Source organism: Monodon monoceros, unplaced genomic scaffold (assembly GCF_005190385.1).
Source record: "Monodon monoceros isolate NGI ecotype Baffin Bay Population unplaced genomic scaffold, NGI_Narwhal_1 Super_Scaffold_22, whole genome shotgun sequence".
In the NCBI taxonomy this organism is placed as follows: Eukaryota; Metazoa; Chordata; class Mammalia; order Artiodactyla; family Monodontidae; genus Monodon; species Monodon monoceros.
In genome coordinates, this window is record NW_021703779.1 from 69,628,823 (window position 1) to 69,700,911 (window position 72,089).

Sequence of the window (72,089 nt, forward strand, 5' to 3'; positions counted from 1 at the left end):
TTGAGAATCCTAAAGATGCTACCCATAAACTACTACAAGTAATCAATGAATTTGGTAAAGTAGCAGAATTCAAATTAATGCACAGAAATCTCTGGCATTCCTATACACTAATGATGAAAAATCTGAAAGTGAAATCAAGAAAACACTCCTATTTACCATTGCAACAAAAGAATAAAATATCTAGGAATATACCTAGCTAAGGAGACAAAAGGCCTGTATGCAGAAAATTATAAGACACTGATGAAGGAAATTAAAGGTGATACAAATAGATGGAGAGATATACCATGTTCTTGGATTGGAAGAATCAACATTGTGAAAACGGCTCTACTACCTAAAGAAATCTACAGATTCAATGCATTCCTATCAAACAACCACTGGCATTTTTCACAGAACTAGGACAAAAAAATTCACAATTTTTATGGAAACACAAAAGATCCCAAATAGCCAAACCAATCTTGAGAACTAAAAATGGAGCTGGAGGAATTAGGCTCCCTGACTTCAGACTATACTGCAAAGCTACAGTAATCAAGACAGTATCGTACTGGCACAAAAACAGAAAGATAGATCAATGGAACAGGATAGAAAGCCCAGAGATTAATCCACACACATATGGTCACATTATCTTTAATAATGGAGGCAGGAATGTACAGTGGAGAAAGGACAGCCTCTTCAATCAGTGGTGCTGGGAAAACTGGACAGGTACAGGTAAAAGTATGAGATTAGATCACTCCCTAACACCATACACAGAAATAAGCTCAAAATGGATTAAAGACCTAAATGTAACGCCAGAGACTGTCAAGCTCTTAGAGGGAAACATAGGCAGAACACTCTATGACATAAATCACAGCAAGATCCTTTTTGACCCACCTCCTAGAGAAATGGAAATAAAAACATAAATAAACAAATGGGACCTAATGAAATTTCAAAGCTTTTGCACAGGAAAGGAAACCATAAACAAGACCAAAAGACAACCCTCAGAATGGGAGAAGATATTTGCAAATACAGCAACTGACAAAGGATTAATCTCCAAAATTTATAATCTGCTCATGTAGCTCAATAACAAAGAAACAAACAACCCAATCCAAAAATGGGCAGAAGACCTAAATAGACATTTCTTCAAAGAAGATATACAGACTGCGAGCAAACACATGAAAGTATGCTCAACATCATTAATCATTAGTGAAATGCAAATCAAAACTACAATGAGATATCATCTCACACCAGTCAGAATGGCCATCATCAAAAAATCTAGAAACCATAAATGCTGTAGAGGGTGTGGAGAAAAGGGAACACTCTTGCACTGCTGGTGGGAATGTGGATTGATACAGCCATTTGGAGAACAGTGTGGAGGTTCCTTAAGAAAGTACTAATAGAAATACCATAGGACCCAGCAATCCCTCTACTGGGCATATACCCTGAGAAAACCATAATTCAAAAAGAGTCGTGTACCAAAATGTTCATTGCAGCTCTGTTTACAATAGCTCGGAGATGAAAACAAGTAAAGTGTCCATCATCGGATGAATGGATAAAGGAGATGTGGCACATATATACAACGGAATATTACTCAGCCATAAAAGGAAATGAAATTGAGCTATTTTTAATGAGGTGGATGGACCTAGAGTCTGTCATACAAAGTGAAGTAAGTCAGAAAAAGAAAGACAAATACCGTATGCTAACACATATATATGCAATTTAAGAAAAAAATAATGTCATGAAGAGCCTATGTGTAAGACAGGAATAAAGACACAGACCTACTAGAGAATGGACTTGAGGATATGGGGAGGGGGAAGGGTAAGCTGTGGCAATGCGAGAGAGTGGCATGGACATATATACACTACAAACATAAAATAGATAGCTAGTGGGAAGCAGCCGCATAGCACAGGGAGATCAGCTCAGTGTTTTGTGACCACCTGGGGGGGGATTAGGAGGGTGGGAGGGAGAGAGATGCAAGAGGTAAGAGCTATGGGAACATATGTATATGTATAACTGATTCAGTTTTTTATAAAGCAGAAACTAACACACCATTGTAAAGCAATTATACTCCAATAAATATGTAAAAAAAAAGAACGTGAGAAATATTTTTTGTTTCAATTGAGCACACATTTTTTTTTCAAACTTCTGTTAGTCATGGGTAATTTATCAGGCAGAATACTATTTATCAGTCGGACTACATTTTACCTCTTCGTGCTAAACTTTAAGACAATGTTTTCCAGTGAGTCTTTATACATAAAGGCAAACTAATAGGTGATGTTAGTTTTATTTTTGGTAGTATTCTTAGTGCAAGTATTTCTTTGTACCTTTTTGGATAAAAACGCTATTGTTACTGAATATGAATGCTGACTGCCTCTCTCATATAATGTAGTTCCACAATATCTACTAAGAAGAAAATCTGGTCATATTGTTCAGCTGACCTTTTAATTCTCATGCAGTAACCTTTCCCTTATAATGAACTACTTGTCTTTTTAATATCAGCATAAAATAATAACAGTGATACTATGAATAGCTATTACTTTTACTAAGCACTTACTAAGGTATGTACCTTATATAGAATAGTAAATGTATTACCTGTATCTTGTAAATGGCAGATTGAAAGTTAGAAATATCAAGTGACTTGAATACAAGGTCACAGTTAATAAGTTATATAACTGGCACCAAAGATCAGGTTTGAAATTTAAATCCGTGATCTTAATAATTATTATATCTAGGAGGAGAGCATTTTTAAGATTAGAAAAGTTGGGGTTCTATGAAGTTAGCCAAAGTAAAATGTTGATAACTTCTACAGAATCACTTTGATTTTTGTCCCCACCCACATGTGGATATCTGAGTCAGATGGCTCTACTCTACCTTCTTTAACACTTGTGTTCCATCTGTTTTCAAGGATTACCATGTTTGCCTGGGCCAGTTCCAGTTTTTGTCTCTTGTCCCAGTAAAAGTATTCCATAGGAAACTCTTTCAATCTCACAAGTGTTCAGGTTTGGATATAAGTTACCCGGCCACTTAGATTTGGCCTATAGGAATGCAAGTGGTTATTGGAAATTAAAATAATTTCACCATTTGGGCTTTCTCCTACTTAGGTAAGAATGGAATTGCCTGAATAGTTGGGCATCAATTTCTCTCCTGTATCCTTTCCTTTAAAAAAATGTTCCTTAAGTATCTCAGAAGAAGGAATAAGGCACAGAAAGAGGGAGGGAGAGATTAATAAAGATTCACCTTGCTGACACACGTTTGCTGAAGGCTAGAGCCCCAGTTGGATCTCTTGCTGATAACCTACCTCATCAGCTTCTGCTCCTCTTTATGTTTTGCCTGCACTTTCAAGTACAGTAGTGTTTTCTCCTATTAGGAAATCCTGTTATAAATTTAAACACAAATTGGAATTCTGCTTCTTGAGCCCTTGTGGATCTTATCATCTTCAGATAGAATCATTTTAATTCACAACTGGGTTGTAAAGAAAAAAAAAAGACATTGTTTAACACAAGGATAATAATGAAAAAATGAATTACTGGCCAGGATACATTTTAGTAAATGGCATTCATTAGGAAGCAGCATGGTCCATGCAGCAGGAGGCAGGCTGCTCTGGAGTGTGGGAGATCTGGGATCTAGTCCTGGTTCTACCCTAAACCTGCATGTCCTCTGTCAAGTCACATTCTTGCTATGAGCTTCAGTTTCTCCATCAGTAAAATGAGGGCTTTGAGCTTAGTGATCTCTGAGCTATCCTCAAGTTCAAACTTTGATTTTACTCACAAAAATTCATTCATGTTCATTCTCCAAGTGGAAATTGTGATTTCAAGAGCTTTGTAAGTGAACTTGAAATAATTCTATCAGAAATAAAAGTTAGACTGCCTGGCTGAGGGAGGAATGGAGGAGGGATGAGTAAAACCATGTAAACAGTATTACCAGGGACAGATTTATCCCCCTTAAAAGAACAAACTGTTTTCAAGCACTTTTGAAGCATCTATTTACATAGAAATCCATTTACATACACATTTCTGATGACAAGTAATTCTCAATTCATTACACTCATTCCCAGAGGCCCTATATTGGCAACACTTTTTTAGTTTGGTTTGGGTTGCTGTAGCTCCTTGACAGTAATAAAATTACCTTTCAAATATTCTATCATTTTTAATTTAACACTTTTAATTAAAATTATTCAGGTCCCCAATTAGACTGGATTAGCAAGGTTTTGCATTACCACATTTTTGTTCATTAAGATCTGCCAAGGCTCTTGCCATAGAATACCCATCTACAGCTGTGCCCTGGACTTTTCTCCAACTCAGTGAGTCTGAGAAGCACTGTTGCTCCCTGAGTGACTACTGTGCTTGGGCAGCCACATGGACCTAACTGGAAAAGGTCTGCTCCCGTCCTTCTCAAATACTTTCTTCCCTTGGTATCTATTCATCCTTCCTTCCCACCCTGGCTGACTTTATGGGAATCTCTCCTAGACTTTTCTTCTCGTGGGCATGACAGCTGGATTGGAAGGAGCCAATATAAACATGGTAAAAACAATCCAGAAAACCACTGTATCCCCAGAAGGCACCTGGCTAGACTGTCTCAGAATGTGGTCCAAGAACTACATTATTTGTACCACCTAAGACACTTGTTTAAAATTCAGATAATTGGAAGCCACTTCTAGAACTATTGAGTTATAATCTTTGGAGATGGTCCCAGGAGGTATATTTTTTAGAAGTTCCTCAGATGATTCTGACACATACTAAATTATGAGAATCACAGTAATTCTATGTCACCAGACACAGAATGGCTCACAATGTAACAAAGAAGAAAGAGTATTGGGAAAACCTCTGGGATAGCTAATGCTGGTATTCATTATGGCAAGGTAGTCCTCTTAGGACTCACAAAAGCTACAATTATGTCAGTAATAATTGCTTATAATAGATAATATTTATTGAGTACTTACTATGTGCCAGGCATTTTGCTAGGTGCTTTATCATTGTCATCCCAACTAATAACAGGCACCATTTACAGGACTCACTTTATCCTCTATCAGCTTTATCCCACGGAATTCTCTCAACAGTCCTATGAAGTAGGCATTATTGTTATTATTATTATCTTTTTCCAGATGAGAAAACTGAAGCTCAAAGAAGTTAAATGACTCTCTAAATGTTAAGTACCTAGTATAATGGCCAAGGCTGGAAGTAAAGTGTTTTCCTCACTAGGCAGTGACATTCAGAAAGGCAAGGACAAAGCTTGCTTTAACTGTGAATCTCAATTTCTTCATAACCTGGAGCTTGTACAGAGCAGCGATCTAGCTAGTGTTGAAATAAAATGAGGCTGACTGTCCTTAAATGCAAGAGAGAAGAAGAGGAGATGGGGACCTCAGGAAGACTTAAAACCTCTGAGACCAATTTCTCTCCCTGACCACCATCCAATAGGCTCAAACACTTTGGTTCTCAGAATCTCTCTCCTACTCTCTCTCCCATTGATTTTGTGATCCCATGTTAATGCCTTTCTAATTTACTTAATGCTTCCATTTGCTGAGAGCTTCAGTCTGCATCCTCTATCTGACTCAATTGAGTGATTCTCTCCCCTTACTAATATTATTTTTCCATCCTCTCACCTCCTCCCCCCTCCTGGGAATGTGGAATTAATGTGATAAAATAACCAAAAGAAGATATTATAGCAAATAAAGAAAAAATATGTTAATCTTCTCCTATATGTACAAAAACCTTTCAAACATTTAATCCAAAAAGTAACTAATGTTGGGAATTTCAGACATTTTTGTAGCCACTAGCATGAATACATTTAGTCTCAGATGGAAGGGCAAGGGCACTATGTAGATGCATAAACTACACCAATAAATTATTTTTTTTATTGAAGTGTAGTTGAATTACAATATTAGTTTCAGGTGTACAGCACAGTGAATTCGTATTTTTACAGATTATACTTCATTAAAATTTATTACAAGATAATGGCTATAATTCCCTGTGCTATACAATATATTCTTGTTTCTTAACTATTTTATACGTAGTAGTTTGTATCTCTTAATCCCATAACCCTAATTTACCCCTCCCCCTTCCCTCTCCCCTTTGATAACCACTAGTATGCTTTCTATATCTGTGAATCTATTTTTGTTTTGCATATACATTCATCTGCATTATTTTTTTAGATCCCACATATAAGTGATATCATGCAGTATTCGTCTTTCTCTGTCTGTCTTATCTCCCTAAGCATAATATTCTCTAAGTCCATCCATATTGCTACAAATGGCAGAATTTCATTCTATTTATGGTTGGGTAATATTCCACTATGTAACTATTAACACCTGATTTCTTTCCAAAGTAGAAAGGTTGTCCATATATGAGATTCCAAATAGTATAAAATTAATTTTCTAAGATCCAGGTTATTCATCATCTTCTTAGCTTCTTATGATTAGATAAAATGTTTGGCTCATTTGTTTGCATACATTAAGGGGCCCCCACAGTGTCAGTAAACTCAGAAGTGATACCTTTCACCTTATGAGGCTTAAATCACATGATGATGGACTCATGAGAAACCAGGATTCTTAAGCTGTAACAGGTTAAATTCATACAGTGAATTTCAAGAAGACAGATTTTTTTCTGTAATATATCCTTGCCACAAGTCAGCAATATGAAGAGAATGCAATTTGTGACAAAAAAAGGCAATCAAACATCAATTAAGTAGAGCCTAATTATATTTATTAGGGACAACGAAAGTGGAGTAAGTAAACCAGGAACAAGCAGACATTCTTCCCTGGCTATGCTCTGACAGGGTCATATTCTTGCCTCATGCTTACAGCATCTGAGAAATACATTGGTTCTGAGGGTGCAAGCGTATAATGTAAGGTAAAGGTGACAGTTTAGGGATTATTTATCTTGTTCTCACACATTGACATTTTGCCCCTGAGGATCCCTTGTAAGGAACCCCCAGTTTTAGGAGGTGAAAAGTGCTAAATACTGACTGAACTTGGTAGCTTTATCACTAAAAATAAATTCTATGACTCTAATGAAAATGGGCTTTAGTATCTTTATCACTTAGAGCTCTTTAACCTGCTTTTATCTTTCTTTTTTAAAAACTGCTATTTTAATTTAATTTCATTGTATAACTGGGTTCCAACTAGCAATAAGACATGATTAATAAGAATGCTTGCTGCTCTTTGGTCAGGAAAAGTTGAATAAATTTCAGAAGATAATAGATCACATCCTTTATCAGGTTGAGGAAGTTCCCTTCTGTTCCAGTTCATACTTTTTATTAGAAATGGGTATTAGATTTTGTCAACTGTTTCTTCTAAGTCTATTGAAATGATTCTGTAGATTTTGTACTTTATTCTATTAATGTGGTGTTATTTGTTTGGATTTTTGGGTGTTAAACCAACCTTGAATTCCTAGGATAAATCTCACTTGATCTTCATATATATCATTTTTACATCTTGCTGGATTTGGATAGCTACTACTTTGTCAGGATTTTTACATCTATATTTGTGGGAAATATTGGTCTGTAGTTTTCTTCTCTTGTGATATCTTTGTCTGACTTTGGTATGAGGGTAATATTGGTTTCATAAAAAGAGTTGGGAAGTATTCCATTCTCCTAAATTTTGGGGAAAAGTTAGGTAAGTGTTGGGATTATTTCCTATTTGAATATTTGATAAAAAGGAAATTTGGATTTCAGCTAATTTTTAAGGAAGGTTTTTAAATTACTAATTTAATTTCATTTACTATACTTTATTTAGATTTTCTATTTCTTGTTCAATGAGTATTCTTAATTTGTGTCATAGAAACTTGTCCATTTCATCTGTTGTTAAATTTGTTGACATAAAGTGTTTCATAGTATTTCTTTATAATCATTTTAATTTTTTGAGGAGTCAGAACTAATTTACCACTGTCTGAATATTCTCATTTTCTCTTGATTAGCCTTTGTAAAATTTTCTCAATCTTGTTGATATTTTCAAAGAACCAAATTTTGATTTTATTTTCTCTATAGCTTTTTGGTTTTCCACTTTAAAATAAATTTATTTATTTATTTTTGGCTGCATTGGGTCTTCTTTGCTGTGCACAGGCTTTCTCTAGTTGTGGTGAGCAGGGTCTACTCTTCATTGCAGTGCATGGGCTTCTCATTGTGGTGGCTTCTCTTGCTACAGAGCATGGGCTCTAGGCGTGTGGGCTTCAGTAGCTGTGGAGCACGGGCTCAGTAGTTGTGGGCTCAGTAGTTGTGTAAATTTTGACATGTGTTTTTATTTTCATTCAGATCAAAATTCTCTTCTCTATACTTACCCTAATTTCTATATTTATTCTAATTTATAATTAATAAGTATATTCCTAATGAAATAACTCTTTTATCATTATAAAATGTCTCCTTCTCCCTCTGAGACAACCTTTATGCATGTGTTGGTAAACTTCATGATGTCCCATAGGTATCTGAAGATCTGTTCATTTATTTTTATTGAAATATAATTGACCTATCATACTGTGTAATTTTAAGGTGTACAACATATTGATTTAATAACTTTACATATTGCAATATGATTATCACTGTAGTGTTAAATAACACCTCTATCACATCACATATTATCACTTCTTGTTTATAATTAGAACAATTTAGATCTAATCTCTTAGCAACTTTGAAGTTTATGATATAGTATTGTTGACTATAATTTCTCTACTGTCCATTATGTCTCCAGGACTTATTTACTACTAGTTGCAAGTTTGTACCCTTAAACAACATCTTCTAAACTCTCCCACCCTTAAGCCATTGGTAACCACCAATCTACTCTCTGTTTTTATGAGCTCAGCTTTCCTAGACTCCACATATAAGTGATTACATACAAAGTTTGTCATTCTCTGTCTGAGTTATCTCAGGATAATGTCTTTAATTTCCATCCATGCTGTTGCAAATGGCAGGATTTCCTTTTTTCTCATGGTTGAAGAGTATTCCATTCTGTGTGTGTGTGTGTGTGTGTGTGTGTGTGTGTGTGTGTTTATGGATAGAGACAGAGAGTAAGAGATAGAGATATTTATATCTACATCTTATATATATCCTCTTTATTCATTCATTAGTTGACATTTAGGTTGTTTGCATGTTATGGCTAGTGTTAATGCTGCGATGAATACAGCAGTGTAAATATCTCTTTGATATACTTATTTTAACTTCCTTAGGATATATACTCACAGTGCGTTTACTAGATCATAAGGTAGCTTCTATTTTTACTTTTTGCCAGAACTTTAATACTCTTTTTTCTAGTGGCTGAACCAACTCACAATCTCAATAACAGTATACAAATGTTCCCTTTTCTCCACATCCTCACCAATATTTACCTCTTGCCTTCTTGTCATTCTAACAGGGGTGAGGTTATATAGCATTGTGATTTTCAGTTTAATTTCCCTGATGATTACTTTTATTGAGCACCTTTTCATGTACCTGTTGATCATTTGGGTATCTTATCTGGAAAAGTGTCTATTTAGTTTATCTGCCCATTTTTTAATTGGATTGCTGGTTTTTAGGTTATTGAGTTGTATAGGTTATTTATATGTTTTAGATATTAACTGCCTATATGATGCATGGTTTGCAAATATTTTCTCCATTCCATAGGTTGTAAGGTTTGGTTAACTTTTATTCATTCCTTTTTTCTTTTGTTTCTCAAACTGGATAAACTTGATTGGTCTATCTTCAAGTCTGGTGATTCTTTTTTATTGCTGGTTCAAATTTGCTGTTGAGGCTATATAGTAAATTTTTCATTTTAGTTAAGTGTACTTTTCAACAGCAGGAATATTTTGGTTATTTTTTTTTTTAAATCTGGTCTTTTTACCAATTATTTTCTATTTGGTGTGATGTCATGTTTATACTTTCCTTTATTTTAATGAATATGGTTCATTTTGACCATATTACATTTAGATGATATTAAAGTCTTTGTCTAGTAAGTTCAAAATCTGGACTACCTAAAGGACAGTTTCTATTTTTTCCCTGAATATGGGCTTTAATCCCCTGTTTCTTTGCATATATCTCAATTTTTTTAATGAAAGCTGGATATTTTAAATATTATGTGACAATATAATGTGGCAATTATGGAAATCATAAATCCTCACAAATTTCTTAACATTGCTGGGTTTTTTTCTGTAGTTGTCATTGTTTATTTGTTTAGTGACTTCCCTGGACAACTTCTGTAAAGTCTGTATTCTTTATTGTGTGTGTCCAGTGAAGTCTCTGCTTGATTAACTTATTGGTCAGATAATAATTGAAGAGATATTTCTTACCTGGAACTATGCATAGCCCAGCAACTGTGTGTGGCCTTCTAGTTCTGTAGAGCTTTACAAAGCCTTCTATGGGCATTTTGTTTCCTAGAACTTCATTTTAATTTTTTGGTCAGGCACTTGTTAACTCCAGCGGGTATCATAGCCTCAGGCATATGCAATATTAAACAACTGCTGCTGATTGCTTTTGACAAACACTGTGGGAATACAGCTTTTTCTGCAGAATTAACTATGAGTTAAGTGAAAACAAAAACCCTCTGAATATAGGACTTTTCCAAGCAGCTGGGAGACTGTTCAAATGGTGATAAAATTCTGAGTATGGGCCATTTTCAGGATCTCCAAGCTTGTTCTGCTTCTTACAGTGACCACAGACTGATGATTTTAACATCTACCATAGTTTCAGGCTTGTTGGTTTTCAGTGCTACTGTGGAACTGAGAAGAGGAGGATAAATGTAAGCCAACTTGAACCATTACAAATCCTATTTTCTTACCAAGGTTCAGCAGTATTTTTCTTCAACAAATACCTCTCAGAATTTTGCAAGCCTTTGCTTGTTTACAAAAGTTCTGTAAAAGTTGATTTTGACAAAATTTGTCAAGGCTTTTGGTTATTTTCATGGATGAGTGTATTTACAAAGTCCTCACTCTGTCATGTTAGAAGTTCTATTCTCTATGTAATTTAATTTTACCACATAAGAATTTCTTTTTGCCGAGGTTAAGTATATAAAATACTATGGCCATTTTCTAAATGAAACCTCTATTTTATTACTCATCAGTATATATTGGGCATAAAAATATACACATTAAACTTTGAACCTGGGAGAAAATTCATTCTGAATCATAGCACTTGCAATCACATTACCCTATAACATTGTATTCTACAAAATTATACTGTGCCATTTCATGACTAAGTTGACTAGAATACAACAGTGAATGTACCTAATTCTCAATCAGTAAGATGTCTTCCTTTTGAAAGTGAGAGCTACGTATATGCAAAGGAAGAAAATGTACTCACCCACAGGTTTCTGTATTGTATGTTTACCTACTGTCTTTTGGTTTAGCCTTATTGACATTAAGGCTGAATGTCTTATACCCTTGGTTCAAAATATACCTAACAAAATATGTATCTTGTCATTTACTATTTTATTCTTTTTTAAATTTTCAGTGGCGAATATTCTTATTGATTCACGTTTTCCTGAAAGAAAACAAAACTTTCAAGTGCATATTGAAACTTTCAAAAGAACAAAAGATGTTGGAAGATGGAGTCGTGACATACATGCTGGGCAATATTTCTATGTAAATGATGGACTTTGTTCATCCCCTTGGGGAATTACCCATTAGTGGTAGTGCTGATGTTACAAAGCTGTGAGTCATGAAACAAACCAAAATACCCTTTTAAAATGTGCAAAACTCTATGACAATGTACTATTTAATGAAGATGATGACGGGACTGCACAGTTTGTTGGCATGAGGAAGTGAAAATTCTTCTTTACCACTGGGTACCTCAACAAATTTTTGACAAAGCATAGCCTTTCTTTGAAAAGTTGAGGAATCAAGCTCTGATAGGATTTACTTATCTAGAGCACACCAGCCCTAGGATGGGCTTCATAGTTCAGGTTTATTTTACGTTCAGTAATTTACATATGCATCCCTAGTATTCAGCACTTTTAGAATTTGTAGTTTACATGTTTATAACCATCATTATCCATGAGTCCTTTTTTTTTTTGGCAGTACACCGGCCTCTCACTGTTGTGGCCTCTCCTGTCGTGGAGCACAGGCTGCGGACGCGCAGGCTCAGCAGCCATGGCTCACGGGCCTAGCCACTCCGCGGCATGTGGGATCTTCCCGGACCAGGGCACGAACCCGTGTCCCCTGCATCGGCAGGTGGACTCTCAACCACTGTGCCACCAGGGAAGCCCCCATGAGCCCTTTTGAAAAAGTGAGCAAGTGCCATGTTTTTTCTTTACCTCCAATGCATATCAAGCTGTCTACCACATAAGAGGTGCTCAATACATAGTTCTTGAAAGTAAACGAAGTTGTCATTCATGAATAAAAATGCTAAGCAATGGCTAAACACCAGAATACTGAATAAAGGAGAAGGACTTATTGAGTGCTTACTAAGTACCAGGCACTGTTGTAAGCACTTTATATGCAGTAACTTATTTAATCTTTTTATAAAAGAAACAACTAGGAGATAGATGTTTAATGTTTGCAAGCACCGAAACAGAGAGGTTAAATATCTTGTCCCAAATCCCCACAGTAATTGCTGGATAAAGAAGTAAATCACAGGCAGTAACGGTAATTACATCAGTGGTTCATTTACTGCTGGTAAAATTCTGTGGTAAGTTTCTTTGCTAATTGAACCCCAGGTCAATTATTCATCAATAACCCTTTCTGGGGCCTTGGATACCCTTTGAAGTTATGTTGTGGAGGCTGAAAAGGAGCATAATCTAACAACCATTTTCCTGGTTCAATTGATGGTATCCTTGAAAATTAATAATACTAAAGATAAAACATGTGATTCTGGGCTTCCCTGGTGGCGCAGTGGTTGAGAGTCCGCCTGCCGATGCAGGGGACACGGGTTCGTGCCCCGGTCTGGGAAGATCCCACATGCTGCAGAGCGGCTGGGCCTGTGAGCCATGGCCGCTGAGCCTGCGCGTCCGGAGCCTGTGCTCCGCAACGGGAGAGGCCGCAACAGTGAGAGGCCCACGTACCTCAAAAAAAACAAAAACAAAAAAAAAACATGTGATTCTGAAAAAAATCAACTAGCTCCACTACGCATTTGAATAAGAACATCTCCCATACCACATGAAAGTCACTGGTTTTACTGGATAGTTGGGAACTTTATCAATTCTTTTGAATTAGATATAGAGAAATTTTAAGAGGAATAAAAACATATAATCATTTTCACATAAGGAAAATATAAGAGAAGTAATTACTGTAGTAGCTGCCTAATGACTCTCCTTGTCACCATCCTGTTCCCCTATAGTCCATTCTCCTGCTTTGCTCCTACCGCTCCCTCTGTTGCTCATTGCGTTCTACTCATGTTGGTCTCCTTGATGTTCCTTCAACAGGCAAGGTTATTTAACCATCCCTCCAGGAAGGAATAGATAAAATATGGTGCTGCAAATAGCAGAGTATTTTGACAGAGGCCAGTAAGGACAAATTTACTGGTCAGCTTTACCCCATCATTGGATAGAAACGGTTTCCACAAAATAAAAATGCACCAGACTGCCTGGGTTTCTATTGCGGCTGTAAAATTTTCTAGCTGTGCAATGTTCAGAATTTTTATTTAATTTCACTCTACCTTAGTGACCTCATAAGTAAAATGGAAATAATAATAGTGTTTGTCTCATCATATTTTTTGTGAGGATTATAGGACATAAGCAACGAAAAGTACTTAACTCAATGCCTGATTCATAGTAATCCTTGAGTAAATGCCAAGAACTGTTATTATTCTAATCATAATTATTACTTAAAAAGATTAAATGCAATGACATTATTTATCTGACATCTTATTATCTGGCTCATATCATACAACCTGAAACAAATCTCATTATTTCATTTAATCATTAAAACAACCTCATTAGGCAGTTATTCATTTCCTCAGTTTTAGATGAGGAAACTGAGGTACAGAATGTTACTTAGTTTAGCAATTTGGATCTGAAAGCATGGAAAATTCGATGAGGAAAACCTGTGTTAAGGTCACATTTATAATAGTAATAAATTATAGTTTCATAGATATATTACAGTTGGAATATCCCTCATTTGTCTGGTATAATGGTTAAACACCTGAGTTCTAAAATCAGATTACTTGATTCAAATCCTAGTCTCACCATTTATAAAAGCTAGAATCTTAGACAATTTACTTAATCTCTCTGAGCCTCAGTTTCCTCATGTATAAAATGGTGACATGTGAGTATCTGCTTTATATGTTTTATTTAGATTTTTAAATTATAATTATATATGCAAAATGCCTAGCATAGGACCGAGCACATAGAATGTGTTCTGGAAAGTTTAGCTACTACTTATTATAAATGAGAAATACACATAGCTCATATGCTATGATTTTCACCAGCAATTATCTTACCAGGCATATTTTATAGTTTAGAATCATGACATGCTGACATTGCACACAAAGCTGACACACTAGCCCACCCAAAGTACAACATGTGCTTTGAATTGTTTTCCTCCAGTAGTAGCAAAGGATTTGCAGGAAAACATCTTCATGGCTTCATCTAGTCTTGTAAATAAGGTCTCCTTTTGCCAGATTACCAGCCAGGATTAAGAAGGCCTACCCTGACCCTCAAACAGCTGATCTCCTGAATAAAACATTTCTAGGCTATCCTAACAAGCCATGGATACAAATAAACAAAAGCATAGTCAGGCAAATTGACTTAGCCCTTGTTTTTAGAGCCATTCCTTGAAATTCAGCTTCTCATTAAATTTCAGTCTTTACTGATATTTTATCAGAATTAAAATATCTATTTTGCAAACAGAATAGGTGAATTTGTAATATGCTGGAAACTCCATGTATAAAAAAATCAAATTTGTATCAAGATATTAAATAACACATAACTATAGATAGTTGGAACACTTACCTTTTTTCCCCACATATCTGCATTTCCAGTACTATTACTGGATAAAATCTGTTTGTAAAAGCATAATAAATGAATGAGCTTTTCTCAACAATAACAAAACAGTAGTCAATAAAATGTCTAGTTAAATAGTAACTCTCTACTGGGTTTCTTTTTTAGCTATTTATTAAGAGTGGTCCCAAAGGGGAACAGAAAACCATGTGGTCACTGTTACCACTAAATAAGCAACATATTTCTAATTGATTTTCCTTTTTTTCACTAAGCATTATATATGCATAGAATACTTTTCATGAAAATTCAAGTAAAATTAAGTTAAAATTTCTTATTTACATTTCCTCTTTATTTCTACTTTTTCAAGGATGTGTGTAATTTCTGATTTTGTTAGTATTTTTAGTTCCTTCAATTTTCAGACCTTTCTATAAAGTTAGCCTCAAATAATACTATATCCTCTAAGATATTTTAGCAGTAGTTAATGTACAGTCTCCTTACAGAAAATCTATAGTTGGGGGAGTTTTCAAAATAACTTTTCAACCTCCTATTTTCAAACTTTTCAAACTCCTATTTAAGCATAAAAGATTTGCCCCTGTGAAAAGAAAGTTCTATAATAAGTACCTTCCTCAGGACTTACCACAGATTTCCCTATTACTGTTATTGTTTAAAAAACAATAATTTTTATAATTATACACTAAAATTTTACATGAATAAGATAAATTTTACCAGTTCCATAAAATTATACAAAAGAGAAGAGAGTAGATTTGAGGAAGGAGGTACAATCTATTGCATTTAATAAGGCTTATATGTAAAAATAAGTGTAGTTGTCAATTAGCAAAAATAACTCTCTAAATTCAGAAGAAAAACTATATTCTCTGCTTTAAGCAGTAAAAGAGAAAGTGTCTTGACTCCCATAAGTGAGCTTGAAAATAAATGTGTTAATTGAAAAATACTACTTTATTGACCTAATTAAAATGAAATTAATTAAAACCAGTTAAAATTAGATTTTGTTAACTTCTTTTAAATTGTTTTTATATAGTTAAAATATTTTATTCTTATTCTTATTATTACTATTATTATTTTCCTTTACACTCATGAAACAAGCTTTCTCCATGTTTGGTGAGGCCTTGTCTGCCAGTTTATAAATGGACGCTTTAAAGTTCCTGGGCCCTGACACACATAGAGGTAGACAGTTCATATCTATACTATGTATCATTTTCACTGTTACCTGGCTAGGAAACTACTCTCCACCTACCATATTTACTATACAAGTGGAAAAGAAATAAATTGACATAGAAACATAACTATCTCAGCCAACAGTGAGCTGAAATCCTAGACCTTGAGGAGAGTAAATCATTAAAGAAACATCAGTAACAGAGCAACAAATGTGAACTGGCTCTTAGGCATAGTTTTCATTTGTTTCATTGAGTGGATTTTCAAATTTCAAGATAGAGAAAAGGAACTATATTATGCATGGATAAACACATGCCTAGAAATGATAGACACATTTCAAACATTCTTATAAATCCAAAATATCTAAAAATATTTTATGCCAAGTGAAATATCTCCTATTAATCAACTACAGTTCACAGCAGGACAACCTAGCTGAGATACATTACTTTGCTCATTGGACATTCCCAAGGACGAAACAATGATTTAAGGGGAGGCCTCTTAGTCCAAATGTTGAGTATGTGTTTGAATTTTAATTTTGAATTTTTTGCTTTGTCTCCACCAATAATACAAATCAAATGATACAGAAGTTTGGAATATATAGGCTTAGAAGTAATTTTTGTTTTTGTTTTGTTGCAGTTTAATAGCTTTCAAAAAATATATGGTTTGGCTCTGGTTCAAACTAAGGGGTGTGTGTGTGTGTGTGTGTGTGTGTGTGTGTGTAAAACATTCGGTTCATAACTCATTAGAAAGTATGCCAATCAGCACAGTTCATTGTGGTTACAAGATATTGGTCTAGTTCAAGTCCTCCTCCTCACCAAAAAAAAAAAAAAGGCCAGCAGCTAAAACTTTCCTAAATAAAGGCTTTCATTAAATCCTTAGTCCAATCATTTCCCTTACCCCGCTAACAAAGATAAGCCAGGCCCCAAGTGTACTTTAATCTTGCATCCTCTGGCCCCAGAAAAAGGGCTGCACATCTGGAGAAGCAAACCAGAGCACTGTTTCCTGTGAGACCACCAAAATTCATAAGAAGCAGCAGAGCTCTATATGATCTAGTCAGAGGACAAGACTTAGGCTGAGAAACTGCAAAAGCCAGATAGCACAAAATGGCAAGTAACTGAACAGTAACGTTATTATATACAATTTTGTTACCGAGCAAAGCATGCTTGTGACTTGGTGGAAGAAAAGGGGAAGAAATTAGCATAGGTTGAGAACACACTATATGCCAAATACGTTGCTGTGTGCTCTCATATATACAATCTCACTTATACTTAAAACAACCCAATGGCATAGGTATTATAAATTCCCTCAGTTTTAGATATGAATAAACTCTTGGCCCATATAGGTTAAGTAACTGTTCCAAGACCACACAGCTAATATATGATAGAGCCTAGATTTGAACCCTCCAAGGCCTATACCCTTCCTATTTCTATAAGGACTGAGGGTAGGGGCAGGTGAAACGGTATTCTGGCTTTCATAATGGCAAGGTGACCTGCAAATCAAACTTTCCTTCTTCCTTTTAAGGAGTAGCATCCTTAGTATTGACAAAGACAGTTCTCACCAAGTCTTTTTGTGCAGTTCTGCATATTATCTCTTATACCCCTCTCCTTCTACTTCACTAAAGAAAGCAGTGACCGTTAGCAAAGGCAGCAGGTAGGAATTAAATAATATACCCATTCCTTAATGAAAAATAATACACATACATTTGCTCATTTATACACATAGGTAGATCCTTCTGGATATAAACACAGAAAGTTCTAAGACAAATTATAAATATTCATTTTATTATTGCCTGCACTGATGAAAGGAAATCACAAGTTATCTAATCTAAAATATGAACTTCAACTGAAAAAAAAAGCCAGCAAATATTTGTTAAGAAATTAGGTACTAAGTGCTGAGCTAGGCATTAATGTGGTCATTGTCTAAAATTCATAGAAAATATCCTGGGAACATGTTTTAAAATGCAGATTCCTAGCCCTTTTCCACTCAGACATTCTGATTCAGTAGACCCGGTGTGGGGTCAGGTATTTGCAATTTTAATTAGCACTTCAGGTGATTCTAATGTCAGTAGTCCTTTAAACAAGTTTTGAAAATAAATATTCTTAAATAAATCATGTACTTGGGGTGGGGGTGGTGGTGGTATGGAAGATAATTTGAATCAGCTGTTACATTTTACATTTTCTTATTTATTTAGTTAATATAGGACAATGTTGTTGAATCTTAAGCAACTATACTTGGCAAAGATGTTTCCAGAAATGTTCTTGTTTGTTAATAGGTGAATATAAACAAAATATGCAAGTTCCCAAAGAGTAAAGGTGGGGGAATGAGGAAACTTAACCAAACCAATGAAAGATAAAAAAGGAGAAGAATTAAATAAATAAATAAATAAATAAATAAATAAATGGGAGATATAAGAAGATGGCATAAATAATTCTAATATATCATTAATCATAAGAATCATGAATGGGTTGAGTGTGCATATTAATGCTTAGGTTGTTGTTGTTGTTTTTAACCCATCTGCATACTATTTATATGAAGTCAAATTAAAGCAAAACTACACTACATTGGATACTTAAGAGTAAAGGGATGGAAATATATATATCAGAAACATACTAACAAACAATGCAGACTCTTCAGTATTGCAATCTAAGATTTTGATTCAGAATTTACTGTTTTAGCAGGTGCTCCAAGTGCTTCTAAATTGCAGGTGGTCCTGAGATCATACTTTGAGCAAGACTTAAGCACAATTGAAGAGAATGGCTTCTCTGTTTCAAAAAGCTTAAAAGTAATTTCTACCTGGATTTTTATATACATTTTCACATGAATATGTTTCTAATTATGGGAATTTATTTTAATCAAATAATGGTGCTTTACAGGAGGACCTATCTCCAGGAAACCTGAGAATTTTTCAAACCCCTTCATTCTGAAATTCCCCCTTTTTAAATGTAAAGCTGCCCAAATTAGAAACAGGGAAATCAACTGTTAGACTGATACAAGGTATCATCTTAAACTGAAAATCCTTCTCTTAAAATTCTCAGAGAAGAGTTCAAGTGAAGCTGAGAAGATACATCTTAATGCCAAAATCAATTTAATTAATCACTACATGCCTCTTCCAAAATCAGCCATAGATGTTTGGGGATAGAGATTTGTTTCCATCAGCTAATGATATCTTGGACATTAATAAAGAACAGATATTATAGAGTGGAGGATCTGGCATTCACAGTATTGGTCACATTTATCTCATGTGCAGATTGATTGGTTGATCCCAACACTTGGGATAGGGCATTAAGATAGGTATGATGCATTTCAGGAAGCAGAGATGAGTACTACATTTTCAACCTCCTCTTTCATCATTTCCCTATATAAGTTGTGTGTGCCAATAAAACCATACTACTAAGTATGTTTGATTTTTAAAAGAGGCTGCTAAGAAAATTAAAAGGCAAGACTTAGGGGTAAAATTGTATTAAAATATATGTCAGTATATATAATATAAAGGGCTTGTATCCATAATATATAAAAAGCTATTATGACAATAATAACAAGAAAACAACCTGAAAATAGCCAGTGCAAACACTCTAAGATGGAGATATGCTTAGCATGTTGAAGGAGGCTACTGTTACAAGAGCAGAGTGACTGAAGGAGAGAATAGTAGAAGTGAAGATAGAAGTAGGAGCATTAATCATTAGGACTTTATGTTCTAATAAGAACTTGTCTTTTACCATGAGTGAGATGGGAAGACACTAGAGCAGGAGTTCTTGACCTTGAAGTCCTTTGGATAGAATTTAGGAGGTCTACAAAACTAGACAAGAAAAACAATTACATCTTTATTTTCATTAACCTTTAACTGAAATTTTTCATTTCCTTCCATCATGAATGTAGCAACAAACCACAGTAGTATTAACATTATCTTTAATTTTGTCAGCAGTAGAAATCAAAACAGTTTTATATCATATCATAGTTGTTTCAGATATATCAAAATATTATTCACACTTATTACTACTTGGGATTATGGTAGTTATTAGACCTGACCCTAGAGCTTGTTATTTAACACATTAATTAAGAAATGCATACATTACTATATCATAAATTTGGTTTATAAAATATTTTGTTTATGTACTTCAGAATGATTTGTTCACTCTCTACTCCTTTTTAAATTTCATCGATTTAAAAATATTCTGAGAATGAATGCACAAGTTTCACCAGACTACCAAAGGGGATCCTTATACAAAAAATGTTAATAACCCCTGGGCTACAGAGATTAGGGCAGAGTAATAATGTAATTTACACTTGTAAAGTATCACTCTGGCTACTGTGTTGAGAATAAACTACTGATGGGTGAGATAAATTAATTAGGAGTTTATTGCAGTGATCCAGGGAGGAGATTATGGTGGCTCAGACCAGGATTATAGCAGAGTAAGAGATGAATTGTTTTGAATTTCATTAGACTTAAATTGTCTTTGATATAAGGACAGGAGGTTGGATTCTTGTATTTTTGAAGATATAGCCAATAGGCTTAGCTGATGGATTGAATGTGGGGTATGAGAGAAATGGATGAGAAATGGATGTGTCAACTCTAAAGTGTTTCTGCAAACCTTACATTCTTTTATGGATTTAGAACTCTAAAAACAAAGTGAGAAATTCTCAGACAATTCTATGCCACATACTTCTCCAGAGACAATGAAATTGAATATGAGGGGCGTAAAGGGATGATGGCAGAGAACAAATTGTTATCTCAAAGTAATATCCAGCCATGTCTATTTTGATATTTTATTGCCCTTGGGAATTTTATTAAAAGATAAAGAACCATAACCTAGTGCAACAATGAAAAACAATTTACAGACCTACTCTTCAGAGCTATAGAATTTCTGTGGTGTGTCCAACTTTGTCTGGGTACCCCAAAGTTGTATGATAAACAAGAATGGGAAGAAGCTGTGCATACTTCAGACCAAACTGTGTTTTAGGTCAACTACTATAGTAAACTAAATATGTGGTCTATTTAAGTGATAGATCAGCTCAAATTTAGGTTGAAAACAGTAAAAGCACCAAGGCTTTCCTATAAAATGACACTGAGACAAATGTCCTTGTCAGAAATGGAAATCTGGCCTTGATGAACCATAGGACTACCCATGTGACAATTTCTACGCCTAATATGTCTTTTATTAACAAAGGATTCATAAATTTTCATTGCTATTGTCATTGTGCTGCTTTTTAATGGGGATATGGGAGTAACAGGGGAGTGGCATAAATTTTATTTATATCAAAGACAATTTAAGTCTAATGAAATTCAAAACAATTTCAAATAGTGAATTGGTTTTCTATCCAACTATTTTAAGTACATGTTTCATCTCAGTGAAGTATGTAATAATCAATGCAGCCATTTAATTTCTAAACCCTCTACTTATTTAATGTAGAAGATTTGACTTTTATAAGATGCTTTGGAAAGATCCAGAATATATAATCAAATAATTATTTCATTCCAAAGAATAGGAAGGCAAACAATGATTCATTCTTCTTTTATTCTTACCATCATCCTTTTCTGGGCTCATTTTCATCAATGATATTGCATTTTTTGAAAGACAATCCCAAATGGGAGAAATTGAGATAGAGCTGCCTGGGAATGTTTATTGTTAGATTTGGAACGCTTTCATCTGACCATGGTTCCCAGAGAGGCCAATTAAGATTGACTTGTGTGTTAGTGTTTGCTGAGATCTTGCTACCTTGGATATTATTTGTTTTTTAGCTCATTCTGACTAATGTCTCCAGTCCTCTTGCAACTTGCTAGTAGAAAATAAATGAAAATTTATAAGATGAGTGATTAATGTTGAGTTCAGTCAATGTAGTCGGTCTTAAATCATCCAAGTCTATCATTCCCCCTCTTTCATTCACTATTACAGGTATTAACAGATAGCATGGGGGGACTGAGTTAACTTCAGGGATAGGTGGAGTTTTATCTCTTTTTGGATTCTATCTGTGGGAACTGGCAACATTTAAAATAGATTTACTCCACTAACATCACTATGGAGCTCAAATTCATGTACTCATGGAAGGAGTAATAGAACTTATCACTCCTCTATCAAAACTCCTATAATACTTAAAGGCTGAACTACTTAGTACCATGTCATATGATGTATTGTTTGGTTTGCACTCTAATGATTACACTACATGTCTTACCTTCCCTAAGGGTCTTATAAGTAATTAAAAGACAAATATGTTCAAAATCTAACTTACTCACTACCCAGTCCCCTCCATAAGAGAAAGTCTTCATCTCTTCCAGCATTCCCTGTTTCAGGAACCTCCTTTCTGCTTTTAAAACTTGAAACTTTACCTCCTAAGTATCTCTCTAATGTGTGAGCTTCTCTCTTCCACTGCCAGAGCCATTGTTAATGCCATTATCTCCCACAAGGGCTAGCACAGTAATATCCTAATTTGACTTTCTGCTTCATTCTGGCATCCACCCATCAGTTCTCTACACCTCAACCAAAGTAATATTCTAAAAATACAAATCTATTATATCACTTCACCAATGCTTGCTTAAAACCCCTTAAAGGCCTCTCTTTTGTACCTGTGTGAACTGACCTATATTTAACTCTCTTGCCTTATCTCCCATGTCTTCCTTGTAATTTCTGTACTCCCTCCATACTAGATATTCAATTATTCAAAAGGACCATGTTTCCTCCTACTACAAACTTTTTCTCTACTTAGGACATTATTAACCTTTCCTCCTCAAAACTTTAGCACCTACTTATTCCAAAGATCTCATCTCAAGGAAGACATCCCTTACTCCTCAGAGCAGGTAAAATCCCTCGCTTATATGTTTTCATAACACTACGGACCTCTCTGCCAGTTGGAATTTTACAGTTATTTATGTGATTCTTTGATTAATGTATGCTTTCTAGCCAACAACAAAAAACATTTAAGTTCCAGAAGGGAAATACAGTAACTGTTTTTGTTAGTATAGTGCCTTGCATATAGTAAGTGCTCAATAAATATTTGTTGAATTAATGAATGAATCAAGTGTTTAATATTTATTTTCATAGTGATCAGGATTATCAAGCACAATGCTGCAAACATAGTAAGGGCATTATCAATTCATTTGAACCCATGGCTTGATGTTGGACCTTAGTTTGAACAACAACAACAAAATGGTCAGGATTTCCACATTTGCTTTGCAACCAGAAATTGAAATTTGGAGTTTTAAATTTTAAGAAATAGGAAATTCAAGAGAATATAATGTCCATAAGTGTTGAAAATGTAGATAAATGAGAACATCAAATCAGATAGAGTAGACGTCCTTTTACTCAAAAAAAAAAAATTGAAAAGTGGAACATCTGGTTTAATACATCCTTGGTAAACGATGAGTTTACACATTTACCATACATGAATTCCAAAGTTTCGAAGACCTAGAATAGGATAAATAAAAAGAAAACATGCAACACTAAAACTATACTGTATACCTACATTTTATTTTGAAGATTTAGAATATACTTTAAGATCTTGCAGTGCCCCAGAAACATCACTATAAACACCAGTTATCACTGCCTTCCAGACTGCCTGTTTAGAGCTATTTATTCCAGTTAAGAGAGCATATCTCAAAGCTTTCCCATAGCAATAGGTCTAGTTATGACTGGAAGGAAGGATCTGAGGGTGATCTTCATTCACATATATGCATGTTCCTTCATTCACAGGTGTCAAAACAGAATACGCATGGGTGTGTATTTGTACACATTCATATTTGCATTTGGCAGAAAGATGGACACCCTCCAAAAGGTCTGGTCTGCAGATGGTTATTGCATTTCTAGTTGCCAAACCCTAATGGTCAGGCATTATGAGAAAAATTTTAATGTCTATTTTGATTTTTATACAGTGTTAGGGTGTCTCCTTCCTCCATTTATTACTCTAAAGTTAATCAAATTCAATATGGTTTCGTTTAGTTATCATTTCCAAAGCTATTAATAGAGAATGTGAAATGTATCAGCTGAGCCATGAATATGAAAAAAAATGTAAAGGAAGACCAATGTTTAATTAGGACCAATTAAAATGAAAGAAAACCTAGTATAGTATCTTTCATTTGATGTTTACTTAACATACAACACTGTGTAGAAACATTGACAAAGGAAAGACATTTTGAGGCAGAAAATGTATTTCAACAAACACATATGAAAACTTATTATATAAACAGTTTGCAGTAAATGGGGCCAGTGTTTTAGCAACTGAATTGTGAGTATTAGATGAAATATTCAGGTTTAACTGAGGTAGAATTCATTTTGTTTCCTTCCACAATCGGACTTTAAAGAGTTGATTAGTTCATCTAAAGAGTCACAGTGATCTATCTATCTACCTGGATTTTTTTGCCCCCTCCTTCCAGGTGGCTCTAAGTATTGGCTACTTTATATTCTTAGCTGAACACATATCATGTGTTCTAATACACAATGTTGCCTCATTTGCCCAATATCCCCCAACCTACTCTCTCATCAGACTAGTTGGAGCCCCCAAAATGAATAGGCATGGGACTTCCCTGGTGGCACAGTGGTTAAGAATCTGCCTGCCAGTGCAGGGGACATGGGTTCGAACCCTGGTCCGGGAAAATCCCATATGCCGTGGAGCAACTAAGCCTGCACAGCACAAGTACTCAGCCTGCACTCTAGAGCCCGTGAGCCACACTACTGAACCCACACGCCACAACTACTGTAACCCACACACCTAAGGCCCACACTCCTCTACGAGAAGCCACTGCAGTGAGAAACCCGCACACCACAATGAAGAGTAGCCCTCACTCACCGCAACTAGAGAGAGCCTGCATGTTGCAATGAAGATCCAGCGCAGCCAAAAAAGAAAAAGAAAAAATAGGCGTAATATTGTGAAAGGAGTGATATTGGGTCATCAGAGTGGAGTGAGGCTTAGAGCCAGAGAGTAGGAGTAGTGTTGGCAGTGAATGGCAACAAGGTTAACTAACCTTACTTCTATGGAAGAGACAAATGCAAGACTTCCACATAGAGTTTACAAAACTATTTTGGTCATTAATATCTCCTGACCCACACACACACCCAGAGACCACTGCCATGGTCTGAATGTTTGTGTCCACCTGAAATTCACATGTTGAAATTCTTAGGGTGGAGCCCTCTTAAATTAGATTAGTATTCTTATTAAAGAGATCCCACAGAGATCCCTCTCCCCTTCCACCATGTGAGGACACAGCAGGTAGGCACCAATTACAAACCAGGAAAAAGGACTTCACCAAAATGTGACCATTTTGGTGCCATGATCTTGGACTTCCCAGCATCCAGAACTATGAGAAATAAATTTCTGTTATTTGTAAGGCACTCTGTCTATAGCATTTTGTTATAGCAGCCCAAATGGAGTAACACAACCAACCAAGTAAGCTATTAACTTTCTGGGACCTTGTAGATTTATGAAGATCTGCATTCATTTTTATGTAGCAGTTACAGTAGCTTCTGATATATTGGGTTTGATAATATTAGAACTGAGGACCTTGAATTTATTTTGCTCTTTAGAGAATGCTGAAAGCCCTGATAAAGATGTTGAACTTTACTCACTATGTTACTGTTTTTCAAAGTGTGGTAAAGGAAATTCATACTTTAGGGTCTCCTGAAAGCTAGTTAAAATTCAGATAAGTGAGCTTTATCTCATGTCATAAATCATAACCCTAGGGGTGGGGTTGAGTCATCGACGTTTTAAAAAGCTACTTAGGTGGTACTGATGCATAGTAGAAGTTAACTACCTCTTCTTGGCAATTGGTGGAGTGTAAGTAGAATATTCCCAACCAGATTTTGACTTTGATGTGAAGAAAAAATTGGAAAGGGGAGAAATTGGGATCATGGAGACCAGTTAAGGGGCTATTTCAATGATCTAAGTGAGAGATTATGAAGGCCTGAACATTTCAGAGGTGGAATCAAAACAATTTTGTAGTGTAATTTGACCATGGTTCAAATTTTCATAGAAATAAAATCATGGATTAAATCATATCTGAGTATATGTAGAAGTATCTTCATACAGCAGAATAAGGAAGGATTGTTCAACTAAGTGTCTCCTTGAGCCACACATCATTCTAAGTACAACAATTGCACATAAAATACAGTAACAGATTCAATTCAAAGTATTTGAGGCAGAAGATCTTAAATCCCACGCTCCTATAATCTACATTAATGACAGGACTGGGTATATGAATAACCAGTAAAAGAGAACAGGACACAAGTAAATTGTCCATAATCTCCACTCTTAATATCAATCTTGACTTTGAATAGACTATAGCTCGTATCTACCCTTAAGTTCTTTGCAGGTGACAGCATAGCTCTATTCACTTTAAGGACAATTTTTTAAAACTAAATTACTACTACTGGACTGGCTAAAACTTCCTTAGAGTTAAGATCAACAGACTTCCTTAGAGGAAACTCACGGATTATTACAGCTGTGTAAATCTGTTCTATAATCTGTGTAAATTATCTTCTAATGTATTGTATTTTACATACATTATGGAAAAACAGGCAGTAGAGAAGAGCTGCTGCCCACCACAAAACTGTACTACTAGATTTCAAGTGGTACTACCTAAAATCTGGTAAACAGTGTCCTTTATTTGCTTCCAGTCCTATTTATCTGAAAGAATGACTTTCCTAAAATCCAATTGTAACAGTGATGAATTTTGCCATTTCTCCTCCAGGACATTAAATCTCTTCCCTGAACACTAGATCTTTGCCAAGACCCTAATACCTATAGATTACCTTCCCTGAGGCCAGATTTCTAACTGCTTATTTGGATCTCCAAATGTCAACTGTTCCCAACTTCCCCACTGCTGTGGTCAGATGACATACCAAGGTACACTGTTATTCCATGTTGTATTTCTCTGTTGCCAGCTGCCTTATTAGACTCTTCCCCCTCTTTAAACAACTTTTGCCAGGAGACTGGATTTTCTCTGAAGAATTTTTCCTTTTAAATGAGTATTGCAATATGGTGCTGGGAAAACTGGACAGCTACATGTAACATAATGTAATTAGAACACTTCCTAACACCATACACAAAAATAAACTCAGAATGGATTAAAGACCTAAATGTAAGGCCAGACACTATCAAACTCTTAGAGGAAAACATAAGCAGAACACTCTATGACATAAATCACAGCAAGATCCTTTTTGACCCACCTCCTAGAAAAAAGGAAATAAAAACAAAAATAAACAAATGGGACCTAGTGAAACTTAAAAGCTTTTGCACAGCAAAGGAAACCATAAACAAGATGAAAAGACAATCCTCAGAATGGGAGAAAATATTTGCAAATGAAGCAACTGACAAAGGATTAATCTCCAAAATATACAACAAGCTCATGCAGCTCAATGTCAAAAAAACAAAAAACCCAATCCAAAAATGGGCAGAAGACCTAAACAGACATTTCTCCAAAGAAGATACACAGATTGCCAACAAACACCTGAAAGAATGCTCAACATCACTAATCATTAGAGAAATGCAAATCAAAACTACAATGAGGTATCACCTCACACCAGTCAGAATGGCCATCATGAAAATGTCTACAAACAATAAATGCTGGAGAGGGTGTGGAGAAAAGGGAACCCTCTTGCACTGTTGGTGGGAATGTAAATTGATACAGCCACTACGGAGAACAGTATAGAGGTTCCTTAAAAAACTACAAATAGAACTACCACACAATGCAGCAATCCCACTACTGGGCATATACCCTGAGAAAACCAAAATTCAAAAATAGTCATGTACCACAATGTTCACTGTGGCTTTATTTACAATAGTCAAGACATGAAAGCAACCTAAGTGTCCACTGACAGATGAATGGATAAAGATGATGTGGCACATATATACATGGATTATTACTCAGCCACAAAAAGAAATGAAATTGAGTTATTTGTTGTGAGGTGGATGGACTTAGAGTCTGTCATACAGAGTGAAGTAAGTCAGAAAGAGAAAAATAAATACTGTATGCTAACACATATATATAGAATCTAAAAGAAAATAATAATAATAAATTGTTCTGAAGAGCCTAGGGGCCAGACAGGAATAAAGACACAGATGTAGAGAATGGACTTGAGGACACGGGGAAGGGGAAGGGTAAGCTGGGACGAAGTGAGAGAGTGGCGTAGACTTATATATAGTACCAAATGTAAAATACATATCTAGTGGGAAGAAGCTGCATAGCACAGGGAGATCAGCTCGGTGCTTTGTGACCACCTAGAGGGGTGGGACAGGGAGGGTGGGAGGGAGATGCTAGAGGGAGGAGATATGGGGATATATATATATGTATAGCTGATTAACTTTGCTATAAAGCAGAAACTAACACACCATTGTAAAGCAATTATAGTTTAATAAAGATGTTAAAAAAATGAGTATTGCATGTTTGAGCAGCTAATACTATAATAATAGTAAAAGCTGATTTACTTATTTCCTTACTACAGACTTAGATACATTGGCCTTTTTAACTCACAAACCACCAAATTGTGTAGATACTTTTATTCTGAGTTTATAGATGAGAAAATGGATACTTACAGAGTTTAGCTAGTTAGTATAAGTAACAGAACTAAGAATTAGTCTAACTTCAGCTTCCATTTCCTTCTAGTCAGCCCCATTCCATTTTGGTAATTGTGGCATTCCCATCTTGTCACAAGATGTGATGGGTAAGTATTAAATCTTAAGTTTAATATCATCTGGCATCCCTAAACTGAAATACACACACACACACACACACAAACACACACACTTTTCTGAGTTCTTTAGTTTAGTGGACCAATTAGAACACTCAAACATCCTTTATTCCAATTTGGAAATTGGGACCTCATTGTTTTCTGTCTTGATATTTTATTATATTCATTCTAAGATTTAGACATTTCCTGGAGAAAAAATATAAGACTTGGCTAAATAATACAGCTATCTTAAGAATAAATGCCCATGACCCCAAGAGTAATCCAACTGTATAATTGCTATGAATTACAAAGATGCCTAAAAAGTTCTGACCCAGATTCAAATAAGAATATAGGTCTCCAAAATAAAAGTGAGTGCATATATCAACAATATATAAATGTGTATGTGGGTGGGCTCAAAGAAAATAATTAAAGTTGGTATACGTATATATGGAGAAAAGGAGCTAGCATCTTCTAAAATCCAAACCAAATTCAGAGTCCTCACTGAATTTGAAATAAACATTTCAGATAGTGGAGTTTCTAGTTTTGCATTCTTCTGCAGTTGTACTGCTGAGTCACAGCTACATCCAACCACTCCAATTCTGCTATTTGTTTGGCCCGGTTATTTTGTGTGACTTTTCTTTGTGAAGTGAACAATAGCAATTATTGTAATTTTTCAGCAATATCTATGAATATGCATAGTAGGTGACAGGTTAATGGTACTTCTAGACCAAGGTTTCACAACAGTGTCACTGTTGACATATGGGGCCAGACAATTCTTTGTTGTGGGGAGTTGTCCTCTACATTGTAAATGTTTAGCATCATCAGTGGCCTCTACCCATTAGAAGCCAAACAACATCTTGCCTCACAACTGTGATATTCAAAAATGTCTCTAGACATTGCCAAATATCCCCTGGAAAACAATATAAATCCCAGTTGAATATCACTGCTCTGGACAGAAAATTATCAGTCACCTACATTTCTTAAATTGCTCCTTCAACAAATTCTCTCTCCCTTCCAATGGAGTAATAGGTTATCTATGGCCCAATACTGGCTGCTGTTTGGAAATTTTGGAGTACAGTTAAAGAATGAGAGCTTTGCCACTCTGTGGAGTGGATCTTTCTTACTATTAATTCAACTTGAATTTTAAATAAAGCCATAAATATTAATTTGAGTGTTTATTCTATGTTCCCAGACATGGACACACACACACACACACACACACAGACACACACACACACAGAATCAATAAATATACAGTTTATGTCTTCTATGTCCATGGCCACTTCTCCATTCATGACTGCATTTGTGTGATTCAAAAACAACTATTTAATATACTAAAACATATTAAATAAGACATTTAAAACTATTTATTTGTTTCTCCCCTTATCTTTTTATCTGACAAATACTTCCCTGAGATTCAACTGTGGCGGGGATGGAGAAGGGAATCCTTCATGGGGAACTCATTCAGCTGCTTAGCCCAACAGCATAAATTTGATCTTGTAATTAGTATTCAACTCAGCATCTTGGACAGAAACCAGTGTTACAGACAAGAGGTGGTTTAAATCACATAAATCATAGATCAATGACAGAACTTGAAGCACTGGATAGATTACAAAAGTAAAGCTTTAGTTAAAAATAGATTAACTGTTTCCCTGCAGGAATCCTTTAATCCTCCCAAAATATATAAACAAATAATATTAGTTCTAATCGTTTTGGGGAGCATATGCATGTAATGTAAGTTGAAATATACTTTCCCTTCACTGCCACATTGATGCTTTGGAAATGTAGAAATGTATATGCACTCCCTACCCATGAAAATAACCCACATTTCTAAGAATTTGGTTTTGCATAAGAGCCACAGAATACATTTGTTATAGTAGCAACTGTACAATAGTGATGTGAAAGCTGTTTTACATTACTTTATGAGCATCAGATTTTTAACTTAAAACTCAAACCAAAAAATGTGTTTTTATTTCTTAAGAAACAATGGATATATTTCAGTCTGAATCTTTTAACTACCAAAGTGTATATAGATTGTAAGTTTACATAAATAAAAGTACTAAAAATGGTAGGTTGTATGAGTTGTATGGTAAGAAATAATCCTATTACTAAGTAATCATCTCATTAGCTCTTTCCCCTAGTTCTTCTTTTAGAATTCAGAATTATTCAAACCTATAAAAACTAACTTGTAATAATTTAAATATATACATCTTTAAATATATCATATTATAAAGTGCCCAATAAAATTGACAATTCAATTTTAAGTGTCATTAAACATTCTTTTTTTTTTTTTTTGAAATCTGAGCCCTTCTACTTTAAACTAGAAATAGCTTTTCTGACACTGAGGAACATACCCACAGTAAAAAAGGAAAGTTTTTGTAATACAATTCCACACCACCAAAATAATTAAATAGATAAGATGCAGACAGAGTTTAAATAATTACCCTGTCACTTTAGACACTCTATCTTATAGTAGGTAAATTAGGTTGCAGATTAAATTTGCTGCAAAAATGAGCAAATATAATGCAAAAAGGCAAAATGATACAACTAAATTTTTCAAATGTTACTCTAAATGAACGAAAATGAATTAAAATTTTCTGATTTGTACCAATTACAGAATTAGTATCAACATATTAAAAATGTCTTTGTGTTAAAATGAAAACATGTAAGCAATTTTTTTTCACTTGTTTTCCTCTCGAATTTTATACTTAGGAAATATTCTTGTGGCTTGTCTTTATAAGGAAAATGCAAATACCTCCAGATCATAATTACATTACTAAATGAAGGTTAAAAAAAAAAAACAACTCTACCTTCAGCAACATAGCTTTCTGTGTGTGTGTATTTTAAAAATATCTGTACTCAAAGGGGGATATTCAATTTCACAGTGTTTCTGTTAATGGCTACATAAAAATAAAATGTCTAGAAGTCAAAGTTGGTAAGAAAATATGCTGCTATCTGCTGCTTCACTAAATGTTGTTCGCTACCTAGGCAAGTTAGATTTATTGTTCTATATTTATGTTTCTGAAAGAATCATGTGAAATTCAGAGCATATCCCTGATGTTTGTTTTATGTAAATCCAAAATTAATAAATAAGAATAGAATGAGTATTTTCATATGAAATTGTATATTTTCTTTTTGCATCCAAAGTGCCTGAGCCTGCTTGTGGTTAACTTACTCCCAATTATATCAGTTTTCAATCTGTGTACAGTAATCAAAATTTTAACATTCATCTAAAAGTACAGTGTATACAAATAGATTTATTATATTAGAAATCTTTGGTCATATTACAAGAGATCCACTTAAGGAATATTAAATATGCACAGGGTACTCAATGCTTCATCAATGGGTCACAAGTCACAAAATCTTCTTTAGATAATTTTAGATGGTAATTTTTCAAAGTCTCTACTGTTTACATATATTTAATGGACAATGTAAACAATAGAGACTCAAATTCAAAAGAAAAAATAATTTTCCAAAAATGCAAGTAACATCTAAGGTAAAAGGGAAAAAATCCACCGTAGAATAGAATCTAATATTTCAAGGCGTGAACAGACATTCAGAATTGGCACTTGAAATATTTCTTTTCAGCCATTAGGAATGAATGTTCTGGAGTGACATAAGTTTATAGCACTTAAGTATTCTTTCAATGTAGTGTATAAGAAGTAAAAGGATGTCACACTGCCTTCAGTATTCACCTGATGAAACGTGATACATTAAATGAATGAAGCAGAAAATGCAGCCATAAAAGTTCATCATTTCATCCAGTGATGTTATTGTGTCAGTTTCTAAGTCAAAAATTTTATTCAAAATGAAAATAGCTAATATATCATTGAGAAAAAGTTTCAAAGGGATTCAAGCTCTCAAATATGTGTGCATTTTAATGAGTCTGGAAAACAAATATTTTATAAGGAAAAAATAAAAGAAGAGAGAAGAGTTTGGGACACTCTTTCAGATCTGTTGCAAACTAATGGAATTTTTAAATACCACCTAATGCAAAGAGCACTCTATAGCTAGTCATAAGATTAAAAGCTTTTCAAGTTGCTATCTTGGGAAATTTCTTTCAAGGAAATTACTACAAAGCCTTGTTTTAGTACATTCCCCTACTGTGCTTCCCACTGTGTTTTTTTAATAAGGAAAGCTATCCATCCATAGAGGTGTATCCTGTTCTCCATGCTTCAGTGTCTAACAGCAGGCAGATACAGTAGACATTCGGGTGTTTTGACTCTAATTTTCACTCCATAAGGTTGATGCCTGCCTTTGCTGACTGATGCATTCATGGTTGTTTAATTATGAGTGGGCACAGATTTTCCCCACCCCATAAACTCTCCTCTTTCCAGTCACCCTCAGCCTAAACAATATATAATCTAGGGTGTCTCTTTGTAAATAAGGTAATCATAACAAAAACAGTCAGCCTGTATAGTTCAAATTATTGAAAAACAAATTCAATTATATAAAATCAAATTATTTTATTATTAATATATGAAAGGTAAATGTCAGAAGTTATTTTAAAATTCTAAATTATTAATTTTTATTCTATATTTTCAAATTATGCAGAAAAATGGCTGTCAAATAAAAATAATCATTGAAAAAGTATTATGAAGAACTCTTAGAGTATCTTATCAAAATTTGCTCTCATAGCATATAAATTCAGATTATCCTAACCAAATTAACAAAGAAGGAAAATATTATCTTTAATACATAAGAATTTCTTTGCTTGTTAAAGTTGAAACACAAATTGTCTTGTTTTGGAAAAAGAAAAAAGAATATAGACCTTTTTTATGAAACAAAATCACAAAATAGTTTTTTACTCAAAACAAGAACACATAAACGTATACTGACAAATAAGGAGAACACCTATTGGACATTACACTTTCTAGGCAACCAACTATGGGTTTGGCTATTTGCAGATTAGTTTATCCTGTCCTTAGAGATACTTTTTGTTATTGGATAACAAAAACTACATTCTTTATAAATTCTAAAATTCCCACATTCTCTAGAGTTGAGTATTGTTTTTAAAGGCCCAGGTATGGCCATCAAGACTGGGGCAAACTTTCTTGTGATCAATTACTTTAACTACCATGATGAGTTACAGCAAGAAGATGTGTACTTATTCTGATTAAATAAGTTCTTTAGAATTGATGCATACATTTTGTATAGAGACCTACAAATTTGGAGAATTGACATGCTGCTTTCATAAATTGCTTACACATACCCACAAATGAGTATATACTGACTCACTATTCAATCAAGAAAAAAATAATCTCTTGATAATTATAAAGCAATATTTTTCATGATTTTTTTCTGATTTTTATATTCAATAATAACAGAAATACTTTGCTTAAAAAGAGTATTAAAATATTATCACATTCAAAGATCATCAATTGATTCTAATATTTTAATGCTTCAAATATCAAATAAGTAGCAAGGTTTTTGTTTCTTTAAGTATAGAGATTGAATTTTGCATATAATGAAATTAAAATTGGTTGATCAAAATGAGATTGTACAAAGACTAGTGGTATCGTGCTACCAGTATTGGGTTGTGCTGCATCCATGACAACAGAATGGAAGGTTGCTTTTAATACTATTATCTTACATACTCACAGCTGAATGCTAATGCAGCTATACTGAGAAAAATCGTTTCAGATCTGAAGCCACTGAACTTACTTACACTTTAGAGTGTGTACATATAGATTTGCAAATACAGAAAAGAATAGAAAGACATAATACAGCATGAAAATCTTTCAAAATGTCATTATTTCTAAATGTACTTAGGTGTGCTATGTACATCATCAAACATTCAAGGAATATTTATTAATGCAAAAACAAATTCAGTAAAAAGGAACATTTTGCTACTAGTTTGTTTTTGAGACCATAATCAGCAATGTAAGAGAATATTCAATTTTCTTCTGCAGTGAAACTGAAAATCTATTATTTCTTCCAAATGAACAGTAACTCAAGAGAGTATTGCCTGATCTATCTTCAAAAACAGCCCGAGAAAAGGGGAAGCAAAATGTAACTATGTAGCTTTTACTGATTTGATAAAATAATGCCTAGCTGTCTTTTTAAAAATAAAACAAGAGGAATACAATACCTAAATTTTAGATTTCTCTCTTCTCTTATTTTAAAGATGAGACTCTATTACTATATATAAATAGGTGATGATGATGATGATGAAAATGACAGCTAGGTAGATAGATGATAGATAGATAGATAGATAGAGTCCCTTGTCTGAAGCAATTCCATATTGAACTCAAAGTATCCAGGTGGCAGTAACTTACTAACTTCCATGACGAAACTTGGCTGCCTTATGATGGATACTCTAATTACATTGCTCTTAGCCATGCCATCTTCTCAGAAACTAGGAGAACCCTTCTGGAAATCCCTTTCCTATATGGTACTTCTTTTTTCTTCTCTAACAGAATGATTTCTGTGTCTGTGCACAGGCAGTGTGAAATAGAAATTAAGGTTAATTCTATCCATTATAAAAGAAAAAAGAGACTTGGAAATTAGCCAACTAACTGGAATAATGCCTACTGTCAAATTAGAAAATCCACTACAGATAGAGAAGCAAAAAGAAATACACACACATATTATGAGGTAAAGCTTGAATTATGCAGTATACAGCAGTGTTTCCAAACAACAACCTCATGAATTAGCTCAGAAAGTTAAATGTTAAGTTCCAAGTTTTCTTTTCACCTTGTCTACCTTGACAGTGGTTATATTGACATATTTAATAATAAATTTAGGTTACCCTGGCCTATGGAATAATTTGAAATGTGAAATATTGGTCTTGAGTTCGGCATCAGATGAATCTGAAATTATCCCTTTTTCCTTTCACTTTGTTTTAGGAAATCCTTATTGTGTGGTTTAGGGAATTATAAGAATAACTCAGGAAAAGAAGGTGTTACTGAGCCAAAAGTGAGCAATTTGTCTTGCCTGGTCATTTATACTGATTATGTGTAAAGGATAATTACCCAGATTTTTCCTTCACTACTATACTAACATGGTCAGATTGTCCTACAAATTTAGCCCACATCCACATTAATTCATTCATTTTCTCTCATTGATTAAATTAATGTTTATCAAGCATTTATTGTGTGTGTCACTTAACTCATCAGCTACTAAACTTTGTAATACTAAGTAGCACACTATAGTATCATGGACTCTAGTGCCAAACTGTCTGAGTTCAAAATCCACTTCTACCACTTAATAGAGCTGTGTGGCTTTGACTTATTTGCTTACCTTCTTTGTGCTTCTGTTTTCTCATCTGTAAAATAAGGATAATAATATTACCTATTCATAGGGTGTTTTAAGGATTAAATTAGGTAATTGGTGTAAAGCACTCAGCCCAAGAATTGTTATATAATAAATGCTAGAAGGTATTTTTTAGCATAATTATTCTTTATCCAGATGAATCACCAATAAAACATGTAAAGATTGGAACTACTCTAAAGCCCAAAGATAACAAAGTTCACAGTCTTAAATAAAATTTTGATACAGGAAAGAACTGGAAAAAAAAATAAGAAGGGAATGTGAGTCTCCCATATAAGAGAGACTGTAGGAAGGGTGGATTCAGATGGCTGATCATTTCAACCTTTAAATCTTATTACTATAAATGACTAAAAAAGACTAATTGGAACAACAACAACAACAACGAGAAGCCTAAATTATAACATTTGATTGTCAAAATGCCACATTACTAAATAGAATGCTTTGTCTATTGTAACAAATAAAGCTTCAGTTTTCACATCACAGTTAATTTTGTCTTTTTGTACGGGTCTTCCCCTTTCCTCCTACCTATCCACCAAATTTATATTTTCCTTCCTTTAATTCATTTTTCAAGACATATCTCATTTGGATCTTTTCCTCTCACTAGATTTACCTATTCTCTATCAGCTCAATTCTACACTCTCCTTTCTAACTCAGTGTATCATTTTATTGAATTAAACAAAGATATTTTTCTGGTTATACTATTAATAGCTAATATTCATAGAGCACTTGCTGTGTAGCAGGATCATTGCTAGCAATTTATGATTATCTTATTTAGTGTTTATAATGCCTCTATGGGATAAGTACTGTTATCATCATACTCATTTTATAGAAGAGGAAATTGAGGCTCAGAGATGATAAGTGATTGCACCTTTAGTGTTGAGAACATGTTTAAAAATTAATAAATTTTATGTGCCCCAATATAGTGAACTGTCCTTGTGGTATCTTAAGAAATGCTTAAAATGTTACTGTACCTTTGCCATTATCTTTTCTCAAAAAATATGTTTATACCCTTATCTACATCCTGTTGTATATAATGAACTAAATAATCTTTAATGTTGCCAAGATTATTTTTTTAGCTTTTGATTTGCTCATGAGTTCTCAAAGAACACATTATATTAAGGAGAGGGGCATGGATAGGAAAAGCAACTATCAGGTTCTAAAGATGTCTGGGCTTCTTCTATAGTACACAAAAACATCTGGCTTATTGAAGTTATTCAATAGATATTCAAAATATTTTATAAAGTCTGCCAATATAATTCCTTACCTTTGAACCAGGACACATGATCCTATAGATATGAGTGTAATTTTAGGGACAATGGGACACAATATTTAAAATTAGAACTGTTCCGGAAAATTTAGGGCATATGGTCACTATATCTGTATAATAAAAAAACAAGTGGGACTGAATTGAGCAGATGTTTTAGCATCATGCAGACCCAGGCTTAATTTGTAAAGATTTTATGCATGTTTCAGGAAAGCACTGTGTAGCTGGGTTTTAAAATTGTTCTGTTCTGTCTATTTTAAAGTGTTTAAAATATTCAGAACAACAAAAGGGAAGACCCCCCTGTGAGGAGCGTTAGAGTTCTGAGAGGAAGTGAGATTGGAAAATGTAGAGTTTGGTTAAAGTGATCCCTTATGATGTAAATAACCCATAAGGAGAAGGAAATGCTCCCTGAAGTTACTGGAAAAGAGAAATCCTAAAGTAGCCAATTCTCCCCAGTTTATGGAGAAAACTTATATTTTTGAGCACAGAATATCAGTTCTCTAAAGTCCAAGGCATTAAGCCTGACAAATCGACTTACTCTAGATTACATTATCAAATATCCAACAAGTGGTTCCAACAGAAAAATACGTCTAAGGTTTAAGCTTTCTAACTCAGGTTGAAGTGATCACCAAGATTTAGCATGGGTTCACTAATAAGTAATCCTGCCAAATTAAGCAAATCTCCCTTTTTGAAGGGTCTGTAGATTAGTAATCATCGTCTTTCTTGTCACAAACTGGAATCAACCCTTCCTTCCGTTGACCCATCCAACTCTATTACCTAAACTTTTTAAACACTGTTTATTGTGCATTAAAGTCAATCATATTATAGTTTTTTTATTAGACTGTAGGGGCTTTAAGGTCAGTAATCATCTTTGTATCCCATTGTTGTCTAGTAAATGCTAAAAAAATGGTTGTTGAATCAGTTGGAGGATGCTGTAGCTACAATGTAGCTTTATTTTAGCAAGGTCTTTGATAGTTTTCCACAATGTTCTTGTGAACAAGATGGAAAACATAAGTTATATGACAGTACTATTAGGTGAGGTTGCACCTGGTTGAACAATCCTACAAAGAATATGATTTAATGAATCCATATTATCCTGGAAGAAATTCCCTGTCCTGTTCAATATTTATAGATAATTTAAACAAATATATTAATAGCTTGTTTTTCAACTCAATGGATGAAAATAATCTAAGAGATAAAGCAGTGTTCAAAAATCTAGAAGCTTAGACAAAGGCTAACAGGTTGGAAAATGGACAGGAAAGATGTAAGCTCTCTACTAAAGACTGATTAAATGTCAATTGTGCAAGTACAGACTAAATTTAATTGTTATTTGTGTAAAATAGAAGACCTCAAGATTATATACAAGATTAAAAGGAGCCAACAATAGAAGAGAAGACAAATAAATCACTCAGGTGGTATGGGAGTCAGCATAAAGTAGAAGTTTATATACCCATTTTTGAATTAAGCAAGCTTGAGTTCAAATCTGCCATCTATTAGTTATGAATATGTGAACATCTTATTCAATATCTCAGGTTCTCAGTGTCTTAATCTATGAAATGGGAATAATAAAAGTACCTACCTCGTAGTGTTGTGTTGAGGATTAAATTTTAGGTAATCCATATAAAGGGCATAGGAGTTTTTGACACATAGTAATCACTCAAAATAATGAAAGTCCAAGGCAGGAAAAAAAGTATGTCTGGACAAAAGTTATCCTTCCTCAATCTGCACTGCTCAGAAAAGCAAACAAACAAACAAACAAACAAAAAAACCTCTAACATTATTCCTCTCTTTGATTCATTTTTTGAGGAATGTTGACTCACTGGGGACCATGTAGGAAGAGCCCATTTAATGGATTCTAAAGGATCCGTTAATGCTCTCAGATAAAGAATTAAGAGATATTGGAAGGCAGGGGAGCATGATTGTATTTTCTTAAGTGTTGAAATGCCATCTTGTAAAATAGGAGTTAAATTTGTTCTATATGGTGTCATATGGAAGAAAAATAAAGAACTATAGTTGTGAATAACAAGGAGGCAAATGCTTTCATATTAAGGCACATTTTAAACAATGTTATCAGTTAATAAATTAGGCTGCCTTATAAAAAATGAATGAGTTCCTCATTTTGAAGGTATCCAAGCAGAAGCTCAGTAACTTCTTGTTAAGAATGCTGAAAAATAGATTCCTATACTGGTAGGGCCAGGACATTTCCAGTTCTAACATTCTCTGACTCTATAGAACAGAGACTGTTTTCATATGAAGAAAAAAAATATTACTTTGAACTACAAATTTTTTAACTTCCATATTATTTACCCATACAACCAAACTGACCAATAAGGGCTAAGGGTGGCAAGTGGCTAAAGATAACACAGGGTTTGACCTATATACATCTGCATAGTATAGTGGAAGGAACACAGGTCTGGGAAAACTATGTATCAATTACCTCTTTGTCTTTAATGAGATATCTGTTTTTATTGGGTCTCAGTTTTCTATCCCTAAAAGCAATTTGGACTATATGGTCTTTAAGGGCCCTTTCATCTCCTATAGCACCCTATTCAATCTTGGAGCATCATTTACCTATGCATCACTGATAGCCAACAAAAACTATTAAAAAATTCAAAATCAGTCAAGTATTTGACTAGACTATATCCTTCATTGGTGCTGAACCCATTCATTTCAACCTACATGTCAAGGAAGAATTTTTAATAGTGAATGGTGCTACCAAAAACTCCTAGTCACATAGTTGCCATACTTGTTTTGCATTACTGAGATATTATGTACCATTAGTGTGCAGGGAGTAACTTTTTCCCAGTCACAACACATCTCTGCAGGAATTCAGAAAGCAAACATGAAAAACATAAATGCTTCCAGTGTTTGTAATATGAGTCAAAGAACAGCATGATGATAAACATAAAAAATTCTATTATTTAATATTAGAAAAATAAATTGTAAATTTGAAGATTTCCCCTATTACATATTCTGCACATATTTGTTCTCTCTTTCTCTCTCAAGTTCCTTAAAACATATATTAGTTGCAATCAGTTCTGCAACCAGGTGTCCCATGGTTTCTTTCTTCTTTGGGAAAAAAAATGGCAGCTTTTCTTGTCCCTCACCTACCTCTAGTAGCAAATTAATCAGTCACTGGGAGTCAACAGGGATTTTTATTTTCCATTTTAAAAGCTTTCGACCCAAGGAATTAGAACTTTGGACTGTTGCCAAGGGAAAACCAATCTCCAAGAAAACAAAAGAAGGTCTAGAGGTTGGAATAAAGGCTTTAGTTTTTGCTAAATGGCTCAAGGTGGCACAACATCTGACCTTCTGATGACCCCATTGAGGGCAGATGGATTGTAAGTGAAGGCATCTTCTATCTATACACTCTGGCTACACTCATATTTCTAAATGAGCACCATGAAGAAATGCCATTATTGTTAATGTTCTTTTTCCAGATCTACATTGCAGATAATACCCATCCTTCCGCTTAATCTGTTCTACAAAGAGAAATTTGAAGCAGGAAGCTGGTGAGCTCATTTTCCAGTTCAGAAATTCTTAAAAGAAATTAGCCCCTAGTTAGGTAGATATTTTACTGTAAATTAATTTTAGATACTGTAAGAAATGACCTCAGATACTGCCCCATCTGTTTCTTTTGACAACAGTCTTGCTGTTTGAAGTAGTTCCTCAAATTTCATCAGCTCAAGGAGAAGAGTTTCTTCTTGGAGAGTTCCCAAAAGAATCTCCACACCAACAAATATTGTCATTAGCTTTCCAGAAGTTATGAAAATTCATCAGGGATTCCTCCTTCCAGCTGGGTAAAACTTGGGAGGTGCATATATTTAAACACCACCAAGTCTATAAATCTAAACATTTTTGTTAAGTTTCAAACAATATTGCAACCACTTTCTGTACAATAAATTTCACTTTCAGTCTCCTTAAAATCTGAAGGATATTTAGGAACATAAATATATTTCTGTTTGTTAATGTAGTAAAAATGTAAATGTGAAGAGGCAGAGAGTGTGGGAAAATTGTGTAATGGGAAGTTAGTCATTCTATCATTTAGTCTGTGGCCAGTTCGCTCTGTTGACTAAATCATGACATTAATGAGACTATGGTGACAACTCTTATCTCTACGAGGGCCAATTAGCATCACTTCTCTTCAATAACATAAATTGCAACTATCATCTTAGTGAACCAAAGGCAAACACCTAAATTTGTCACAAGAAAAACCAAGTTAGTGTGACTGGTTCAGTGCAAACTCAGGCCCAGGACCAGGAAACTTCTTTCAAAGTGCAGGCTCTGCTGACAAACTCCTTGGGTACAAAAACCAGCATAAATAGGTGGAAACCATTAACATTTGTATAACATATTTTTGTCTGTAAAGCATACTCATATATTATGGTACTTGATCCTCACAACAGTTTTATGAGAGGGAGGTTATTACCTTCACTTTACAGAGAAGGAAATATTTGCTATACCTTTTTTTTCAGACTATGATGACCCTATTAAGCACTACCAGGAAAAAGAGGGAATTTCACAGCTTTAAGTATTAAAAAGTTTAAATAAAAGTGTGTTTTTCAGCTTTGAAAGTTTTTATATGGGAGTAAAAATTTATTTCTGATAGAATATGCATAAAAAAGAAAGGTAAATGTAAAGCTGGCTCAAGTCGCAACAAGCATTTCCTCTAAAATCATCTAAGACTAAAGGGAGTTTTCTACCTAGGTTCTCTGGACAATTACTTCAATTTACCACATTATGGTGTACATATACAAAGGCTCCCAATAAGATAAGACTTAAAATTCTTTATTTACATTCTAACACAATAACCTTATGAAGTAAATATATATTATTTGCTCTATAATATATTCGTTACAACATAGGTAATGAAACAAACTAAGAGATTATAAGACTTGTTCATTTTCTTTAGGTACATTATGCATTTTCATTTAGGGGTTAAACAATTAAAGATCCATAAATAATGAAACCACTCCTCAGAATACATTAAATTATTGGCCATCAAATAAGACCTGCCTGTCCGTTTTTTAGTTTCACTTTAAGTCATCCATAATTCCACAAAACCAGCCTAAATTATAAGCACTTACCATAAATAAGCATAAGGTACTCTCAGATTATTTTCTTAGCCTCCTTTTTGACTAACCTTCCTTTCTGTAATCCCGATAGTTCTAAATATCAAGATATTCTAAGCAATGTCTTTTCTCTTTGTCTAAATGTAAGAGAGTGTTTACTTTTTCACCACAAAATAGAAGAAAAATGAGTAATAGAACCATGCTAGAAGCAAGACTAACAGCTGGACATTTTTCCTGGGTGGTTGGTTTGATTTTTTTGTTTTTACTAAATTGATAGTCTGTTTAATTAGGTTAACAAATACTCAGTTATTCTGGTGTCCTAAAATTCTTTAAAAATCCCCATTTTGTCATAATACTCTATTTCTGGCAGCATCCTCCAGGTGACATACCAAAGGATTTTATGTGGGGAAAATACAGATTCTAGAGATATTAAAATACACTAGTTACTTTTATGCTGTACATGTCACTAGTTTTGTTTTCTGTCACAAGGGGGAAATTTCAAAAGAGAAAAACAGACTTTTACAGAGGAAGAAACTTGGCAAATTTACAGTAGAAACACCCCTTTTATTCATTTCTATACTTTTGCAGGTCCACTGAGGTATAAAATTCATCAGTTTTGCTTCACATGAAAGGCTTTCTGTTCCTTGTAATCCATTCAGATTAAGTGTGCAAAGACCCACCAATGTGTCTTCAGATAGATTGCCTTGCAGTTATCCACGTTAATACAAAAAAAAAAATCTTCAGAAGATCTTATTAGAAAACTAATGTGATAACTGTTGGTGATCTAACACTTTTAGAGAGTGGGAAAAGACTTATTTTTTGTCATTAATTATCAATGAAGTGGAAATTTTGCCTCTTCTTCCTCTTCTGGGGTAATATATTTGGTGAAAATAGGAATAGAAAAAAGTCCTTGCCCCACAACCACAAAAACTCTAAATACAGACACACCTTGTTTTATTACACTTTGCTTTATTGTACTTCGAAGATACTGTGTTTTTTACAAATTGAAGTTTTGTGGCAACCTGTGTCAAGCAAGACTATCAGCACATATTTTCCAGCAGCATTTGCTCACTTCACATTTCTGTGTCAAATTTTGGTAATTCTCACAATATTTCAAGCTTTTAAATTATTATTATTTTTGTTATGGTAATCTATGATCAGTGATCTTTGATGTTACTATTGCAAAAGCATTATGACTCATTGAAAGCTCAGATGATGGTTTACATTTTTTAGCAATAAAGTATTTTTAAATTAAGGTGTGTACATTTTTTTTTAGTTATTGCATACTTACTAGACTACACTCTAGTGCAAGCATAACTTTTATATGCACTGGGAAAAAAAGTGTGACTCACTTTATTGCAATATCCTCTGTATTGTGGTGTTCTGGAGCCCAACCTACAATATCTCTGAGGTATGCCTTGCAACATTAATTGCATATTGTCAAATGAAAAGAAAATATGCTGTCTTACTTTGAGGCAGTTGTCTTAGGCAGTGACATAGTTACTAAAAGTTGATTCCATCCTGTTAAGTCAAAGTAGTACCAAGTGATTGTTGCAGAAACTAAATGTAGTTAACAGATTTCTTTCTTAAAGGAGGAAGCTCTTCAATCTTAAAACATCTCTTTTAGTTTGTTTATTCATTTTTATTTTATATTTTATCTAGAAATAGTAGAGTGAAAAACAGTAAAATCATGGTGAATTAAAATTTAATTGGACATTCTTAACCACTGCAATATTATTTGAGAATGTACCTAACAATCTACTTGAAGGATTTCTTAATAAGGAATTTCCCTTTTGTGGGAATAAACCATTTGTATGTATAATAAGCAGACATAATAAAAGACATTTCTGCTCAAATCCTCAGTTTCCAGCTAAGTGTGTGTAGAAATCTGTCATTGTCTATTTCTAACTTTTTTTCTGGACCTAATTATTTTATTCTAAAAATTCAGCATATTTTCATTTTAATATTCCCTACAAATTCTAAATATGTAAAATATTCTGTTTCAATGTTCTCCTAAAATTCATCCCGATTCCAAGCCAAAAAAGTAATTCGAATACCTCTACACCTCATAGCTAATCTAAGCTACCTAATTATTAAATTAAAAAATTCTAGTTTGAAGCAGAAATACAGGCAGAAATCCAAATCATAAGAATAAAATGAAAGAGTCATCTAATTTTATAAAACTGTATCTATGGAACCTAAGTTGCAATGCTGTGTGTGTGAGCATGCATGCCCAGAGGCACATGCTCGAATGTGTGTTTGTGTATGTAATGATTAAAAATTTACCAAAAGCTATGAATGCCATTTCATTGTCACTTCCTTTGATTAACCTTCACCTGACCTCACTCCTTAAGGCGATCTCAGATTCTTTTGTTTCTGCACTTAAATTCTTCAGTCAAGCAGGTGCGTTTATAAAAAATCAGTCATCAAAAAGAATTCCTCGGAAGCAATTTTTTTCTGATTTTTCACAGATGTTTGTTATAAAAATGAAATTATTTCCCATTAAATATAACAACTGGTTATGATTATTCAATTGGTAAGGCAACTTAGTTCATTGAAAACAGACCTAAACTACATAGTTCTGCAGTTTTAGCAATTCTTCCTAGGTCACTGAAATCAGTGCAAATGATAGATAAATATAAGGAGAGGAAGGACATTATTGTAATCATAAAAGGGCTTTGCTACAACTAAGCTGGAAAAAATGTATAAGCTTTTATAGAATTTAATAGTATACTGTGAAATGAAAAGTGGTAAACAGCAACAAAAACTTGTTTTAAAAATTTTTCTAAAATATTTTCTGTCCTACATCATGGTCATGAAAATCACTGTTTTCTATTAAAACAGTTGCCTAACAAAATGGACTTTTAGGTAATTTCCTATTATTTATTACCATAATTAAGTGAAAATATTTAAATTTTCTTTATAAGTTCATTTCTAGAACAATATATCACCAGAAACTTGCCAATATTTTATAGAGAAAGCTAGGATATAGGAAAGGAGAAAGGGCAGCCTTAAGCACCAAAAATGAAAAAGAGTCTTTGAAAAGAATTAAGAGGGTAATAAAACATTCTGGTGTTGTTCTATTACACTTCTTATCTTTACTCTCACTTTCATGCTTTAAAGCTTGCATGGTCAAAAGTATTCTACTTGCTAGTTGCGAGAGAGAAAATAAAACTTTACAATGGAGGGACCAAGTTGTTACCACTCTAACCAACAATCACTCACCATCACTAATAATGGAACAGCTGGACAGTATATGCCTTTTGATAAAATGCAGTAAGAAGTATGCAGCAGCATCTATGCAACATACATGCCAAAAATCCAGCCTTTAAGCCTAACTTTCAGTTTACTGGAAATACAGGGATGTGAGGAATTAATTAAACACCACAAGACAGGAAATAACTAAATTCAGAAGATCAAATATTCTGTATAACCAAGATCTATATCTATTTAACAGTTCAAGCTTGTAAAGAAAAGAAAAGGGGATTCTGTTAGATTAGAAAAATTATGTATGATGTTTGATTGGATCCTGATTTTAGTTAGCATTAAAAGACATTTTGTTGACAATAGGGGACTTGGAATACAGACTAGAAATGAAATTATATCTAGGAATTATAGTCCATTAATAAGTGTGATAATGATAGTTTGATGATTTAGAAAAATGCCCTTATTTTTCAGAGATGCATATGGGTAAAATATCATTATGTCTAAACTTAAAATAATTCACAAAAGTAGATGAAACAAATATGGCAAAATATTAATAAATCAGTAGTGAGGATATGGAGTTCATTATTTGATTCTTTCAGCTTTTATGTATGTTGAAATGATTTTATAATAAAGGTTTTAAAACTAAAAAAATATATACACTCAAACACCTTAAAGAAACCAGAAACTGCTTCAGCCAACATTAAAATTCTAAAACAGTACTAGTTTCCTGTTTTCTCTCCTCTCCACTTGCACTTTAGGTAGTGTTCAATCCCCTCTCCCCCACCCCCAATTTCAGGATCCAGAGCCTAAGATTTACTGTTTTCCTACGCCTGAAACTGCTTTCTACTTTCTCATTAAAAAAAAAAAAAGTGTTTTCAGGATAGGGTCCTGGTATATGTGAATCTTATGGCCCTGATACAAAATGCTACTTCCTTGCAGAAAACTGGAGAGTAGGTCTCAGACAAGAACTGTTTTGAGACATTTTTAGGCCTTATATACTCTTAGATTTGGAAGCCCTCTCTCACATCATATCAAAAATATTAAAATATATCTAACTGTATATTAAATATACTTATTGATAAAAGTCTAAATAATTTTATTAATATTATAATTTTGAGTTTTATTAAGAAAAATATGTTGTGATTTAAGCTTCATTAATTATATATATAATTATTTAAGAATTGAGTGACAATTAACTAGTTGATGTGTCATATTATCTAGAAATCTAAACAAGTGTTTAAATTTTGATATTGCCATTTTCTTTCCATATTTTAAAACTAATAGATTTTTTTTCAGGTTTTGAGCATGTTTATAGGTTCTTGAAAAGCTTGAAGTCCCTAGCCTGGACATAAGAACATGAGACCATCAAAGGGAATAATAATCCTGAGGAATAGCCTTGCCCGTCCCAGGTTTTAAATATATTGACTGGGTAGTCATCTTCATTAGTATGCAGTGTGCATAAATAAATTGTACTTAATTGAATTAGAAAAACATAGAATCAAATTTTGTTAGAGCTGAAAGAATATTTGCTGCAGAGTTCTTAAACTGGAGTCTGTGTAAGAGCTTTAGGAGTACACAAATCTCCACAAACTGTAGGTAAAATGATATATTAATGTGTGTGTCGGTGAGGGTGGCTCTATGACTGCCATTTTCTGGTGAGGGGGTTCCTGAGTTTTCATCACAGTTTAAATCTTTTTGTAACTACACTGCCCCACCTCCACAAAGAATCACTAATTCTAGTGTTACTTCCCCCTAGTCAAGATAGGAAAACTAAGAGCAGAAAGAGGAAGGGAATTGCCCAAAGTCTCACAGCTGGTTAGGGTGTGGAGTTTGTTTCATAACTTAAGTTCTCTCTCCTTACCATGAAGTCGGTTCTGAAGTCCGTCTAAGACTGTTGTCCTGTCCCTGTATTACTTTAGGCCAAAGCGTCTCAAGGGGGCTCTCCAATTCTCACATGGTTTAAGCTGCTGTAAATTTGAAAATTTTGAACAGTTTGAAATAAAGAGCCTCCTTACTTTTTCTGTGTTGAATCATAATCTAGTGGTTTCTGGCATTAAAAGAGATCTTTTCTGACTTTATTGTGCAAACATTCTTAGCAACAGGGAAGTGGTTTAACACAGGAGTCTGAAGATCTGGGTTTTCTTTTTCATTCAGTTACTAAAATATAGAAAAGAATCACAGGGCTGGGTAACTATCTTGGGGTAGTCACTAAACCAGTTTGTGAATCAGTCTCTTTCTCTGGAAAATAACAATATTCATTCTGGCTCACCTACCTATGGCCCTGTGGCCCATGAAAATTACTACATGTATAGAAATTTTCAAGATTTTCAGACAAAAGACACCCCATCAATAATAAAAACACAAATACAATACAGTCTAATGTGATGTCTCCTGAAAAGCAACATCTCTGTTACTTAATTTGTCTTTTAATATAAAATTATTTTTGATAGTTTTATTCCCTGGGCCTGCTTTCAACTTCATCTCGCAATCATGTAAAGGAAAAATAGAGATCTTGTATTAAAAAAAAATTCTGTAAACAAATCTATAAACTAAGCAGTTGCTTATTTATTTATTTTTGCTTTTGCTTATTTTTTTCTGTAATGGCAAGGGTCTTCTGTTAAGAATTACAATAATGAAATAACATAGTAGATTTTAAAGTGTGCCTTCCTCAGGCTATAGTTATATAAAAGGTTATATGGTGCAACAGTTATTAATCCTTCTTCACTTTGACAACTGATTTGAATACAGGGCTTGTTGTAGACTCTTTATAATACAAGATCATAAAAGTTCAAAACTAATTTATTACTCTTTGCTCCACCCAGCAAAAAGTACACCTTATGCAAACTATTACTGTCAGATCGATATTGTGCTGAAACAAAAATGCAGATTAGCTGTTAAAGGATTCTCTTTTTAACTGCATACATGAATTACTTTGTAAAATGCAAGCACTATGGTGGTGGGGGGGGAGAAACTTCAGAAGAGAATTTTAAAATAGAGTTGAGAGGCAAGTAGGAAAAAAGGTTCAATAAAGGCTCCATTACTAAAATTAACCGGTGTAAATATAAGAAATTTACATATTTAAATGAAACACTGATTGTAGTTAGTATGTGAGATATTGAATTTGAAACTGGAAACTAGTTGTAGAGAAGACATCCGTTGCCATTTGGACCAGTTTCCAGTTCAATAAAACCTGCATGTGCAGAACATATATCCCAGCAAAGTTCTGCTCAGATGCCAAAATCAAAAGTATTTGAACAGACTGGAATGTTTTGGCTCACGTTAGTGATGCAAACCTATTGAATTTAGAGGCTAACAAATTTCTAGTTAAAGTATAAAGCGCTCATTGATTTTAAAAGGAAAAATATCTCTAACCCCACTCTGTTCAAGGAATGTTTACCAGGAAGGATAAAATGTAGCTAGCTTTGTTTTTCAATTAGGCCGATTCGGAAAATTCATCAATCTTTTTCTCTCTCTGCCCTTCTCCATTATCACCTTACCTCTGGAGGTCAAAAGGGTGCACAACCCCACACAGGGTTAGATGAAAGAAGGCAGGAAAGAGGAAATATTTGACCGCAACTTTATTTGAGTAAAACTGCAAAAATCCTGAAAATAGAGGCTGAAATAGACAGTGGGTTTTTATGCTGCCCTCAGGCATTAATACCTTCAACTTGTATGCATATTTCCATCTACGTATTCCACTGTTAGGTGGGAAACAGTTACCACAGCAACCTCCAATTCACTTGACAGATTTGTTATTTCAATAAAGCTATGAGATTTTTTTCTCATATGAAAAAATAGATGTATATAGCAGTAAAATCAGTGTGTTGTATATGGCACCTTTACAGTGGAGGGCATTCATCTCACATCATCCTTATTCATGCCATCTAGTTGGTTAGTGGTAGAACATGAGGATGTATTCCAGGTCTTTCGAATCTCCATCTCTTCCCATTTTCCACTCTATCCCCACTGGAATTTATAAAATTTTCAGTGAGTTAATACTGGCTAAAATTTACCCAGTTGTCAATACACATAGAAGTAGAGGGCTTATACATATGTATATTCTATTCTTCATTTGGGCTTTCAACTTTTACTTTACCATTATGAAAATGCTTGCTTTAAATATTATGTGTCAGTAATGGTGCATTTAACTTTAATGTTTACACAGATAGGGAAGATAAAAGAATTGGGATGTTAGAAGAATAATCTTACATAATTCTTTTCAGAGGAGCTTAGTTCATTTATTACTATCTAGGTTTCAAATCACCTTAAGAACTGCAGGCTTTCAAATGTAAAGTATATCCAATAGCAGCCTTCAGTTAGTTTCAAGTACATAACCTCATCCCACTGATGCAAAAATACAATTGCAACGGCAAATAAAAATTTCCCATTTCCTAACAATTTTATTTATTTCTGTGAAACTGTTTTTAATTGTTTGGTAGTGAAGGCTTGTCTCTTTGTGTGTTTATTATCTGCAGTGTTTGTATTATCTGTAATTCCACTCTGCTATAATCTAGGTGTCTATATACCAACTTCTTTTAGACATTTAATTTACAAGGTACACCAATTAACAGGAAGGGTCAAATAGTGGGGTAAGTGATTTCAATTTCCAGCTAAGTTTTGGAAAAGGGGGTAGTCTTTATTGTCAAATATCTTTCTTATCCATATTGAAGTATATATGGGTAAAAGTATATTATGTCTGAGATATACTTTAGAAGTCTCCAGGAAAAAAAATGAGAGATGATGAAAATGGCAACATGTTGGTAATTATTGAAACTGGGTATTAAGTACATGGGATATAGTTGTTACTATTCTTTCTACCTTTGATATATCTGAAATTTTTCCTAATAAAAGTAAAAGCAAAGTCTGAAATGTACTAGTTCCAGGATTTTGCCTCATCAGTTTGGTAAATATAATTTAATCTTTTACTTGTCTGAAGAAGCAGCCAGATAAATACATGCCTGACACTTTACACATGTTATCTCATTTAATTTTCACAACAATCATTTTTTATAGATATTACCCAAATTTACAGACAAGGAATTGAAAGTTGAGAATTAGTGGCAGACAGGTCTGTCTGACTACAAAACCCACTGGGTTCTAACCGGCTCCACTTTAATAAGGATCTACCTCTCACCATTTGGGCCAGGATACACTAGTAAGTATGGGAGAGCAAGCTAGATGTGTTCTAAGGTCTAGAACATGGTTGTTCTGTGAAAAGCAGAGAATAACATTAAAGTCCAGGCTATACAACTGCAAGTTAAAATACAGGACAATATTTGAGGCATACTTATACTAAAAAATTAGCTAATTTAGCTGGACATTAATTAACATTAATTTGTTAAATCTGACAACCCTATGTTAGCAACATATTCTACTTAGTTGGATGATAGTGGATTGAAGTTTTAATAAACACTGACAGGGGTATGTGAACACTGAACCTGTTACAATGGATAGGCACTCTCAAATCTGCAAGATTACTGAAAAGCGTGCCTTCCTTCCAAAAAATAGCTTCAAAATACTCAGTAGAAATGACCCAAGAATTCCATAATGAATAGGCACTGCTTTTGTAAAAAGAAAAAAATCATTTTTAATTTTAAAATAAATGGATTTTCACTTTAAAATATTTAACTGAGTATTTCTGGATAAGATTTTGTTGTATTGTTTGTTTTTGTAGTGATGTCCAGCATTGAGGAATCTTAGACCTTTCTGAGACCCCCAAACAAATTAATTACCTTATTCCTATTCAAAACAGGTATTAATTTGGCTCATTTACATTTGTTTCTGGTACCCATTCAATCATGTTATTAAAATATTATATGCCTGAAAAAAGAGAAGATGTGCACACATTATAACCACACATACACAAACGCGTTCACAGGGACATTTACAAAGACCTTTTTCTTCTTTTTAATAAAAATAGAAATCTTTTCAAACACTCAAACCCACTGGGAGTTTAAAACAAATCAACAAAGAAAAATCAAAGTATTAAATAAAATCTTAAGTTCTTTGGAGCTATTTTTTCTGCTATAAAATTTTTAGCTGTGTTTAATTGTGGAATGGGAAAGGGAAAGGGAAGGGGACCAATGATAATCACCAAGGAATGAAAACAATCAGACAATTCATTCAATTCAATCAACTTGTCAATTCATTTGTTGGGGTGGGGGGAGGAATGAGTCTAAATTGTTATTTGACTGACAACCATAAAAGAATGACGCAACTGTATTTTCCATGTAGTTTGCTTGCAAATATTGCTTGCCTCTAAAACTTTATAAGCAAACAAAATCAGTTAAGAAAAAAACATATGGGCTTCTACACTCGATCCAGGAAAGTTATCAAAGCTCTTGCTTGTTTTCTTTCAAACATGATTCTTAGAAGATTGAATGAATGATTTAATTAAATAAGAAAAAAATTCAATAACTGAAAATGTTAAAATGATGTTTCTATGTATGGATGGTTTGCTATCTGTAAATATGCTTCCCATTTAATAAACCCATGTTTGTGTTTCCCCCTAATTTGTAATAAGATTTTAGAAAGTGCTAATTAATAGTTTTTATAAACAATGAAGGGTCTTAATTTTACTGAGCATTTTATTTCCACTAGGTGTTAATATTTCACTTTACCTTCAAAGGTTCTCACTTGTTTATCTTCTTAGGAGTCATTTCCAGGCTGCCTGATTCTATACTCATATCCCATCTTATACAGTTAGTTTATCTCCATGATTCTTCTACTCTGTAATCTTACACCAGACCTTTTATTTTTTTCTTCCATATACCTAAACATCCTGAACATCTTGGTCCATACCAAATCTCAATCTTTATGGCTCCAGCTTAAATCATACTTTCCCTATGAAGTCCTGCCCAACCACACTAACTCACACAAATTGTCCCATTTTCTATACCCCCAAAAGTGCTTTTCAAAGAATGGTTCAAGGAAGCGTGGGATGTCTAAGACCCTTTCATGGAGTCTGTGACATTAAAATTAATTCTATAAAAATATTAAGCTTAGACTGCCTTTTTTACTGTGTAGACATTTGCACAGATGGTGCAAAAGTAATGGGGATTTAAAAGTGCTGGGCCCTTAACAAAAATCAAAGCAGTGACATCAAATTGCTAGTAGTTTTTGTATTATTCATTGCCACACACCTGCAGGTAAAAAAAAACTGGCTTTACTTAAAAACACTCTTGATGAAATAGTAAAGAATATTAATTTTATTAAATTTTAATCCTTGGGTACACAACTTTTTGATAATTTTTGTGATAACATGGCAAATATACATAAAATATTTTTGTTGTACACTGAAGTATGATGGATGTCTCCAGGAAAAAGAGTTGTCTGTTTTTTAGAGGTACAATCTGCTAGTCATTTTTCAAGATAAAAACATTTTTACTTGAAATAATGACTGACAAAGTTTGGTTATTTATACCTGAGTATTTGGCATATATTTTCTCAAAAATAAAGGAAGTGAGAGTTACTTCAATGAAAAAACAATGACATTATTTGTTGCCAATGCTAAAATTTTCAATTTTCTTTTAAGCAAAATTTATATTTTTGAAAACTTACATCTGCCACCATGAGTTTGGCAGCTTCCCAATATTTAAAATTGTTCTTATGACATGGGTGGTGAAGTTAAGGATTATGATTTTTAGATATTGTATAATGAAATGTATCAATATTTAGATATTTATGTAACTAACTGAACAAATATTCTCTAAACGTCAAATTTATTAGCATGGTTTCATATTTCATATTGCAACTACTTTATCTATAGCAACTAATGCTTATTAAGTTTTGGAATAATATCAAAAAGGAATATCCACAGTTATCTGAAAATGCTATTAACGTGTTCCTTTTTCAAACTACATATCTGTGAAATGTTGCAGTTTCTTTACATATTTCAACTAAAAGAACATATCACAAAAAACTAAAGGTAGAAGTATACAAGCATATGAAAAGATGCTCCACATAATTTATCATCAGGGAAACAAAAACTAAAACAACAATGAGATACCACTACATACCAATTAGAATGGCCAGAATCTAGAAATCTGACAACACCAAATACTGGTGAAGATGTGAAGCTACAGGAACTCTCTTTCATGCTGGTGGGAATGCAAATGGTACAGTCACTTTGGGAGACAGTTTGGCAGTTTCTCACAAAACTAAATGTACTAAACACACCATACAATCCAGCAACCATGCTCCTTGGTACTTACCTAAAGGTGTTGAAAACTTTTGTCACATAAACCTGCACAAGGCTGTTTATAGCAGCTTTATTCATAATTGCAAAAATTTGTAAGCAACAAGGTGTCCTTTAGTAGGTGAATGGATAAAAATAAAAAATAACAAACAAACAAAAAAACTATGACACATACAGAAAATAGAATGTTATTCTGGGCTAAAAAGAAATGAACTGTCAAGTCATGAAAAGATATGGAGAACCTTAAAGGCAAATTACTTAGTGTAAGAAGCCAATCTGGATAGGCTACATACTGTATAATCCTAACCATGTAATATCCTAGAAAGGGAAAGTATATAGAGACAGTAAAAAAATTAATGCTTGCCAGGGGTTTGGGAGAGGTATGAATTGATGGAGCACAGAGAACATTTTAGGGCAGTGAAACTACTCTGTATAATTCTATTATGATGGATACATGTCATTTTGCATTTGTGCAAATCCATAGAAAGTACAACACCAAAACTGAGCTGTAGTGTAAACCATGGACAGTGAGTGATTACAATGTGTCAACGTAGGTCCATCAGTGGTAACCAATATTTTCTCTGGTGGAGAATACTGATAATTGGGAAGGCTGTGCATGTGTGGGGACAGGGAGTCTATAGGAAATCTGTATCTTCCTGTCAATTTTGTTGTGAGCCTAAAACTAGTCTAAAAAATAAGTATAAAAAAAAAAGACTAAATGCAGCATAGATATCAGAATCCAGCTGTGTTATAGAGAGACCAAAGGGATGAAATTGACCCTATACTCAAAATTTGGTTTGGATATCTCCACATGTACACCAAAAGAGAATGCAAAGATTTATTAATAACATTATGAGGTTTTCTGAGGAGAGCAGAGAAGGCTCACAAGCAGGTCCACAAATGGCTTGAGAAAGCAAGAAAAGATGAGTGGCTTTGGATTTGATTTTGTTTAGGGGATGGTGCCAAACTAGGGCTTGTGTGTTTTAAACTTCCCACAGGAGCCAAAGGGGTAGAGTGCATGCTTTATTATCAGCTGGAACAAATGAGGGACAAGAAGGGAAGAGGGAGGAAAATAACTTGAAAGTTGTCAATAATCAAACCTCAAAAATAGAATCAAACACTTTATTACAAGCTATTTTAATTAGATAAAACATACAAAACATTTGCTAAAAGTGTAAAGCAATGCTACTCTGCTCAGTAATATTTTTTGTTCATAAAAATGTAATTTTATTTTTTTTTAATCTTATTTACACTAATGTGTAATAGGTTTATTATTGGAGACAAGATGGCAGAGTAGAAGGACATGAGCTCACCTCTTATGGAAACGCCAAAGTCACAACTAACTGCTGAACAACCATTGACAAAAAAATGCTGGAACTTACCAAAACAGATACCCTATATCCAAAGGTAAAGAAAAAGCCACAAGGAGACAGCAAGAGGGGCACAATCATTATAAAATCAAATCCTATACATGCCAGGTGGGTGACCCACAAACTAGAAAATAATTATACCACAGAAGTTCTCCAACAGGAGTGAAAGTTCTGGACCCCATGGTGGACTCCTCAGCCAGGGGCTCTGACAATGGGAGGAGAAGACCCCAGAGAATCTGGCTTTGAAGGTCAGTGGGGTTTGGTTGCAGGAACTCGACAGGACTGGGGGAAACAGAAACTCCACTCTTGGATGGCACACACAGATGTTGTTTGCACCAGGACCCAGGGATAAAAAATGGTGACGTCGTCAGAGACTGGGCCAGACTTATCTGCTAGTATTGGTGGGTCTGCTACAGAGGCAGGGAGCAGCTGTGGCTCACTGCAGGGACAAGGACACTGGTGGTGGTAGTTCTGGAGAGTACTCATAGACAAGAGCCTTCCAGGAGGCCATCATTTTCTCACCAAGACCTGGCCCCACCCAAATGCCTGTAGGCTCCAATGCTGGGATGTCTCAGGCCAAACAACCAACAGGGTGGGAACACAGCCCCACCCATAAGCAGAGAGGCTGCTTAAAGTCTTCCTGAACACACAGCTGCCTGATAAACACCCACTGACACGGCCTTGCCCACTAGAGGGACAAGACCCAGTTCCACGCATCAGTGGGCAGGAACCAGTCCATCCCTCCAAGAAGCCTGCACAAACCTCGTAGACAGCCTCATCCACCAGGGGGCAGAGAGCAGAAGTGAGAAGCACTACAACCCTGCAGCCTGCAGAAGAGAATTTTCAATCACAGAAAACTAGACAAAATGAGACAGCAGAAGAATATGTCCCAGACGAAAGAACAAGATAAAACTACAGAAGAACAACTAAGTGGAGATAGGCAATCTATGTGTTATTTTTTAAACATAGTCTTAAATGCTTTTAAAGTAAGTATATTTAAAAGAGACAAAGAGGTCATTATATTATAAAAAAGATGTCAATTTATCGAGAGAATATAACAATTGTAAGTATTTATGGACTCGGAGGGGGATCAAGATGGTGGAGGAGTAGGACATGGAGTTCACCTTCACCCACAAAAACATTGAAAATACATTTACAAGTGGAATGATTCACACAGAACAGCTACTGAATGCAAACAGAAGACCTCAGACGTCTGAAAATAAAAGAAAACTTTCCCATAAGAAGGTAGGAAAAAAGAAAAAAAGGAATCAGAATGGGGCCTACACTCGAGTGAGGGAGCTGTGAAGGAGGAAATGTTCCTGAGCCTCAGGAAGTCTCCTCACTGGTAGGAAAATCAGCCTGGATGGAGGGGGAGCTTCAGAGACTAAGAGGAGAGAGCAGCAACCAGTTTGTGGAAGACAGAATGGAGATTAACCTGCACAGAGGGTTGGCAGTGTTTCCCTCTGCTCTCCAACAGGAGACACTCCTCTGTTGGTGAAAAGCTGAAAACATTCCCTCTAAGATCAAGAATAAGGGAAGGATGCTCATAGTCGCCACTTTTATTCAACATAGTTTTGGAAGTTCTAGCCACAGCACTGAGAGAAGAAAGAGAAATAAAAGGAATCCAAATCTGAAAAGAAGTAACTAAAACTGTCACTGTTTGCAGATGGCATGATACTATACACAGAAAATCCTAAAGATGCTACCAGAAAACTACTATAGCTCATCAATGAATTTAATAAATTTGCAGGATACAAAATTAATACACAGAAATCAGTTGCATGCCTATACATTAACAATGAAAAATCAGAAAGAGAAATTAATACAACAATCACATTCACTATTGCATCAAAAAGAATGAAATACCTAAGAATAAAGCTATCTAAGGAGACAAAAGAACTCTACTCCAAAAACTATACTGATGAAAGAAATCAAAGATAACACAAATAGATGGAAGGATATACCATGTTTTTGGATTGGAAGAATCAATGTTGTCAAAATGACTGTACTACCCAAGGCAATCTATAGATTCAATGCAAACCCTCTCAAATTACCAATGGCATTTTTCACAGAACTAGAGATAAAAATTTTTTAATTTATATGGAAACACAAAAGACCCCGAATAGAAAATGTAATCTTGAAAAATAAAAAAGGAGTTTGAGAAATCAGACTCCCTGACTTCACACTATAGTCTGAAGACTATACAAATCTACAGTCATCAAAACAGTATGGCACTGGCACTAAAACAGAAACATGTATCAATGGAATAAGACAGAAAGCCCAGAAATAAACACATGAATCTATGATCAATTAATCTACAACAAGGTAGGCAAGAGTATAGAATGGAGAAAAGACATTCTCTTCAATAAGTGGTGCACAGAAAACTAAACAGCTACATGGAAAAGAATGAAATTAAAACATTCTCTAACACAATCCACCATAAAAAGACTGAAATGTAAGGTGAGACACTATAAGATTCTTAGAGGTAAACACAGACAGAACACACTTTGATGTAAATTACAGTAATATCTTTTTGGATCCACCTCCCAGAAATGAAAATGAAAATAATAATTAAAAAATGGGACCTAATTAAACTAAAACTCTTCTGCATAGCAAAGGAAACCATAAACAAAATGAAAAGACAGCTCTCAGAATGGGAGAAGATATTAGCAAATGACGCAACTGACAAGGGATTAGTCTCCAAAATTTTCAAACAGTGAATGCGGCTCAATATCAAAAAAACAAACAACCCATTAAAAAAATGGGCAGAAATTCTAAATAGACACTTCTCCAAAGAAGACATACAGATGGCCAGAAAGCACATGAAAAGATGCTCAACATAACTAATTATCAGAGAAATGCAAATCAAAACTACAATGAGGTATCACCTCACATGGTTCAGAATAGCCATCATCAAACAGTCTACAAACAATAAATGCTGGAGAGTGTGTGGATAAAAGGAAACCCTCTTGCACTGTTGGTGGGAATGTAAATTGATACAACCACTATGGAGAACAGTATGGAGATTCCTTAAAAACTTCAAATAAAACTATCATATGATCCAGGAAACCCACTCTTGGTATATATCCAGAGAAAACCATAATCTGAAAGGATACATGCACCCCAACACTCATTTCAGCACTATTTACAATAGCCAAGACATGGAAGCAACCTAAATGTCTGTTGACAGAGGAATAGATAAATAAGATGTGGTACATATATACCATGGAATATTGCTCAGCCATAAAAAAGAATGAAATAATGTCATTTGCAACAACATGGATGGACCTAGAGATTATCATACTAAGTGATGTAAGTCAGACAGAGAAAGAAATGTCATATAATATCACTCATATATGGAAACTAATCAAAAAACAAAGATACAAATGAACTTATTTACAAAAGAGAAGCAGACTTTTTATATGTCAAAAACATGGTTACCAAAGGGGAAACATGGTGGGGAAGGATGAATCAGGAGCTTGGGATGAACACATGGACAATACTATATATAAGATAGATAAGCAACAAGGACCTACTATATAGCACAGGGAACTCTACCTAATATTCTGTGATAACCTATATGAGAAAATACTCTATAAAGGAATAAATATATGTATATGAATAGCTGAATCACTTTGCTGTATACCTGAAATTAACACAACAGTTTAAATCAACTATACACTAATAAAACTAAAATATTAAATAAATAAAAATTTTAAAATTATTTATACATTCAACATTAGAGCACCTAAATATATATACTGAATACTACCAGGTCTGATATGAGAAATAGACAGTAGTATAATAATAGTACAGCACTTCAATACCTGACTTTTAAAAATGGATTATCTTCCAGACATGAAATCATTAAGGAAAGCATTGGACTTAAACAACACTTTAGACTAGATAGAAATAAACATTCCATCCAACAGCATCAGAATACACTTTCTACTCAAAGGCATTTGAAACATTATTTAGGATAGGGAAGGTGGGAGGGAGGCTCAGGAGGGAGGGGATATTGGGATATATGTATACATATAGCTGATTCATTTTGTTGTACAGCAGAAACTAATGCAACATGTAAAACAATTACACTCCAATAAAGATTAAAAAATCTTAGGCAATAAAACAAGTCTTAGGGAATTTAAGAATATTGAAAGCATATCAAGAACATTTTCTGACCAAAATATTATGAAGCTAGGCATTACCTACAAGACAAAAACTAGAAAATTCACAAATATATAAAGATTAAATAACATGCTTCTGAACAAGCAAAGTGTCCAAGAAAAACATTTTAAAAAAATCAAAAAGATATTGAGACAAATAAAATTTGAAAGAAAATATATCATAACTTATAGGTTGCAACAAAACAGTTCTAAGAGGGATGTTTTAGCAATAAATGCCTACATTAAGAAAAGAGAAATATCTCAAATAAGTAATCTCTTTTGACCACAAGGAACTAAAAAAAAAAGAAAAGAAAAAACTAGGCCTAAAGTTAGTAGAAAGAAGGGAATAACAATGATCTTGGTGGAAATAAAAGAAACAGAGACTAAAAAGACAATAGAAAAAACCAAAAAAACAAGGAGCTGGGGTTTTGAAAAGACACACAAAATAGACAAACAAATGTACCAAGAAAAAAAATGAAAGAACTCAAATAAATAAGAATTTCTACTTCATCAGAAATCAAGTAGGAAATATGACTACTATAACCACAGAAATATAAAAGATCAGATGAGATAACTATGAGCAATTATTCTCCAAAAAATGGACAAACTAAAAGAATTGCATAAATTCTTGGAAACATACAACTTACTAAGACTGAATCATAAAGAAATAGAAAGTCCAAATAGACCAATAATGTGTAAGGAGACTGAATCAGTAATCAAAAACCTCCTGACCAATAATGTGTAAGGAGACTGAATCAGTAATCAAAAACCTCCCAACACAGAAAAGCCCAAGACCAGATGACTTCACTGGTGAATTCTATAAAAGTTTAAAAAAGAATTAACACCAGTCCTTCTGAAACTGTTCAAAAAAGTTGATAAGGAATGAGCACTCCCAAACTAATTTTTACGAAGCCAACATTACCCTGGTACCAAAGCCAGAAAAAGACACTATAAGAATAAACTATATAATATCCCTGATGAATATAGATGCAAATATTCTTAACAAAATGTTAGTAAACCTAATTCACCAATACATTAAATGGACTTAACAACATAACTAAGTGGAATTTATCCCTGGGATGAAAGGGTGGCTCAACATACACAAATCAATAAATGTGATACACTGCATTAATAGAATAACAAATTAAAGTCATATTATCATCTCAGTAGATGCAGGAAAAGCATTTGACAAAATACAACTTCCTTTTTATTATAAAACCCTTAACAAATTGGGAATTGAGGGAACATAATTCAACATACTAACAGCCATAAATGACAAACCCACAGCAAACATTACAAGCTATGGTGAAAGGTTAAAAGCTTTTCCTCTAAGAAGAGGAGCAATAAAAATGTGCCCATTCTCACCACTCTTATTCAACATGGTACTGGAATCCCTATCTGGAGCAACCAAGCAAGGAAACGAAAATGTCATCCAAACTGGAAAGGAAAAATTAAAACTGTATCTGTTGCATAAGACATAATCTTATATCTAGAAAATCCTAAATTCTCCACTGAATAACTCTTAGAACTAATAAATGAATTCAGTTACATTGCAAGGTAAAAAATCAATACACAAAAATGAGTTGTGTTTCTATATACTAGAAATGTACTATCAGAAGGAGAAATAAAGAAAACAATTCCATTTATAATAGTATCAAAAAGAATCAAATACATAGGAATAATTTAACCAAAGAGGTGAAAGCTTAGTACACTGAACAATAAAACATTGTTGAAGAAAAATGAAGATGAAAAAAAAATAAATGGAAGAATATTCAATACTAATGGATTGGAAAAATTAATATTATTAAAATATCCATACTGCCCAAAGCAATCTACACAGTCAATGCAAACCCTATCAAAATTCCAACAGCATTTTCCACAAAAATAGAAAAACAATCCTAAAATTTATATGGAACCACAAAAGGCCCCAAATACCCTGAGCAACCCTGATAAAGAACAGAGCTGGAAGCATCACACGTCCTGATTTCAAGCTATTTTACAAAGCTATGGTAATCAAAAGAGTATGGTATTGGTATAAAAAAAGAAATATAGATCAATAGAACAAAATAGAAAGCCCAGAAATAAACCTATGCATAGGTAGTCAATTAATTGTTGACAAATGAAGCCAAGAATATACAATGTAGAAATGACCATCTTTTCACTATATGGTGTTGAATAAACTGGACAGCCACATCAAAAAAATGAAACTGGACCCCTATCTTAATCAATTCCAAATGGATTAAATAATTAAATATTTAATTAAGACTTGAAACCATAAAACTTCTAAAAGAAAATATAGGGGGCAGGTTCCTTGACATTGGTCTTGGCAATAATTTTTTTTTTTGTATTTGACAACAAAATCAAATACAACAAAACCAAAAATAAACAAGGAAACTACACCAATCTGAAAAGTTTCTGCACAATAAAGAAAACCAGCAACAAAATGAAAAGACTATCTAATGAATGAGAATAAACTATTTTCAAATAGCATATCTAAGATGCTAATAACTAAAATGTATTAATAACACATACAGCTCAATAGCAAAAAAGCAAATATTCCAATTTAAAATAGACAAAGGACCTGGATAACTAAAGAAGATACACAGTTGGCCAACAGGTACATAAAAAGGTGTAGAGCATCAATAATCATCAGGGAAATGTGGATCAAATCCAAAATGATATATAGCTTCACAACCCTTAGAATGTCTATTATCAAAAAGACAAAAGATAACAAATATTTGTGAGGACTTGGAGAAAAAGGAATAATTGTAACCTTTTGGTAGGAATGTAAACTGATTGAGCCACTATGGAAAACAATATGGAAGTTTCTCAAGAATTTAAAGGTAGAACTACCAAGTGCTCCTGCAATCTCTCTTCTTGGTATATATATCCAAAAGAAAAGTAACCACTATCTTGAAGAGATATCTGTACTCTCATATTCATGGTAATGTTATTCACTATATCCAAATTATGGAAACAACCTAAGTGTTTGTCAATGGATTAATGATAAAGAAAATGTGATATATATGACTATAATAAAATATTATTCATCATTTAAAAAAAAGGAAATCCTGTCATTTGTGACAACGTGAACACAACTGGAGAGCATGATGCTAAGTAAAATGAGCCAGACAAATACAGTATGTATTCTACTTATACGTGGAATCAAAAAAATAAATTTGAATTCATAGAAACATGGATAGAATATTGGCTGCCAAATACTGGGATTTAGGGAAAACAGGGAGAGTTTGGTACAAACATTCAATTGTACTATAAATAAGTTCTGAGCATCTGATGTATAATATGGTGACAAGATTTAATAACTATATATTGTATAATTGAAATTTGCTAAGTGAGTAGAATTTGTGTTCTCACTAAAAAAAAAGAAGGTAAATATGAGAGGTGATGATGTGTTAATTAACTCAATTGGGGAGAATCTTTCTCAATGCCTATGTACATCAAATCAACATGTTGTACACCTTAAATATCTTAAAATTTTATTTGTCATTTATACCTCAATAAAGCTGAAGAAATGAAAAAGTAAAGAAAAAATAAATATCTCAAAAAGCCTAACATTGCACTGCAATAATCCAGGAAAAGAGTGTTATACAAATATGTTTTCTTCTGATTTTTAGCTTTTAATAAGGTAAATGTCAATAGATAGGACTCACAATATGAAAATTCTTTACAGTACTCAGTATACCCAATAATATTTTAAGAGAGTAAATGCTCTTGAACAAAAACATTTAAAAACCAGTTCTATAACTTTCAAGGGTGCTACACTTCCTATAGAATTATATTTTTTTCTTTACTAATCAACCAGCAATAGAACCCATAAAATAAAATCTCATGTTGATTCCCATTATATATAAAAAAAATGTAATATGAACTGCTCTGGTTGAAGCTGGTAGTGAGAATTGCCCCTTTTCTAGTCTTTTGTGTTTTATGAAACACATTTTGAAAGTCGTTGCTCTAGGGTTTCAGAAAATAAAAGTACTGTCTGAGCTTAATTGCTTTATGCAACATTCCTAACCCTTCAAATTATCTTCCACAAATAGCCTCCATACATTTTGTATAAGTTAAATTTATCACCATCCACTTTTTTTTCTGGAGAGGGCAGTCTCCATGTTTTAATATATTTTTGCTCTTCTTCCTGGCATGGCCTGATTAATCACTCTTCAAGTCTCAATCAACTTCCAATAATGAAGATCTATTGTCTCCTATAACTTGGCTATGTTTCCTAAAATATTTAATTCAACTACACTTAATATACAGCAATTCCACTACTATAAATTTATCCTCTGAATATACTTAATCATAATCATTTACATAAAGATAAATGTACTAGAAAGCTCATTGCTTCAATGATTGCTATAGCAAAAAGCTAGAAACAACCTAAAGTTTATCAACAAATGACAAGTTAAATAAAATATAGCATATCTAAATAATGGAAAGCTATATGAATACTAATAAGTAAGCTCGATATATGTACCCTGACATAGATACTATTAAGAAGATAAATCACATTGTAGAATAACATGTGCAGTAAAATTCTAAATCTTTACTAATTAAAAACTTATATGAGGAAAATCACACAATAATTAAAGTTAGAAGATCAATGAAAAACTAGTTTAAAAATTTGTGCTACATGTGACAAAAGGGCAAACGTTCTCAACATATGAAGAATTCTCGGGGTGCTAAGGGAAGATGGTGGAAGATTAAGATGCGGAGATCACCTTCCTCCCCACAGATACACCAGAAATACATCTACACGTGGAACAACTCCTACAGCATCCTACTGAATGCTGGCAGAAGACTTCAGATCTCCCAAAAGGCAAAAAACTCCCCACACACATGCGTAGGACAAAAGAAAAAAGAATAAACAGAGACAAAAGGATAAGGACAGGACCTGCACCAGTGGAAGGGAGCCGGGAAGGAGGAAAGGTTTCCACACACTAGAAGCCCCTTCGCGGGCGGAGACTGTGGGTGGCGGAGGGGGGAAGTTTCGGAACCCCGGAGGAGAGCACAGCCATGAGGGTACGGAGGGCAAAGCGGAGAGATTCCTGCACAAAGGATCAGTGCCGACTGGCACTCACCAGCCCGAAAGGCTGATCGGCTCACCCACCGGGATGGGCGGGGCTGGGAGATGAGGCTCGGGCTTCGATTGGAACGCAGGGAGAGTACTGGGGTTGGCAGCGTGAACACAGCCTGCAGGGGATTAGTGCAACACGGCTAGCCGGGAGGGAGTCCGGAAAATGTCTGGACCTGCCAAAGAGGCAAGAGACTTTTTCTTCCCGCTTTGTTTCCTGGTGCGTGAGGAGAGGGGATTAAGAGGGCTGCTTAAAGGAACTCCAGAGATGAGCACAAGCCGTAGCTAACAGCATGGACCACAGAGACAGGCATGAGAAACTAAGGCTGCTGCTGCTGCCACCAAAAAGCCTGTGTGCGAGCACAGGTCACTATCCACACACCACTTCCGAGGAGCCTGTGCAGCCCACCACTGCCAGGTTCCCGAGATCCAGGGACAACTTCCCCGGGAGAACGCACGGTGCGCATCAGGCTGGTGCAATGTCACGCCAGCCTCTGCTGCCACAGACTCTCCCTGCATTCCATGATCCTCCCTCCCCCGGGTCTGAGTGAGCCAGAACCCCCGAAGCAGCTGCTCCTTTAACCCCATCCCGTCTGAGCGAAGAACAGACGCCCTCCGGCGACCTACACACAGAGGTGGGGTCAAATCCAAAGCTGAGCTCCTGGGAGCTGTGAGAATAAAGTAGAGAAAGGGAAATCTCTCCCAGTAGCCTCAGAAGCAGCAGATTAAAGCTCCACAGTCAACTTGATGTACCCTGCATCTGTGGAATACATGAATAGACAACAAATCATCCCAAATTGAGGAGGTGGACTTTGAGAGCAAGATTTATGATTTTTTCCCCTTTTCCTCTTTCTGTGAGTGTGTATGTGTATGCTTCTGTATGAGATTTTGTCTGTGTAGCTTTGCTTTCACCATTTGTCCTAGGACTCTATCTGACCTTTTTTTTAAAAAAACTTTTTTTCTTAATAATTATTTTTTATTTTAATAACTTTATTATATTTATCTTACTTTTTAAAATTTTACTTTATCTTTTCTTTCTTTTATTCCATCCTTTCCTGCTTCCTTCCATCCTGCCTCCCTCCCTCCTTTCTTTCTTTATTTCCTTCTTTCTTTATTTCCTTCTTTCTTTCTTTTTTCTTTCTTTCTTTCTTTCTTTCATTCTTTCTTTCTTTCTTCCTTTCTACTTTTACTAATTCCTTCTTTCTACATTTTTTTCCCTTTTATTCTGAGCGGTGTGGATGAAAGGCTCTTGGTGCTGCAGCCAGGAGTCAGTGTTGTGCCTCTGAGATGGGAGAGCCAACTTCAGGACACTGGTCCACAAGAGACCTCCCAGATCCACATAATATCAAATGGCAAAAATCTCCCAGAGATCTCCATCTCAACACCAGCACCCAGCTTCACTCAACGACCAGAAAGCTACAGTGCTGTACACCCTATGCCAAACAACTAGCGAGACAGGAACGCAACCCCACCCATTACCAGAGAGGCTGCCTAAAATCATAATAAGTCCACAGACACCCCAAAACACACCAACAGACGGGGACTTGCCCACCAGAAAGACAATATCCAGCCTCATCCACCAGAACACAGGCACTAGTCCCCTCCACCAGGAAGCCTACACAACCCACTGAACCAACCTTAGCCACTGGGGACAGACACCAAAAACAATGGGAATTATGAACCAGCAGCCTGCAAAAGGGAGACCCCAAACACAGTAAGATAAGCAAAATGAGAAGACAGAAATACACACAGCAGTTGAAGGAGCAAGACAAAAACCCACCACACCTAACAAATGAAGAGGAAATAGGCTGTCTACCTGAAAAATAATTCAGAATAATGATAGTGAAGATGATCCAAAATCTTGGAAATAGAATAGAGGAAAAGCAAGAAACTTTTAACAAGGACCTTAGAAGGACTAAAGAAGAAACAAGGAATGATGAACAACACAATAAATGAAATTAAAAATACTCTAGGTGAGATCAATAGCAGAATAACTGAGGCATAAGAACGGATAAGTGACATGGAAGTAAAATAGTGGAAATAACTACTGCAGAGCAGAATAAAGAAAAAAGAATGAAAAGAACTGAGGAGAGTCTCAGAGACCTCTGGAACAACATTAAACGCACCAACACTCGAATTATATGGGTTCAAGAAGAAGAAGAGAAAAGAAAAGGGACTGAGAAAATATTTAAAGAGATTATAGTTGAAAATTTCCCGATTATGGGAAAGGAAATAGTTAATCAAGTCCAGGAAGCACAGAGAGTCCCATAAAGGATAAATCCAAGGAGAAATATGCCAAGACAAATATTAATAAAAGTGTGAAAAATTACATACAAAGAAAACATATTAAAAGCAGCAAGGGAAAAACAACAAATAACACAAAAGGGAATCCCCATAAGGTTAAGAGCTGATCTTTCAGCAGAAACTCTGCAAGCCAGAAGGGACAGGCAGGACATATTTAAAGTGATGAAGGAGAAAAACCTGCAACCAAGATTACTCTACCCAGCAAGGATCTCATTCAGATTTGATGGAGAAATTAAAACCTTTACAGACAAGCAAAAGCTGAGAGAGATCAGCACCACCAAACAAGCTTTACAAATGCTAAAGGATCATCTCTAGGCAAGAAACACAAGAGAAGGAAAAGACCTACAATAACAAACCCAAAACAAGAAAATGGGAATAGGAACATACATATCGACAATTACCTTAAATGTAAATGGATTAAAGGCACCCACAAAAGGCACAGACTGGCTGAATTGATACAAAAACAAGACCCATATATATTCTGTCTACAAGAGACCCACTTCAGACCTAGAGACACATACAGGCTAAAAGTGCGGGGATGGAAAAAGATATTCCATGCAAATGGAAACCAAAAGAAAGCTGGAGTAGCAATTCTCATATCAGACATAATAGACTTTAAAATAAAGACTATTAGAAGAGACAAAGAAGGACACTACATAATGATCAAGGGATCAATTCAATAAGAAGATATAACAATTGTAAATATTTATGAACCCAACATAGGAGCATCTCAATACATAAGGCAAGTACTAACAGCCATAAAAGGGGAAATAGACAGCAACATATTCATAGTAGGGGACTTTAAGACCCCACTTTCACCAATGAACAGACCATCCAAAATGAAAATAAATAAGGAAGCACAAACTTTAAATGATACATTAAACAAGATGGACTTAATTGATATTTATAGGACATTCCATCCAAAAACAACAGAATACATATTTTTCTCAAGTGCTCATGGAATATTCTCCAGGATTGATCATATCTTGGGTCACAAATCAAGCCTTGGTAAATTTAAGAAAATTGAAATTGTATCAAGTATGTTTTCTTACCACAATGTTATGAGACTAGATATCAATTAAAGGAAAATATCTGTAAAAAATACAAACACGTAGAGGCTAAACAATACACTACTTAATAATGAAGTGATCACTGAAGAAATCAAAGGGGAAATTTAAAAAATACCTAGAAACAAATGATAATGGAGACATGACAACCCAAACCTATGGGATGTAGCAAAAGCAGTTCTTAGAGGGAAGTCTACAGCAATAAAATGCTACCTTAAGAAACAGGAAACATCTCAAATAAACAACCTAAACTTGCACCTAAAGCAATTAGAGAAAGAAGAAGAAGAACAACAACAAAAACATAGTTATCACAAGGAAAGTAATCATAAAACTCAGACCAGAAATAAATGAAAAAGAAATGAAGGAAATGATAGCAAAGATCAATAAAACTATAAGCTGGTTCTTTGAGAAGAAAAACAAAATTGATAATCCACTAATCAGACTCATCAAGAAAAAAACAGAGAAGACTCAAATCAATAGAATTAGAAATGAAAACGGAGAAGTAACAACTGACACTGTGGAAATACAAAAGATCATGAGAGATTATGACAAGTAACTCTATGTCAATAAAAGGGACAACCTGGGAGAAATGGTCAAATTCTTAGAAATGCACAACCTGCCAAGACTGAACCAGAAAGAAATAGAAAATATGAACAGACCAATCACAAGCACTGAAATTGAAACTGTGATTAAAAACCTTCCAACAAACAAAAGCCCAGGACTAGATGGCTTCACAGGCGAATTCTATTAAACATTCAGAGAAGAGCTAACACCTATCCTTCTCAAACTCTTCCAAATTATAGCAGAGGGAGGAACACTCCCAAACTCATTGTACGAGGCCACCATCACCCTGATACCAAAACCAGACAAGGATGTCATAAAGAAAGAAAACTACAGGCCAATAACACTGATGAACATAGAAGCCAAACTCCTCAACAAAATACTAGCAAACAGAAGCCAACAGCACATTAAAAGGATCATACACCATGATCACGTGGGGTTTATTCCAGGAATGCAAGGATTCTTCAATATATGCAAATCAATCAATGTGATCAACCATATTAACAAATTGAAGGAGAAAAACCATATGATCATCTCAATAGATGCAGAGAAAGCTTTCGACAAAATTCAACACCCATTTATGATTAAAACCCTGCAGAAAGTAGGCATAGAGGGAACTTTCCTCAACATAATAAAGGCCATATATGACAAACCCACAGCCAACATCGTCTTCAATGGTGAAAAACTGAAAGCATTTCCACTGAGATCAGGAACAAGAAAAGGTTGCCTGCTCTCACCATTCTTATTCTACATAGTTTTTGAAGTTTTTGCCAGAGCAATCAAAGAAGAGAAGGAAATAAAAGGAATCCAAATCAGAAAAGAAGATGTAAAGCTGTTACTGTTTGCAGATGACATGATACTATACATAGAAAATCCTAAAGGTGCTATCAGAAAACTACTAGAGCTAATCAATGAATTTGGTAAAGTAACTGGATACAAAATTAATGCACAGTAATCTCTGGCATTCCTATACACTAATGATGAAAAATCCGAATGTGAAATCAAGAAAACACTCCCATTTACCATTGCAACAGAAAGAATAAAATATCTAGGAATAAACCTACCTAAGGAGACAAAAGACCTGTATGCAGAAAATTATAAGAAACTGATGAAAGAAATTAAAAATGATACAAATAGATGGAGAGGTATACCATGTTCTTGGATTGGAAGAATCAACATTGTGAAAATGACCCTACTACCCAAAGCAATCTACAGATTCAATGCATACCCTATCAAACTACCACTGGCGTTTTTCACAGAACTAGAACAAAAATTTTCACAATTTGTATGGAAACACAAAAGACCCCGAGTAGCCAAAGCAATCTTGAGAATGAAAAACGGAGCCTGAGAAATCAGGCCCCCTGACTTCAGACTATACTACAAAGCTACAGTAATCAGGACAGTATGGTACTCACACAAAAACAGAAATATAGATCAATGGAACAGCATAGAAAGCCCAGAATAAACCCACTCACATATGGTCACCTTATCTTTGATAAAGGAAGCAGGAATGTACAATGGAGAAAGGACAGCCTCTTCAATAATTGGTGCTGGGAAAACTGGACAGGTACATGTAAAAGTATGAGATTAGATCACTCCCTAACACCATACAGAAAAATAAGCTCAAAATGGATTAAAGACCTAAATGTAAGGTCAGAAACTATCAAACTCTTAGAGGAAAACATAGGCAGAATACTCTACAACATAAATCACAGCAAGATCCTTTTGTCCCACCTCCTGGAGAAATGGAAATAAAAACAAAAATAAACAAATGGGACCTAATGAAACTTCAAAGTTTCTGCACAGCAAAGGAAACAAGACCAAAAGACAACCCTCAGAATGGGAGATAATATTTGCAAATGAAGCAACTGATGAAGGATTAATCTCCAGAATTTATAAGCAGCTCATACAGCTCAATAACAAAATAAACAACCCAATCCAAAAATGGGCCAAAGACCTAAATAGACATTTCTCCAAAGAAGATATACAGACTGCCAACAAATACATGAAAGAATGTTCAACATCATTAATCATTAGGGAAGTGCAAATCAAAACTACAATGAGGCATCACCTCACACCAGTCAGAATGGCCATCATCAAAAAATCTACAAACAATAAATGTTGGAGAGGGTGTAGATAAAAGGGAACCCTCCTACATGGTTGATGGGAATGTCAATTGTTACAGCCACTAAGAAGAACAGTATAAAGGTTCCTTAAAAAACTAAAAATAGAGCTACCATATGATCCAGCAATCACACTCCTGGGCATATAACTGGAGAAAACCAGAATTCGAAAAGATACCTGTTCTCCAATATTCACTGCAGCACTATTTACGAAAGCCAGGACATGGAAGCAACCTAAATGTCCATTGATGGAGGAATGAATAAATAAATGTGGTATAGACCACAACTGACGAGGTAACTTCCACTTTGGGCCTTTTTCCAGGCTCCTTGTTGCAAACTGCTTGTGACTAGCAACTATCCAAGCAAGAAACCTGTGTAAGTTGCTGCAGAAATGACTGTGCACAGCCTGTGGGGGACAGTCACAAAAGAGTTTCTCCTTGGGATTATATGACCTCTTTTCAGTTTTGAAGTTAGACATGGGAGAAGGAAGATCTGCTCACAACAGACCAAGGTGCCCAATCTCAGGTTTGGGTTTTCTGGACTCTGTTTTTTTCTGGTAAATAAACCCTGAGGACTAATCAGCTCTTGCAGGTCTAGAACCATGGCCTATGAAGCAATAACTTTCAGGGATGTGGCCAAAGAGTTCTTTCAGCATGCGTTGGAATTTCTTGATCCTATTCAGAAGAAGTTGTACTATGATGTGTTGATGGAGAACAATAGTAATTTGGTCTTAGTGGACCATTCCATTTATGAGCCAGACATAATTGTGATACTGGAGCAAGGAGAAGAACGCTGAATTGTTGTGAGAGAAGAAACAAGAAGCTGGATTACAGATTTGGATTCAAGTTATAAAATAATCAGCTTTAGAAAGACATTTATATCTGGAAAAATCCATCTCTTTTTTTGCATCGGAGAATTCATAGTGGTGAGAAACACTATGAAGATGAAGAATGTGGGAAGGCCTTTAGTTATGCCTCAAACCTTGCTCAACATGGAAGAGTTCAGGTTGGAGCAGACAGCCAGGACTCTAAGATGACATCAGTTGTACCACTGAAGGAGAAGAAGCTCCTGGATATCAAATTAAAGGAGCTGCCTAGCTGGATAATAATGTGGGGTTTCATCCCTAAAGGCATTACTGGAGCGTTTCAAATAGGTTATTACTGATATTACAACAAGTATTTCAACGTGAAGAAAGGGAGCATCACTGGGTTTTCTATGGTGCTGGCAGCTTATGTAATTTTCAACTACTGCTGTTCTTACAAGGAACTTGAAGATGAGAAGCCAAGTGAGTACCACTGAAGAGGGTGCACTCTGCATTCTTGACCATGACCTTTGCCGGGCACCCCTGAATCCTTTCATATCCTAATGATGACTGGTTAAAAAAAATCTGTCTTAGCAACTTTCAAGTATGTAATACAGTATTATTAAGCATACTCACCATGCTGTACATTATACCTCCATGACTTATTTATTTTATTATTGGAAATTGCAGCTTTTGACCACCTTTACCCATTTCACTCACTGTTTCTGGCAACCATCAATCTGTTCTCTTGTATCTATGGTTTCAGTTTTATATTTTTGTTTTTGACTTTTTTTTTTTTTTAGATTTCACATACAAATGACATCATACAGTATTGGTATTTGTCTTTCTCTGTCTGACTTCACTTAGTATAATGTCCTCAAGATCCATCTATGTTGTCACAAATGGCAGGATTTCCTTCTTTTATGACTGAATAATATTTTATTGTGTATATGCCACATTTAAAAATAT

General features: G+C 34.5%; 1 pseudogene; it reads left to right on the forward strand.

The window, feature by feature from the left end:
* The first annotated feature begins 71,350 nt into the window (after positions 1-71,350).
* On the forward strand, positions 71,351-71,617 carry LOC114906556 (annotated as a pseudogene).
* Positions 71,618-72,089: the final 472 nt, after the last annotated feature.